General features: G+C 32.0%; 4 protein-coding genes across 7 annotated transcripts; 3 read left to right on the top strand and 1 right to left on the bottom strand.

The window, feature by feature from the left end:
• Positions 1 to 8,166: 8,166 nt before the first annotated feature.
• On the top strand, positions 8,167 to 11,505 carry LOC112295882 (uncharacterized). The gene is made up of 3 exons (XM_024547906.3): positions 8,167 to 9,480; positions 9,706 to 9,870; positions 10,581 to 11,505. The coding sequence occupies exons 1-3, from the start codon at positions 8,588 to 8,590 to the stop codon at positions 11,122 to 11,124; spliced, it is 1,602 nt and encodes a 533-aa protein (XP_024403674.1). The 5' UTR covers positions 8,167 to 8,587; the 3' UTR covers positions 11,125 to 11,505.
• Positions 11,506 to 23,876: 12,371 nt separating this feature from the next.
• On the bottom strand, positions 23,877 to 25,938 carry LOC112272885 (S-adenosylmethionine synthase 1). Of its 2 annotated transcripts, none has more exons than XM_024501062.3 (2): positions 25,820 to 25,938; positions 23,877 to 25,219 (listed from the first exon to the last, which is right to left on the bottom strand). In XM_024501062.3, the coding sequence occupies exon 2, from the start codon at positions 25,217 to 25,219 to the stop codon at positions 24,038 to 24,040; it is 1,182 nt and encodes a 393-aa protein (XP_024356830.2). In that variant the 5' UTR covers positions 25,820 to 25,938; the 3' UTR covers positions 23,877 to 24,037. The 2 variants fall into 2 exon arrangements, with proteins under 2 accessions (XP_024356830.2, XP_090100711.1); XM_090244585.1 differs by having other exon boundaries at positions 25,402 to 25,938.
• A 3,627-nt stretch (positions 25,939 to 29,565) lies between these two features.
• Positions 29,566 to 31,281, top strand: LOC112272659 (S-adenosylmethionine synthase 1). Its single transcript, XM_024500639.2, has 2 exons — positions 29,566 to 29,708; positions 29,939 to 31,281. Exon 2 carries the CDS (start codon positions 29,939 to 29,941, stop codon positions 31,118 to 31,120), a length of 1,182 nt encoding a protein of 393 aa, XP_024356407.1. The 5' UTR covers positions 29,566 to 29,708; the 3' UTR covers positions 31,121 to 31,281.
• Positions 31,282 to 53,313: 22,032 nt separating this feature from the next.
• On the top strand, positions 53,314 to 61,032 carry LOC112296129 (uncharacterized). Of its 3 annotated transcripts, XM_090244653.1 has the most exons (14): positions 53,314 to 54,294; positions 54,780 to 54,854; positions 55,335 to 55,472; positions 55,606 to 55,701; positions 56,057 to 56,188; positions 56,603 to 56,755; positions 56,989 to 57,030; positions 57,176 to 57,214; positions 57,376 to 57,454; positions 57,713 to 57,805; positions 58,219 to 58,402; positions 58,845 to 59,016; positions 59,284 to 59,891; positions 60,119 to 61,032. In XM_090244653.1, exons 1-14 carry the CDS (start codon positions 54,106 to 54,108, stop codon positions 60,678 to 60,680), a joined length of 2,562 nt encoding a protein of 853 aa, XP_090100779.1. In that variant the 5' UTR covers positions 53,314 to 54,105; the 3' UTR covers positions 60,681 to 61,032. The 3 variants fall into 3 exon arrangements, with proteins under 3 accessions (XP_090100779.1, XP_024404101.1, XP_090100780.1); XM_024548333.3 differs by lacking the exon at positions 57,176 to 57,214; XM_090244654.1 differs by lacking the exons at positions 53,314 to 54,294; positions 54,780 to 54,854 and having other exon boundaries at positions 55,336 to 55,472; positions 55,578 to 55,701.
• Positions 61,033 to 72,089: the final 11,057 nt, after the last annotated feature.

Here is a 72,089-nt window from a genome sequence, read left to right on the forward strand (position 1 = left end):
TTGTTGTATCATCTCATCAAATTCACTACAATCTTTTCAGAATGAAAATCATCATCATACCAAATTCATCTTTATACATATCCTTATTTAAAAGTAGCCTTTAAACTTATTCTAGAAGTCTTTTCTTCAAGCCTTGCAAGTTTGATTTGAAGATCTTGCATCCCTCATACAATCTCCTCAAGTTCCATATCTTCTTTCTTTGGTGTAGTTAATGGAGGTTGGACAACAGGCACAATCAATCGTGTAGTGGACATTAGGGTCTTTGATACTTGTACCACTCTTTGAGCACCAAACCTATCCTTTATCCTTTTTTTTTAGCAAGTAATCTAATAGCATCTTCAACAGCTCTCCACTTTGTTGTCAATCCTTCGTCTTCTTCTTTATCTTTAAGAAGAACCTATGACTTCTCATATAATTTTCCATCAGCAGCTTGAAGAAACAAATCAACCTTATTTGGTTCCAATGTTAATTTTTCCATTTTTGATAATTGAGAAAATTCTCTTTCAAATTTTCTTAATAATTCTATAGCTTACAAATTTTTATTAAGTCATTCAATCCATTCCAAGAATGATTTCTTAGTAACTCGATCAATATCCTCCAAAAAATACTCATCTTTCAACGCATGTAAAAATACCTCCCATGAACTTCCAAATTCTTCCATAATAGACCTTATATGCTCTCTTATTTCTAGTACCATAGCAAGCTCAAATAATTAAATCATCTCCTTCTCAAAAACGTGATTCAATTCCATCTCCCATACATAATATCTTAAATATTTGAAAATATTCCTCCTATCAAATTGGTCAACCTTCTAAACCACTGCTTGCAATGCTTTGGTTGACAAAGCCTCTTTGTGATCATTGCCTTGTTGTTGTTGTATAAATAACTTAAATGCTTGAAATATTTTTACAGTATTTGGATCGAAGTACATACCTTGTTCACCAATAGAAATCCTACTTAAAGTAGTGCTTGAAGATCCACTTGCAATTCTACCTGAAGCTCCATCAAAAAGTCCAAATTCAACTTTCTTACTTTTTTGTGCCATCAATTTCAAATAACCACAAATATAATCCAATATCTTCCACCCCAAACTTTTACGTCAAGTTCACCATTTATGTCGTATTCCATATTGTCTTACTCAAGAATGCACCGGGCACCTCACTATGGAAGGTGAGATTGTATTTCACAAGTATCCAAAAAACCCTAATAGGTTTTATCCATACAAGAAGAATATAATCTGAATTTCAATTTAAAAGTACTAAAAATACTCTTCTTAGTAGCCTTAACCATATATAAATCCCAATTACCTTGTTACTTTCATATTTAAGTAATTTAGAATTTTCTTATAGCCCCAATCCTAATCAATGAGCTTTAATAAGCTGTAGCATCCAATCCGAATGTCCACATGATTTAAAATTTTGCATAAAATTGTCAATGTAAGTTTTCTATATGCTTAAGAATTTTTAGTCCAATCCAACTTACAGATTGTGAAAAAACCTCCAAAAATTGTACTAATGTCACTTGGCTGCCAACTTGAAAAGTGAAGCAAAAATCCTAGCAATGATTTCTCTCTTTCCAACCATTAACTTCAACTCAAAATTGATATGTAGCTTGATCTTTAAATCTTTCAACACCATGCCAAATTTCACTTGAATCCAACTAATTGATCTCTAGATATCATAGAAATCCTACACAACCTCAAACTGCCAACTTTTGAAACCTTTTTGTACTAAAAACTAGATATCTCTAAACCACGTTGTTAGATTATTACAAAATTTTGTATAAATTTAGTACACCCAATAATCCAAATATTATCAAATTTTTAATTATAGATGTTATACCAATTATACAAACTAGCTAAAATTTCTAGCCCTAATTATTTCATATAAAACCTAAATCACCAATACAAACCTTGAATTTGAATAATAATTTTTAAGTCCTCAAAAATCCTTCTAAAGTAATCCTTACATCTTTGAAAAGAACTTTAAGCTAGCTTTCAAACCCTAACCTCCGATCTTCAAATGACTCTCTATTTTGCCCTAAACCATCATTTTAGTAGCCAAAGGTTTGATTTTGATCCTATCTCACAAACGGTTGACCTCCGAGTATCAATCTAACCTATCCTAAGGTTTTTTCAGCCCAATCCTACTTTCAACTTAACCATAGTACCAACTATACTAATTATTTACCTATTCTAACTTGATTTTATTAATTTATGGTCTTTCTAAGGTAATAGAAGAGTCTCTATAACCTAGAAGGTAAAATTATTAACTAACCTTCAACCTATTAATTATTAAGATGAGGAAATAAACTAAGAGGCTTTTATAAAAGCCATGTTTAGATACCTCAAATTATAATTGAAGTAAGATAATTAGATATTAATTAGAAATTCAAGTTTGATTACAATTTTACTATATAGTCATATTACAACACAACAACGCTTATCATAATATTTATTATAATTTACAATAAATACTGTAGCTACTATATTAAGAATATAACAGAAAAAAAATTAATCTTCTCTCATTTTCTTTGTATATTAGAAATAACCATATCAATAGACTCTCTCTTATGTGTTTGTGTGTATTTTATATTTGTGCACATTACTTCTAGCTACTCTTATCTCTCTCTAAAATATCCTCAACATGTTATCAGCATAATTGCTCTCATGCACTAGTCTTAGTTCTTAAAAACTTATGTGTACTTTATCCTTTACTTTCTCCTTGTTTTTTTTTTTCTTTTTCTAACTTGCTATTGTTGTTGTCTTGTATTATTGTTGTACTATTGCTATTGCTGTGCTGCTGCTCCTACTTTGCTATGTTGTTATTATGTTGTGCTGCTATATTATTGTTGTGTTGTATTGTATTGTATTGCTGTATTGTTGCTCTAGTACTGCTGAGCTATATTACTCGTGTCCTGCACTCTATCATGTTGTTGTGCTACTGCTATGTTGTATTGCGCCACATCTTGCCATCAATTGCCACTTACTACTGCCAAACTATCGCACCTTGCTATCATGTGTCACATCTTGCAACCAACTATCGTACCTTGCCACTGATTGCTATACCTTGTTGTTGTTTGCCGTATCCTGCTATTAATTGTTGCATCCTACCATTGTCTGCTACATCCTACCATTGATTAATGTACCTTATTGCCGAATTGCTGAGCCTTGCTGCAATCCACCGCATATTCTTATTTTGTGAAAAAAATTAAAAATCAAAAATCTCCTAAAATTTTTAACATTTTTTATTTTAAGTTTCAACTTTATCATTTTATCTGCTATTACATTGCAAGGTGCATTTTATTCAACTTTTTCTACTTGATCACATATTTTTGTTCATAGATTATTTATAATGAATACTTCAACATCTCCAATTACCTCTACTATATTTTTAATTATTATCACTATATCTCAATATTTTTAAGCTTTTTTATTTCTATCATTAGCTATTGATAGAAATAATTATCTATCATAGACAAAAATGGTAAAAGTAAATTTATTTGTAGAACAACTCTTGGATGTAATTTATTTTAAAGAATCTCTTACTATAAGTACTTCAATTCTTCTTGCTATCCATTGGAAACTACTTCTTTTCTTTTGTTGTCATCTTGTACCTACATTACAATATCAATATTTGAAAATGAAAGATCCAACCAAGCTTTGGAAGAATCTTAAATCTAGGTTTGATCATGAAAAGACCATTTTTCTTCCATATGCACACTATGGTTGGACATATTTACGTCTCTTGGATATTCCAAATTTAAATCCTTTCAATAGTAAGATGTATCATATTATCTCATAACTACGATTATGTAGATAAAACATCTTTGAAGAAGAAATGATTGAAAAAACTCTCTCTACATTTCTTCCCACATTTCTTATGCTTATACAATAATATAGGAACATGAAATTTCAAAGTCATCCTGATTACATATCTTCTCTTCATCTTGTAGCAAAATAAAATGAGCTACTCTTGCATAATGTAAAAGCTTGTCCTATTAGAACCATAGTTCCAAAATCTCATGTACTTAATATTTCAAAGTCTAAGAAAAAATTATATAAACATAGAAAAAGTGCTTATAAGTACCAATTAGTTATGATCATGACCATTTCTATCCATATGAAAAGAATAAATATTCTATAATTAATTATAATAGAAAAAAAAATTAAAGATGTGTTCTTGTCATAAATGTGGAAAAATTGGACATTCAGCACATACATGCCATATTTTAGAATACTTTATTAAAATGTTCCAAAAAAATAAGAAACTTTGAATTAAGGCTCATAATGTTCATACTATAGATGCATCCATGTATTGAATTGGTGTTGATCATTTGGAAGCTTATATAAATGATAAAACCTCTAATAATGAGTCAAATGATGTACACATTGATTTTGTAACAATACATACTATCTTGCATAATAGACGGTTTTTTATTTAAAAATCTTCAACTTGGCAAACTAGAAATTTGATGACTATGGTTGAAGCAAATGAATTTTGTTTTTAAAAGAGACTAGTGATGGTAAAATTGCCTATAGACTCTATTATAAAATACAAACTTGAAATATTTACACTTTTAGCACCTTGGAATCTAATCAATTATAGAGATGTGCATACCAATGGTTATCACCTCTCGATTGTAATTCTAGATAGGTGGGAGATTTTGATTCTTGCAAAAAACCATAAAGTTGTAAGAAAAGCCTTTGTTGTGACAAATGGTATATATTAGATTGCAATCTGGCCTCCTATTATAATTAATTTTGCATCATCTATCACAAAGAATTGTATTTCTCTTTGACATAGAGAATTGGAACATCTAAGATCTATATTATTTTGAAAGATAATTCTATGTATAATTTTGCATAATTTAAGACCTATAAATATAGATTCTATAGAATTATATTATATTATATATATATATATATAAAGTAAGATGATTTCTTGGCCTTTAATTTGGAAACTCCTATGAGAATTACTACCAATGCTTGAAAGGTTGATGGTAGTATTTGTAGTCTTATTAATCTAATATTTGGACTATTTTATTATTTTTTGATCCTTGTCGATGCATCATGCAAATAATCACATATTTCATTATTATCAATTCAAAATATGGTATTTGCTAATCTTTTATTGATTTTGATTCATTAATCATTAATTGTATTATTGATCTATCAACTAGTACATTATTATATGCACATTTTTAAAATCATCGTTTTGAAGAGAACATATTTCTATCTCTTCAAAGAAGAATATTTAATAAACAAAGAAATATAGTACTTGTATTTGGAGCATCAAAAATATTTACAATGAATCTTGATCCTAGAACATCTTTGGCTAAAATTGAAGTTGCCAAGATTTTATATCTAAAACGGATCACAAATGAAACATATGATGGCTTCAATGAAGCACCTTAGATTACAAGAGTTCTAATTCATAAGGCTTAGAATAAACCTACTCAGATTGCAATGTCATTAAATAATATATCTTAGGTTAAAATATCAAAAATTAAAATGACTTGTAGACCAGATAAGCAACCACAACAGAGGGTTATAACATGTAGTGATTCTGATATTATTTCTATAGAAGTTCTTACTAAACCTATGGAACCATTGGTTAATGATGATATGTCTATGCAAATTATATCTTCACTTCATACAATAAAAAATCTTAAAATTAGAAAGAATAAAACAAAGTTGAATACAAAATGATTTGTTCTATATTGTGCTACAAACAACATTTGGGATAAACCATCTATTATAATAGATGAATCATTTGCACTCATGATTCTAGGAGTTCTTTCTTATGAAAAAGAGAATTCTAAACCTCAAACCATCTAGGAAGCAATGTGTCACTCTAACTAATTAAAATGAAAAACTACCATCAAAAAAAAATATGCTTCTTTGCATAAGAGGAAAGTCTTTGGTCTAATTGTAGAAACTCTTACTTCTTTCTATGTGGGATATAAGATGGTATTGATATGGAAGAAAGATGCTAAAGATCAAATAATTACTATAAAAATCATCTTATTGTCTAAAGATTTACTCAACAATTTGGCATTGATTATGAATCTATATATTTTTTAGTCATGGATTCAATTACATTCCAATATATTATTGGAATGAAAATTCATGCCACCCTTGAGGTGTGTCTCATGGATGTGATAATTGCATATTTATATGGATCTCTTAATGTAAATATTTATATGAAAGTTCCACATGGTTTGGAAAAAGGAACTTCAAATGCACGTGTTCCAAGATAATATTATGGTATTAAATTACAGAAGATCCTATATGGTCTAAAATAATTTGGAGGCATGTAGTATCAATGTCTTCAAGATTATTTAATTATAAATAAGTTTGTAAGTAATCCACTAATCTCTTGATTGTTTATCAAACAAGATAAAATTAGTTTTGTGATCATCACTATATATATTAATGTTCTTAATCTAGTAAATATTAGATCTGCATGCATTACAGCTACTAACCTATTTATCTGTGAGTTTGAAATAAAAATACTAAGAAAAATAACTTTTTGCATTGGTTTCAGATTATGCATCTTATAAATAGTGGCATTTTTCTCTACCAATTAAAGTATATTAAACAAATGTTATGGAGATTCAATATGATTGATGCCTATCCATTATTAACTCCAATGGTTGAGTATAGTCATAATGGTCATAATCCATACTATCCATATAAAGAGGAGGAACAAATATTAGAAGATCAATATCCATACCTCGTAGCAATTGGAGTACTTTTATATTTAGTCACATCTATAAGACCAAATATTACATTTACAATTAGTGTCCTTCCAAGACATAATATATTTTCAATACTATAACATTGGAATGGTATCAAATATTTATTATGTTATTTAAAAGCTACTAAAGATTTGAGATTATACTACTTACGATTTACAGATCCAAAATTAGTTGGATATTTTGATGCAAGATATAAATCTGATATTGCAATAGCTAAATTTCAAATTTACTATGTATTCTTAAGACATAGAGCTGCAATATCATAGAAATTAGTGAAACAAATTATAACTACAACTTCAGCCAACTATGCAAAAGTTATTGCCTTACATGAAGTATCTCAAGACTATATTTGATTGCAATCAATTGATAAATTCATTCAAATAACTTGTGGACTTTCATATGATGATTCTCTAATTATCTTGTATGAAGATAATAGTTCTTGTGTTGCACAAATGCAAGTTGATTTGATTAAAGGCAATAGGACAAAGCATATTGATCCAAAATATTTTAGTTATATCCATGAGTTGATTATTGATCTACTGCTTAAGATCAAGAAAATTGAATTTGCAAATAACCTTGTTGATTTCTTCACCAAAGCTCTTCCTTTGTGCAACCATTGCCATCTTACTTATGGCATTGGCATATAGCAACTTATTTTTTTTTAGCAAGAAAGTTAATAAACTCTTATAATATTTTTCTCAATAAAAACATAGTATAGAAATTATTGCTATGATATAAGATGTGCATTTGATAAAAAAAATCTTACTATTATTCTTACAAAATGTGGCAACTACTATATATTGAAAATAATTAGAATAATAAAATTAATTCTTTTGATGTTGTATTTGTAGTAATAATATTTTTTTGATTAAAAAAATATAAAATAATTTATTATTATTTTTAATAAATTACAATAATTTTTAATAAAAAATCAATTTACTAATACTAATGAATATCCAAATATATATATATATATATATATATATATGCACATATAAGATACTTATATTTGTAAAAAAGTTAACAAGTAATACTATTATTGAATAATTGGCATGGATCCCAAAAGCAACATTCAAACCTATTGAACAACAACATTTTTTTTATTTTTTGTGGTTTCTTCTTTTCTTCTTTTCTTTTTAAAAACATCACAAAACCATTATCTCTGTACAAAAATTTATCATGAAAAATTAGATATTTTACCACTAAGATATATGAACCAGCAATCTCTGGGTACCGTCCCTTACAATCCTTATAAGTTTTCAAGGCATGGCTGACCAAACCAAGCAAGGGATGGTTCCCAGAAAAAAAGAACAAAAACAGAAAAGAAAAGTAAAAGTCCAACTGCAATGGATGGCCCACTTTACTTAGTCTTCTTCTTCTTGTTGTTCAAGCCTCTTCGTCTTCATCGGAGTTTCCTGGGGACTCTGCCACTCCTTTCCTCGATGCACATCTCAGCTCTAATTTAGACATTGTTTATGTCTCATCCACGCGTGTGGGTACATTTGTTATACATCCCACACATTTGTGGAGATATGCCGCATTCGTGCTTTTTGTTGTGCTGGGATCGAGAGTGGTCGAGTTGTGGGAGTAGAGAGAGCCTGGTTTTGAAGGAGCTGTTGGCAATCTCGCATGTGTTGCTTGGCGGCTTCAACTTGGTTCGTTTCTGGTCCCCATGCTAGGCTTGTTTCCGGAGGAGCAGCGACAGCTTGGACTGTTGGTTGTGTTCACCGAATAGTTACAGCATAGCAGGGTTGTCTGTTCTAGAAGAATCCGGTGAAAAAAGTGTCCGCGAGGGCCCTCTTACCCACTTTATTTCTGGGGTGTTATGGAAAGGCCAACTCTTCCTGTTGAGGGCGCGAGGAAGAAGGCCAAAATCGACTATTCGCAACGAATTATGCTCTCGCCGTCTGATTCAAGAGCTGCGTCATCTCAATCCTCGCAGATTGCAGCTTGCGATGACTCATGCTCCTACAGTTTATATGGCTTAAACGACTCATGCGACCGATTGCCTGATACCAGCCCTGGCCTGAATCCCTGGTCATTCTGTCCACCAGCGCGAGAGCTAAGATATCTTATACCGTCAGCATCCACTGAATCAGAACCAAGCTGGAAGGCAATCAGTCATGATCAAAGGGAGGCTTTCGCTAATTTCTCATGGTTGGCTGAAGACCTACGCGAGGATAACCTTGTGAATGTTGCAGGACCACCTATATCAGGAGCAACCTCCCCCAGGTTCTGTGACTTCAAGGCGTGTTCTGAAGTGGGACTCTCCATCAGAGACTCTCAGGATGACTTACCAGATGTTTGCGCAGCTACATTTCCTCTTTCCTCACCCCGGGATGAGCTGGCTTGGGCCCAAACCATGGTCGAGCTGGACAAATTTGAGGGTTTCTGCAGATCCGACGAACCTCAGCGAGAACAGTCTAAGAGCGAGAGGCAAATGTCTCCTACCACTTCTTCAGCTGAGCTACGTCTCGAAGAAGTGTATCATTCACAGACACCAATAGACTCAGCGTCGCTGTCATCGTCATTTTTAAGTGACTCTAAGACCAGTTTTAAGGGCAGGAAACGAAAGAGCGACACTTGCGGTGACTTTGCTGCAACAATATCTGCTGAAAACAAGGAACAAGAAAGATCATCTGAGAAAGAGTCTGGAGAAGCAAATGTGCATAATGAAGGAGACGCTGGAAGTGATAAACAAGAAACTAAGCAGCCAATGTAAGTAGCAGGTTCACAATGGCTATTCACTGTCAAGTCTTTACTCCCCCGATGCATCAGATTCAACCGCAACATTACGAGACATCATACTGCAACTTGCTCAAATTTTTGGAACATTTATGTAGTACCGTTTATTAGGCCAGTAAAATATGTGGCAGTGCATTCTAACTTATTGATGAATTTTTGTGAAGGATTTGTTTTCTTATTGAGTGGTGTGTGACGTAGTGCGCGTTTTTTCTGTGGAAATCCGCCCCGGAAGGAGAAATGCGTGAAGAGGGAGCGCGAGCCGCGGTTTGCGATCAAAACGAAGACACACACCGATGTGATGGATGATGGTTACAAGTGGCGCAAGTATGGACAGAAACCGGTAAAAAGCAGCCCCCACCCCAGGTACTGCACACTCTTAACCCAAGCTTTCTACAGAGGTCGGTTTCAGTGTCGACAGGATGGTTAACTGCACACGTATTCAGTTGAATCATGAAATCTATCGTGTGTAGCTTTTGAATTGAATGATGCTGCTGATGGTTTCATGTTAGTCATGAGATTGACAAAGCACTGTGCATGTAAGGATTAGATGTTGGTCACCATATTGCAATGGCTTGTGCTGGATGAAGAGGAGATCTTACAACCGGACAGACAATTCCACGCATCCTATAGATGTCTGTAAACAGAAGTAGCATTCACGTTTCTCTCAGCTTCCCATCGGTAGCAGTTTGCTTTTTAAAGCCGTACCCGAAATTTTGAAAGATCTTTCAGAAAAGACCCGACTATGCCGGCATATGTGACGAAGCTGGACTGAAGTAAGCAGCCCAGAGAACGTAAGCGTTGAGAGGATGTCAAACTATGTTCCACGTCTCTTGCCAACTCCCTCCACGAGTCACAGCACCATAAGCTACGGCTGACCAACATGACATCCTCCATGGTTTTGAGATACATCGTGTTCAATGCGCAATTAAACATCAATCGTGAATTGTCTAGTCGGGAGCCTATCTTCACAAGCGTGCGTGTTCCACGCGGATAGTGAAGTTGGAGAATAAGATATTCCAAACAAAGTGACAAGCTTTGTGATGTCTGACAGCGTGGCACTCGAAATGTTGCAGAAACTACTACAGGTGCACTACGCCGAACTGTCCAGTGCGGAAGCGCGTGGAGCGCTCCACAGAGGACCCCGACCAGGTGATAACTACCTACGAGGGCAGACACACGCACCAATCACCCAGTTTCCTCAAAGGTTCGCCAGAGTACCCGAGCGAGTTATCGGGGCTTTTGGGTGCCCTCTACCACCATTACAGTCTAGCTTGCAACCAAGCCGTGCGTGCGCATATCCCAAATTTCGGCGATTTCGGTCTGTCGGATCTTCTATTCACACCGCAAGGCTTTAGTTCTAATCAAAACAACCTGAATGTGCTTCGAGCTCATGAGATGCTTAAATTACAGCAGGAAGCTGCTTGCGCGTCGATTTTGATTAAGCTCTTACAGTTTGGAGCTCACAATTGCACAGGTAGACATCAAGAAGGTGGGCCAACCAATTTTCCTTGCCCGAACCTCTCAAGTGTGAACCCTTCGTCGAACCAGAGCCCTCTATTCGACTGGCTGTCTCCAACACTGGAGCAACTGGGTCGCCTTCTCTTACCAAATGCTTGAGCGTTGTCACAAGGCGATAGATTGTCCTGCAGCCGTCCTGCTCCAAGCCCAGAATATTCTCATGGATTGCTTGGCATCCGTTGTAAAACCCCCTGGTCGTGAACTGTCTGTGTTTGTGGCTACGGAGGATACATTGAGCCCCACAAGTCCGACTACTTCTAGATCTTGACCCTGTTCAATACTTTGGCCTCCTAGTGTTGTACATTCAATCTAGCTCACACGATATTTTAATACTCAATTTCTGAATGATTTTCTTGTATAGCATAGTGTCGAAGTAGCCGTACTGACTCGGTAAAAATTTGGTTACGGGGTCAACAAGTCATCCCGACCGTACACACTTAACTGAAAAAATCGAAACATTTGTATTGCAGATTTCATGGATCTCAAAGTATTCCTGTCCTACACGTGTTTCATGATGTCCTGCACCTGACTGTACACTTCACACGGTCTGATTGTGATGAGAATACAAGTGCAATCTCAAAATCCTCTCGAATGAAGCCATTGTTGCTAGTTAAGTGAGCTTCGGATTCTGGAAACAGAATACTCTTGGCGAGATTTATCTGTTACTCTCCTCGAAGTTTCACCATACTGCAACATGCGAGGGGGCTATTCCAAGTGGTCATGAGATGATCTTGCCAATAATTCACCACGAAGGACTTTCAGATCCTACATCCGCGGAGGATAATTCAATCCTGTAAAGTTCACAAATGTCTTGGTTCAACCGACTAGCATTTGGGAATCATGAAAGATTACGCGTCTGGCTAGTTCTCACATCGAGGTGCGGTTCATCAGCATCAAGCTTGGCCACACAAGCAAGCAGAGAAACCATTTTTTTTTTTTTTTTTCTTGCAGTTGAGGATGAGTGGATTGCCAGGTACGAAACTGAAGTGCAACGTCGGGATTGGTGACGAATTTAGCTCCAGAGTAGGTACGAGGATTCCAATCCTGTGGATCTTTAAAACAATGCATGTTCCAGAGAAGTCAAGTCTGTCATATGCAGTTGACTTTGGATTGCGCTGTTGCACACAACATTATCGCGAGGCACACCGTGTCGTTCCGACGCCGCGGTTCCCAGAAGCCTCCTCCGATTTTCCGATTTCGCTAACTGGGATGGTGAAGTCGTCCACCCACTTCGAGGATCTTTTGAATTCGTCCATATATTGCTCGCATCACCTGCCGAGTAACAACAAACAATGTCGACGTGGACAACAACAATAACAACAGTGTTCTTCTTCCGCTGCTGCTGCGCGTGGCATTGGGGCGCCATCGCCGATTTTCTATCGTTGCATCATCTCCAACGGTGATGCAACGATGCTCCAGAAAACCCTCACTTTTAGGGTTTGCAACGATTTGTAGAATGTGAGCAACTCTTGGGAGTTGTATGATTGGCTCATATGCAGGCCTCCTTATGTTAGCCGGAAATGGTAGAAATTCCGAAAACACCGAAAATAAAGTCTATTTGAAAATAAGAGCCTGTTGAGGAACTATGCTTCAGTTCACCGTCTTTATCTTGTGTTCGTTACATCAATTCTTTGTAGACTTGCTTTATTTATTTTAATATATCTGTTCATTTGTATATTTGAAATACATTGAAGAAGAAAATCTAAAATTTTGGAACAAGTCTTTTGAAATTTTAGAGAAATTTGTATAATAATATATAAAGAATAGTAAATAATACTTACATTTTTTTTTAATAAGTTTGAGGTTTATGAACTTTTTTATATTATAACATTGAGATGTTAATATTATTTTTTGGTTTAAGATAAATTCTTTTTATAATTCTATATTTTTTATTTTAAAAAAAATTATAGATAACTAACATGTTATATATTATATATTAGCAAAAACCCATGACCAAGTTGTAAATGCTTCTAGGAATAGTCTCTTCTAGACTATGGGGCTCCAAAAAGCTTTGCATTTCCATGCTCTAGCATTCCCGCATTCCCCAAGTTTCTATGCTCCTGCATTTTCCACATTTTCTTGTTCACAACTCATGAGAAGGCTTCTTTGTGTTTTTGTCTTGTGCGTAAGTTGTTTTATATAATAGATTATGCCATGTCTAAAAACAACAATCTTCTACCATTATATAAATATATGTATATTATATCTCTATTTATTTCTAAATAATTATTCATTATTATCCAAACATATCTTCAGAATAATTAGAAACAAAATTAGAAAATAGTAAGTTTGAGATTATTTGGAATTTATAATACATAGTTGCTAAGATCTAATTCTTTATAAATAAAATATAACTAATAATATTGGTATCAAATAAACCATTATTGATTAGTATGATTAAAATTGACACTATAAAACATATCATATTTTCAAAAATTATTGGAAACCAACAAATTTGGACATTAGAACTAAAAGATCAAGTGATATTGGAATATTAAAATATAATTGTCACATTTTCTACAAAATTAGAAGAAAATTTCGTATTGCTTAAATTTTATGATTATGATAATTTAGTTCCAGAAATTTTTTTAAATAAGAAAAAAAGATATAATTTTTATAATAACTATGCATGTAAATTCCTTTTATTTGGAAAAATCTAAAAATAAAATTTAATTTTGATTTAAAAATAAGCCAAATTTGGTATTTTTGGCGATTTTCAAAAATAAAGAGGCTTGCTTATAAGTCTATGTAACTTGATTGTTTCAATTTTTTTAGGATAAAAGATTTTTTCAGCTTTTGATGTATCATAGCCAAAGATTACACCCAAATAAGCGTAAAGTGGTGACTTGTTGAAGTTTATTCTGCAAGTAGATATTTAAGGTGCTATAGATACTAATGCTATCATGCAAAGTTTACATAAACTTGCATAAAAATCTTTTATACTTTTTTAATAGATATATGACTTTGATATTTGTTTATTTAGAGCTCTATTTTCTATGATGTTTATTTTTCTATAATTAAGTGGATATTATTCAATTTAATTATAGCCAAACTGAAAATCAATAATGGACTATAAATTTTAAAAATCCATTATTTAGTTGAAGACATTTTTTATAAAAGATAATAACACAACTACTGAAACAATTGGAGTAGTTCATTGGGCCAAATGTTGCAAAACAACATGCCATACCTTGAAGCAATATTAAATAGATTTTGATTCTATCAAATTAATATTAGACTTTAATGTACATATAAATCAATTTGATAGTGCAATTAAAGGTATTTTAGCTCAAAATTAAATTCGTAAATGCAATTAGTTTATTTTTTACACATCAATATTATTAAAACTAACCATTACAAAATGTATAGCCTTTGCAATAGCTTGTGCCTTTTGAAAACTTTGCTACTGCTTATTGGGTAACAAAGCATTAGATAAGATTATTTCCTGATTTTATATTTCCTGATTATTTTCCTGATTTCCTTATAAGTTAAAATTTTATATTTTTAAACAAACAAAAATAATTAACAATTTAAATTGCACACTACATGAGAAACTAAACTTAAATTATTTCATTTTTGCAATCAATACCACTTATTTTTAAATAGTTGAGAAATCTACATACAACCTAAGAAAGCATATCTAACCTTGTTCTACGACAAATTATAAACATTGGCACAAAAAACCATTTTTTACATTTTTTGATGGTATACTCTTTTGATATTTTATTTCATTTAAAATATTAAATGTTATATATATATATATATATATATATATATATATATATATTATTCTTTAAAAAAAATAGATATAATTAAATATCATTAATAATTGTTTTAAGGTACATGAATAATTTAAAAACAATTTAATTATAATTTATATTTTTAACATATTTTTAAAATTAAATAAATCTTTAAATATTTAAAATAAAAAGAATGAAATTATGGCATTATTAATATCACCATAGTTTTTCTATTAATACTAAAATTTGCCATCTACTACATGTTAACATAGTTTTTGGTATTGCCACTAGAACCTACCACACATTCAATATATGTTATTTTTTTTTATTCTAATCAAAAATTCTTGTAATATTTTTAATCTTTTTATTTTCAGTTTAAATAGAAATAAATTTAATTTAAATTGATAATAATTTGAAAAATCATTAATAATAAGTTGTGGTGGTTGTAACAAAAACTATTATAGCAGATGGTGGATAGCAACTTGCAGTGTCAACAGCGAAAATTGAAATGACATTAGCATCTTTCTAAAAGTAAAAGATTAAATATTTGATTTATTTTTTAATATCATTTAATTATAATGAAAAAAATGTATATAATGTAAAATATAAAAAATACAACATTAAATTGCAATCTTTAAAATAAGACAAACTACTATATCACTTCTACTTAGCAAAAGTGTTTGATTTATTCAAAGCTAAAACATACTATTGTGCAATCAAAGTATAAACCATAGCTTATGCAAAAGCACAATTAAGGCATACTTGGTCATCTACTCAAGCAAGAATTGGGCAAGTGTGCTCAGTTTAAATTCTAATATATTTTATACAAAAGTAGCCACCAACCTTACACTGAATCTAATCTTGACATTAAATAAAATGTTGATTATTAAAAATAAAATAAAACCAAAAGTGTTAAATATTAAAAACAAGATACTTGAAAAATAAAACATTAATAGATATCTATTAATAAATATAAATATTTTAAAAACCACAAATAAAGATAATTTCTGAGTATATTGTTTAAAATAACCTAATTAATATTTTTTAAACTTTGTACTACAAAAATTTATCAAACTAATTTTTTAAATAAACCTTTAAAAACTTTAATAAATATTTAAAATAATATTTCAAAAGAAAGCCTAAAAATAAATAAATAATCAAATTAAAAAGAAAAATAAAAGTTTAAATTGTGACTAAATTTTTCTAAACATAAAGTAAACAAATTTGAGTTTAAAATACAAAAGAAGTTAAATAAAAAAATGACAAAAAATATTAAATTCTTTGACTATATTTAATATTTTTTAGTACAATGCGCAAATAAATTATTACAAAAAAACATAAAAAAACAGAAACAAAGCAAAGAAAAAAAAACAAAAACAAAAACAAAAAAAAACAAACATTCATTTTACATTGTGCCATTACACATTACCAAACATTCAATACAATTATAATATCATGATTAAGTTCCACTTTACCATAATTTATGTATCATATTTTCTATACATAATAATCATTAAATAAAATAATTAATAATTAATAAATTTATTTATCTAAACATTTAAATTTTATTTATTGATAAATTGTATGTATATTTGAATTTTAAAAAATGTTTCTTAAAATTTTATTAAAATAAGAAAAATATATTAAAACATAATAAATCTAACTTAGTATAGAATTTTAGGATATATTATTTCAATTTATTTATTTTGAATTTAATTTTATATTATTATTTAAATAAAAAATTCTTAAAATTACAATAATGAAAAAACAAATTTAATGGATGAACTTAGATTTCTTATTTTAAAACAAAAAGTCATAATTTAATGGAAAAAATTGTAAATAATTTTATTTAGTAATGTTTTTAGAATTCTAAAAATTACCTATTGTAATGTGTGGTTTTATTTAATACAAATTAAATCTTAAATTATAGAAAATACAATTAAACAAATGTTTTAATCGAACCATGGATCTGTTTCTTAACATAACTTGTAAATTTTAAAGAGCAAAACGACATGGAAGCAAAATGTATTATATTTGGATTAATAATATATTCAACTAACAACAAGTATTGTATTGGAATCTTTTTATTAAATCTTGAGCTGTCTAAGAAACATATGATCTATCTTCTATGATTTTTCTTGCCAAAAATCTATCACATGCTTTTGTAGCACATAGGAAGTCATGATTTCCAAAACAAAAAAAGTAATGATTTTTTTTAATAATAATAATATATAAATTTACAAAGAATAAGTAAAATATATAACAATTAATAAATGAAGAAAATATTGTATGATTGAATAAATATCATGTAATATAAATTATAATACTAAATATTGCTATTATTATCAGAGATAAAAAAAAATATTTACCAAAATAGTGTTTAAACCAATAAAATCATTTAAATTAAAATCTGAAATATAACATTAAATAAATATTAAATAAAATTATAAAGACTTAAAAACATGTATAAACCAACATAATATCACATATTGTGATAGTACAAATTCAATAAAAGTAGAAATAAAAATAAGAAAGGTTCAATTTTGTAATAGTGAATTAATTAAATATGAAAAAAATAATTATTTAACATCATTAAAAAGTATTTGAAAAACAATTGATGAATGAATAAGATTATAAGTATATTCAAAATATGATTAAAAAAATATATGTTTATTACTGAATATTAATCCAAAAACCAAAATTCTAATTATGATAAATAAATTTTGCACTATAAAATATAAATATAATTAAAATAATTTATAAATATAGCATGTAAGAATGATAGTATATTACTGTTGTATTTAATTTGGAAATACATAATTTAAATATATATATATATATATATATATATATATGTAATAAAACGTTGTATTTATATGCTGGCAAAGTTAATCTATATAAGTAACAAAAATGAAAACAGTTTCTACAAAAACAACAAAAATAAAATCAGCTGTGATCAAACAACCATCTCTACCATAGAATTAGAACAAAGTAACATATTTTTTTTTCCGAGCACCTTATATTGAACAATAGGTCAATTTGATAGATACAAAATTACAAACTCAGTATAATAATTTTGAAAATGTTATTTAAAATCATCAAAAACATCAAAAACATCTAATGTTTCATTTAAATAAAACAAAGAAAACAAAGTTTCTTGAAAGACATCTAGATGTACTGGGAATACACATGCCGTACACGTATTTTATTAAATAAAAAATACACATAAATAATAATTATAATAATAATAAAAATATTAATGTAAATTATTCAAATTTAATATTTAATTATGTAAATTATATCCATATAAAAATTTCATAATGTGTTGTTTGAATCTTTAAATATTACATTATTTGTTTACCAATATATATATATATATATATATATATATATGTTTTTATTTTTTAATATAATAGATTTTTATTAAATAATATTATTTTTTGTAATGCATAGAATAAAAATATTTTTAAAATAGATTTTAAGAATAATTTGTGTCTTATTTTTTAAAGTTTTATCTAAAAATATGCATTGACTTGCAAATATTTGAACTTGTAGTTTTAATCTAAGCAAGAAAACGATTCACCATTAGAATTAATAAAAAAATTATAATTTAAATAAAGAAATAAAGAAATAAAATATGAAGTACATAAATAGGTTGATTATTAAAAATAATTTTTAAAAAAAGCATAATATATTAAGAATTGTATTAATATTGATAGAAATTAATTTTTAAAAAGCATATATAAATATTTATGTTAAAGTTTATTGGTTGGTTATAAATTTAATTAAATTAGATTAAAAAATCATATAAAAATAAAATACAATATATTATCAAGAAGTTAAAAACTCAAAAAATCAAGAAATATTTCACATGTTTACAATTTAAATATGGTATATACATTGAAAGTATGTAAGTTTTTACTAATACAACTATGTACTACTTATACAATTTTAATATCCTATGTAGAGTGAAAAAATAATAAATTATTAAATTTAATATTTGGTCTTAATTTTAGAATAAACAATCATTTTTTTTATTTCATGAAGTCAAAATAAAAAGAAACCAAAAAATTTGAAATTAGTCTTTACTATAAATGATATGTGTTTAATACCATGAAATTGTTATGAGGAAATCACTAACTAGATTTTTTTTGAAGAATAGATAATGCTTCATGTGAAAATTGTAATAGCAATACAAAATCTATGAAGGATTAATTATTATATCTTGTTCTATTGAACAATATCATAGAGGTGATTCTAAGTTTTATTTTTATTTTTAAATTAATCATAAATTTCTAAATATAATCAATTATAATTAAAGTTATTAAAAACTTAGAGGAACATCATATTTATTTTGATTTATAAACATGCATAATAATTTTTTTATGTATTGATATTAAACTAAACTATTCTTTTAATAAAAGACTATATCAATTGCAAATTAATATTCTCACTACCACTACCACCACAGATAAATTGACATTGTACTATATCATAAAAAAGATGCTTGGTATTATTCACATGGACTACCTTTGGAGACTACCTTTGCAATGATGTATGTGCCTTTGCAACAAAATAAACCAAACAAGAAAATAAGATAAGGTTTGGGATCTTATACTAGAACAAGAAAGTCACAAAATGAAGAAGGAAGACAATTTCTTCTACCTTTTAACAAAATAGAGAGAAGTTGCAAAATAAAGAAGTGATAGAGTTTTTACCATCTTGCAACAAAGCAATGAAGTTAAAAAATTCTTGTAATGTTGTGACAAAATTAGAAAGAAATTAAACCCTTAAGTATCTTTGTTGTTTTGTGCTAAGACAAAGAAAAGAAAGATCTTTCACAATAATTAGATATTCAATAAATAAATTTTAAAATAAAACAAAAAAAATAAATCTATAGAAGAAAAAACTATAAATACGAAATTAAAGTATTAATCTAAACCACAATAGGCTAGTTTGAAGACTTTCCATAAATATATATTATACTAAAAAAAATAGAAACATTATGCAATACATATATCAAAATATATTTGGTAAAGAATTCCCATGATAAGATAGGCTAGATGGACTAATACGAAGCAACCTTCTTCTATTTGCACAACATTACACCAACCTGCTATAAAAGTTGCTCTTATTATCCACATGCTTTCTTTCTTTTGCCATTTCTCTAATTTGCCATTCTCTAATTACTAAGTTAAAACTTTATACATCAAAATTGTTTACAAATCCTTAACACATTATAATTAACAGTATCCTTAAATGTTACATTAGCAAATGGTTATCCTATTCCATTATTGTAAATATAGTGCTACTTTATCATTTGTGCAATGCACTTATTATGCACAATCCAATTTCTAAAATATGAATGTCAATGAAGTGTCCGAATTAAAACTAATTTTCACTCAATGTCCAAATTAATATACATATGATATGTATGATCTGTATGAACTAACAATTCCAAAATAATCTAGGATGTTGTGATGTCATCCCATGTACAATATAAATGCACTATAAAAAATACATAATTTTCTGCATCCATGTTGACGCTCTCCAAGCAATATTCTCACACCACTATTCTTTCCCGTTAACTCATTTTGCAAACGATTAAAAGTATGAAAAAATTATATTCCGCAAACACATCCGAAGCTCACACATAATTTCGCAATATCCAGCTATCCATTAAAACGCAATTGCAGTTTCACAAAACACATACATTTTTCAAACCAGCACTTCAGCTTCATAAAAATTTCACAATCCCCTTGACCAAATTAAGAAAACACAATTTACCACACATACAGCGGATGCAGCACCCCAGACTAATCCTTCTCCGCTTCCAAGCTCCTCATACGCAACAACCCCACGCCGCATAAACCAAGATATCCACCATCTAAAATCCCGAGCAAACCTCCTCCATAACCATTTACAAATCACAATTCCCCGTAATCCCATCGCACAATTCAATCCAGAAGTCCAAAACTCCACAAGGGTTCTCCCTACATCCTCGGACAAACATAACACACCTGCCCTCTCCTTCCCCGCACCACGATCACTCCGAAACCAATCGCCCCACTTTCCCACTCCAACGACCTGAGTATTACGCCAACCACATGACACCACAATCCAAACACCAAGCCATCGCCAACAATGCAACCGCTCCTGTGCGGAGACCACAACGCTCTCCACCGACTCTCAAATTCATTCGTCACCCTCCAACAAACAATCACAACCGTTGCATCACCGCCTGTTCCACCAGCTCAACGACGTCATCTCCAACTTGCTACAATTAACCTCCTGCATTGTGCTGCGCATACCACCCCTGATTCACTACCCCCCATTTCAGCACAGCAAAACTCATCAATCTCATCATTCGGCATCACACCGCATCCCGCAGAGACCGTCTTCTGCTCCATCGTATCTGGTCACAGTTCCGCCTTTTCCACAAACTACTTTTCTCAATCACTGACACGCACTCTAAACATGTCGTATATTAATAACCAAAAGTACCCAAGCACATCAACCACCAATGCACGACAACCTGCAAAAAACACCACTCCCACAAACCCGCATAGTGCCTCGCCACACCCTCAAGAAAACCCCCACGATCCAAAAACCTCATCTCCTCCCATGCATCTCCCCTCTAGCCCCTAAAACAATAAAGCACGCTTAACAAAACTCGCCCTCGATCCCATCCCACCTGCCAAACACCAAGCTAATCTGCTAGTCAAAACCATCACATGATCCCATTCCACCACCACTTCGCCAGCTCCTCTCACACTCTGCCCATGCCTCACTCCAAATTCCCCTGTCCACCGCCAATCCCATCCAATGCACTCCCTCCACTGCCAACATCACTCCCACAACCCACATTCTGCACCACCATGTCCACATCCACACAAACAACCCAAAAGCACCACATCTCCTCACATCCCTCACTCCGCCCCATCTCTCTGTTGCTCCGCCTACCTCCCCATCGACAATTTTATATATAAACTTAATAAATTTTTTATATCTTGAGACTTGGTTGAACAATTAATGACAGCCATAAGCCCAATGCTTTGTTTTTGGCAAATTTTTTCTACCCCGACAGCATCACACTTAAGTAGAAAGCAATATAAAGTTCATTGATTTAGTCAAGAAGATGAATCCATGACTAGACTAACAATGATGAATTAAAAATCCTTTCTCTGAATTAATGCATATCCACAATCTTTAAAATATTATCAAATAAGGAAGAAATAATAGTTAAGAAATAGTAATAAACAAGGTACTATACTATATATACATATATATATATATATATATATATATAGATATTCTAATCCAAATTTTATTAATTTTAAATGATTTAAAATTAAAATCTATTTGACCTATATTTTACAAAACATACCAAAGCAAGTATTGTAAATAAATACATGAAAACAAATCGAAGATAAAAACATTACAACCAAGATCATAATATGCTTGTCAAATTAACTATTGTTTCATTCAATTAACTATGCATTTTCTTCTATTTCTTGTGATTTTATTTTTATTGGCATTCAAATCCCAACTCACATGATGATAATAATTATAAGAGACAAAGGATCATTAGTACATGATATTCATAATCAGTTAAAATGAATTTCTCCTATACGTCACTTACTGTTCCACTGTTTTAGGACATATTTAAGACATACTATTGCTGACTCAATATCCCGTAACACTTGGATTATTCAAGTGCACTAGATATTTTAATCCAAAAAACTAACCGAAAAGAAGAATTAAAACATAAGATTGACAAATAATGTGAAAAAATCAGTATTGAAAAATTACACTTGAACTAATAGAATGCTATGATCCCAAAATTTTAATCAGATCATGAACATAATTTGTTACACACATATTCAAGCTGCATATTCATTGCACCAAACCATAAAAACTATTAGTTCTGCTGCCAAAAACATCCAAAGCACATCCACCAGTTAATTACTTCAAGCTTTTCAATAAGCTGCTCTTCCATTTTACATCACGTGTTCAAACAAATTAAAGTCCACCTCAGCTTTAAATTATTTCGAGATCTACAAAACAGTACTCGAGATCAAATGCCAAACACAACATCCATCCACAAGCGTCATCGTCAGAAAATGCACACCTGAATTTTACATTCAAACACTGCCACGCACGTTCAGGTCTTTGTTTTGAATCCCCTCCCGTGCGTCACCTCTCATCTCGGCGATTGATCAGTCCGCCAATGCATATTTCCATACATTAATTGCTACCAAAAACATCGTTCTACCCCTTTCTATGCTTAGACAACCAATCGGTGCTGCAGCTAAACACGTAATATACCCAAAAAAATTAGAAACAATAAACACACTTCGTCTGAAAATCACTGCCCTTACAATCCTCTTGCAAAACAACCCCTGATCGCAACAGCCAGGGCGTCCATCATCATGCTACCCAAACACACCGCAACCATGCACCATAAGAAATCACACTACCTCGTCACCGCATCGCACACGTCGATTTGTGTGTTCAGAACCCAAGAAGAGTTCCTGCTCCATCCTCCGACAACTACAATACTCCCGCGCTCGCCTTCACTTCACCCCAATCAGAACACCCACCCACAGCTACATCCAGCGTGATACGTCGTCCACCCAAAACCACAAACACTCACCTCCACCTATTTCATCCACACCGGCTCCAACACTACAAACACTAGTGTCCGAAGCGCATCGTGCCCCCTGCAGACTCCCACCTGCCATACACCAAGCTGATCCGCTAGTCACAACCTTCACATGATCCCATTCCACCTCCACTTCGCCCGCTCCTCTCACACTCTGCCCATGCCTCACTCAAAGTTCTCCTGTCCTACGCCCATCCCCTCCAATGCACCCCCTCCACTGCCAACATCACTCCCACAACCCGCATTCTGCACCTCCATGTCCACATCCACACAAACAACCCAAAAACACCTCATCTCCTCACATCCCTCACTCCACCCCATCTCTCTCTCGCCCCGCCTCTCTCCCCATTGCAATCATCACACCATTCACACACCATTCGTTCACCGCCCACCCTCCCGACCATTCTCCCCCCACTTTCCCACACATCCATGCTCTTACTCTTACATGACAAACAAATAATAATTTGTGATTCATATTCATCCAATCGCAGTCCCCTGCGCTACACTCCTCTGGGGGGAGCTCGCATCACCCCGTCCCCTTCCATCCCTACTCAATTCCCTATCCCTTCTTCCTCCCGCCATATACTCCCTTCCTCTCGACATCTCCTTACGCCTGCGCCTTCTCCCACTTCAATGGCTTCACCATCTCCCACGTGAAGTCCGGATCGTTCCGCCCGAAGTGCCCGTACGCCGCCGTCTTCTGGAACCTCTTATTCCCGCCCCGCTTCAAGTCCAGGTTGATGCACATCATCCCCGGCCTGAAGTCGAAGTTCTCCTTCACAATCTTCAGTATCTCCCCGTCCGCTATCTTCCCCGTCCCGTACGTGTCCACGAACACCGACAGTGGCTCCGGCACCCCGATCGCGTACGACACCTGCACGATGCACCGACGCGCCATCCCCGCCGCCACGATGCTCTTTGCCGCCTGCCGCACGATGTACGCCCCGCTCCTGTCCACCTTCGTCGGGTCCTTCCCGCTGAATGCACCCCCTCCGTGCGCTCCCCACCCCCCGTACGTGTCGATGATGATCTTCCGACCCGTCAGTCCCGCGTCCCCGTGCGGACCTCCGATCACGAACCGCCCCGACGGATTCAGATGGAATATCGTCCTCTCGTCCATGTACTTCTCCGGAATCACCGGCTTTATCACGTGCTCCTTCAAATCCCTTCCAATCTCCTCGTTCGTCACCGTCTCGTCGTGCTGCGTCGATATCAGCACCGTGTGCACCCTCAACGGCACCATCGCTCCCCCCTCGTTCCGGTACTCCACCGTCACCTGCGTCTTCCCGTCCGGCCTCAACCACGCGCACGTCCCGTTCTTCCGCACCTCCGTCAGCTTCGCTCCCAGCTTCGTCGCCAGCACGTGAGTCAGTGGCATCAGCTCCTCCGTCTCGTCCGTCGCGTACCCGAACATGTGCCCCTGGTCCCCCGCGCCGATCTCCTCCGGCCTCTTCGTGAAGTGTCCGTGCACACCCTGCGCAATGTCCGGACTCTGCGCCTCCAAGTTCATCAGCACCTTGCACTTGTCCGCGTCCAGCCCCACCTCGTCCGACACGAACCCGATCTCCCTGCAAGTGTCGCGCACAATCTTCTCGTAGTCCACCACCGCCTTCGTCGTGATCTCGCCGAACACCATCACCATGTTCGTCTTCGTGCACGTCTCGCACGCCACCTTGCTGTCCGGGTCCTGCTCCAGGCACGCATCAAGCACGGCGTCCGACACCTGGTCGCACAGCTTGTCGGGGTGCCCCTCGTTCACGGACTCCGAGGTGAACAAAAACGTCTCCATCTGTCCATTAGACGAATTATTGACGTCAAGACCAGTTCACTCAGTATGGATTGCTTCCGAATGCCAATTAGTTTGAACAATTGCAGACTGAAATCAGAGCTCGACTCAAGATTCAGGCAGGAGCGTTCCTAAGTACATTTCATCGAGTATGTCTTTGTCACATGCCAAGGGAAACGACTAACCTCCTTCAAGAATATCCTCGAAACAGCTCATATACATGAAGATCTACAGCAGGCGTCGCATCTCTCTTCGAACAAACCACGTTGCACACCCTCTCGGACTCTAAATTAAACCCTAACTTGACAAGCTTCCAACACGAACTGAAACCCTCGACTCGGGTCATTCCCCAGAGGAGGAAATGGAGACGCAAATTGCATCTATACGCTATTACACCATCGATAAATACCTCCACGAATCCGAACAAACATTCGGTTTCCACTACAGCCCAACGCATTCGAGCTCCCTTACTTCACTGACAGATCTTCCATTCAACCTAATACACTTGCGAAAACCCCACGAGACAGAAAGTTTTCAATGACTATAATGAATTCCTGGAAGTGGGTATATTACTGCGACGAAACACACCACACCGCATCGTACCTTGTGAGGCGAGCCGCGATGAAGAGGGGGACCTCGACCAGCAGCGGCACCCAAGCAGCAAGACGCAGCGAGGAGGTGCTGCGAGGAGAGAAACGGGACAAGGGAGGAGTGAAGAAGCGACGAGGAGGCGTGGGAGGGAGAGGAGCGGGAGATGGAATGGATATAGGCTCCTCCTCCCGACGCGGCGTTCCAGCTCACGGCGAGGCCGCGCCGTCCGATGCCCTGTTGGACAATAGCCCTGGCACTTGGAGCAGGAGCCATTCCTGGCGAAAAGAATGGAGCTCATTCATGACAGAGACACACACTCATGCACAGAGAGACACACACTCGCACACACGGTCACAGTGAATGGTGAGCCTGAATTTCCATTCCCTTCCGGACCAGGTTCATTCTCACTGCTCCTCGCTTCCCTCCTGCTTGCTTGCATGCTTGCATGCTTCTTTCCCTTCTTCCCATGTGGGCACTCACTCTCTCTCTCTCTCTCTCTCTCTCTCTCTCTTCTGTTGAGGTTCCATCTTTCAAGGCCTTCGTGTTCACATATTTAATTTGTAATGTTGAATTTTACATTTAAGAACGAATTGTGATAATCAGTTTTCTTTTTTTCTTTTCTTTTTTTTTCCCCTTCTTCTTCTTCTTTCTATGATGGAGAGAGAGAGAGAGAGAGAGAGAGAGAGAGATATAGATATAAATAAACACACACACGTAAATTCAAATAATTGTGAAATTGTTTGACAAGTTTCTGTGATGTTATATTCATTTATTTAAATTCAAATGCAGCTTTTTGAATATGGAATCACATCTTGCATTGATAATTACAGATTGTTGTATTCATCGTTACAACGTCTAAAGACTTGCAATCTCGTAACATTTTCATTTTCCAGTTTCAAAAGAATGGCTTCAGAAACAAAAATTGTCAACTGAAAAAATAGATTTATAGTTCAAGTTTCATTTTAACTTTCATCGAAGATTTTCCACAATAATCAAGCAAACAAGTGCTGTGAATTGGCAAGATGTTACAAATGATTTTCCACTTAAAACCCCGAATTTGATACATTTTAATCTTGAAGTAAAAAATTACAACTGTTATCGAACTGTAAAAGTAACTGTATTGTTGTTTGACTACACACTTCAGTTTTTGAAACACAACATGAATTCCTGTGTTATAACTAAATATCTGTTTTTATTTGAACACTAGCACCGAAAGATCTCAATTATCTTGTATTTCAAAATATTGGCTACATAATATTACTGATTAATAGCAATACATGACAACCAGACTAGTGTGAATGATGAAGAAGCCCATTAGGTAGTCTGATCTCTACTCGTCTCCCCCAATCAACAGTACTCTGTTTAAATGAAAACAAACTTATTCCAACCTTTTTTGAGTCCCACTTCTGATTAGCTTTTATACATTGATTGTTCATTCAAATCTGCTTGTTTCAGGTGTTTATTTTTTTATTTATTTTTTACTTCAAAAACATAAACGTGTATTTGTCATCATTCCCTGTTATAAAACACGTAAGTTCAGCAAATTTCGGAAGAAATATGACGTGGGTTCTGTTCACACTGTGCTGCTGACAAACATTACCCTGCCCGTCGAGATCCCCAAATTCAGATGTGAAAAATTGTCCGAACGCCAAATATTCATCCAGCTGATTACTCATCCAATTAACTATCGGATGTTCAACTTGTTCTTCGAGGATCTTAAGAGGAGCAGGATTGGAGTCAACGATGAGGTGACCGGGTGCGCCGGTCCCCCAGTCCCCCAGGGTGCGGATCTGGCCGCAGCGGCTTGGCTCAACTTCGGATTCCTACGTGGAACCTACGTGGCAATCAACAATGTCGTATCTCTGTACATATGTGCATTTGTATTGGTATTTCCGTGTATACAAGGACCCTCACAAATGTGCACATTCATTCTGAAATACCTCGCTGTGGCTTGCCAAACCTGACCTTGGAGAACTGTTGTATAGGTCATATTGAACACATATTCCATTCAACAGTTAATACTTAGTGAATACCAAAAACTCATTCCTCATTAACCACTGGATAACAGTTTACAAGGGTCAACAACCCTTGTTTAAATAGCAGTTGACATTGGGGAGGTCCCACAGACTGCAGACAAACCAGGGATTCCATTCATAGCCAGCTGCAGCTACAACACCCCATGTGAGTCTGGTGTTCGATTTAAGCTTCTGCAGTGTCATGGGCCCATAACTATATAAAATAGACTTCACCATTTAGTTGTAAATGTTATCTCAAAAATGTTACCTCAATTTAATTTATTTTTCTTCAAATACATACATTTATGAGGTGGAGTGTTTCAACGCTTGCAGATACCATTTCTGAATATTACTGTTTTTTGTATGCCATCAACTTTATGCACACAATACTTGTGTAGTGTCTAATCAATATGTGGATTCTGTTGGTTGCTTCCACTATCATGTGTAAGAATAATTCTTACGTTTCAACACTTGATGTTGATTTTCCTTTGTCAACTGGATCAGCTGATTTTGTATTGTCGAGGAAGTAGACACTTCTCATGTGTTGAGGTTTTCAGAAGAAAAAGAACCCACTGTGAGAGGTAATCACTCTTTGCAATATTACATGTCCATGCCCATCTACTGCCTGTGATTTGTTTGAGTGAGTTTTTCTTGAACTATGTGTAAAAACTGAGGGATATCACTCTATGAGTGTGTATTATTACTACTTTAGACTAAATTGAACCCACTCTATTACACAATGTAACAGTTGTGATACTTTATTGTCCCTGATCCATACACATGTTGATGAATCATAATTTATCAAAAATATTGTAAATGAGATTGAATGATTGATTTGTTATTTATCATTTTGAATCCTTGGAAAATTTACCTATTAGATTTTTTTTTTTATTATTATTGTTTATTTAAATAATAAGGACATTGTTTTAAAAGATGTGTCTAACATGTGTAGTACAAATAGATTGAACTCATGTTTAATTATCACAATGCTATTAATATGTTTATATTATATCTGTAGTGTTTTTTGAGATAATATGAAGCTTTTGAACGAAATTCGTAAAAGATCACCAACCAGATATTAATTGACTTTTACAAGTTCTTCAATAAATGAGTTTTCTTAACATTTGGCAAAGAACCTGAACGTTACATTCTGATCAGTAAATCATTAATTTGGTGATTCTATCAGAATCCATCCAGATAGAATGAAGTAAACCATAGCACCTCAGGAAATCCTCAGCCCCAAATAAACCAATCTATTTTAGGGTTTGGGAATGAAGCAAGAGGAGATAGGCATGGCACCATAGCACCAGAGCTCCAACTACAGCAGCAGAATCGTCACACCAGGGGCGTCGCCGCGTCGCCTGGCTGGCATGGCAAGACCGTGGTGAATGCCGCGGATGCGCATGTGCTCTGCGGAAACTTCCTAAGTCTCGGATTGCGGAAGCGCTCGAGAGACGCATCCATATGACAACATGGTGGAGACAGGTCGCGCGAAGAATTATGCCGGAAAGCAGAAAGTTCAGCGAGAGTCGCTGAGAAGAGCGCGAGATTCCGATGGAAACATCGGAGCCCGCCTCCTCGCAGTTTGCAATTACGGCCCAAAATCTCACCTGGGTGCCGACTTCCTCGCCCCCGAATAGCGGGGTGCGCGCTATCGGACTGTTAGCCTTGGGATGCACGATCGGACGGCTTGTCGTCGTCGTGTACTGGGACTCTGCATCGGGCAGCTCTATAAGCATTCTTGCACTGCGACTAGACAGAAACAAAGTAATCGGTTCTGTGACCTCCATCTTCCTCACTCAGTGCAAATGTGCCTGTAGTGCAGCCTGCTGTTGTGATTCCACACTCTGAAGTGCTCTCTTAGTCGTCGACTCTCACTTTGCGAAGTAAGTTTCTTCGACTTGTGCCGTGTTCGCAACTTGCCATTGAATTTGAAGTCGGCTAGTCTACGAACTCCCCAAGGAGCTCTGCCGCTAGGATACGGTGTCCAGCGAAATGTCTTCAATTTTCGACAGAGGATTTACAATGTGAATGTCGTGTGTTTGATTGAACAACATTGAAATCAACCTCTACCCACATTGTCATTCATTGAGTAACATGGCGTTTTGGTGCGCAGATGGAGACGTTTTTGTTCACCTCGGAGTCCGTGAACGAGGGGCACCCCGACAAGCTGTGCGACCAGGTGTCGGACGCCGTGCTTGATGCGTGCCTGGAGCAGGACCCGGACAGCAAGGTGGCGTGCGAGACGTGCACGAAGACGAACATGGTGATGGTGTTCGGCGAGATCACGACGAAGGCGGTGGTGGACTACGAGAAGATTGTGCGCGACACTTGCAGGGAGATCGGGTTCGTGTCGGACGAGGTGGGGCTGGACGCGGACAAGTGCAAGGTGCTGATGAACTTGGAGGCGCAGAGTCCGGACATTGCGCAGGGTGTGCACGGACACTTCACGAAGAGGCCGGAGGAGATCGGCGCGGGGGACCAGGGGCACATGTTCGGGTACGCGACGGACGAGACGGAGGAGCTGATGCCACTGACTCACGTGCTGGCGACGAAGCTGGGAGCGAAGCTGACGGAGGTGCGGAAGAACGGGACGTGCGCGTGGTTGAGGCCGGACGGGAAGACGCAGGTGACGGTGGAGTACCGGAACGAGGGGGGAGCGATGGTGCCGTTGAGGGTGCACACGGTGCTGATATCGACGCAGCACGACGAGACGGTGACGAACGAGGAGATTGGAAGGGATTTGAAGGAGCACGTGATAAAGCCGGTGATTCCGGAGAAGTACATGGACGAGAGGACGATATTCCATCTGAATCCGTCGGGGCGGTTCGTGATCGGAGGTCCGCACGGGGACGCGGGACTGACGGGTCGGAAGATCATCATCGACACGTACGGGGGGTGGGGAGCGCACGGAGGGGGTGCATTCAGCGGGAAGGACCCGACGAAGGTGGACAGGAGCGGGGCGTACATCGTGCGGCAGGCGGCAAAGAGCATCGTGGCGGCGGGGATGGCGCGTCGGTGCATCGTGCAGGTGTCGTACGCGATCGGGGTGCCGGAGCCACTGTCGGTGTTCGTGGACACGTACGGGACGGGGAAGATAGCGGACGGGGAGATACTGAAGATTGTGAAGGAGAACTTCGACTTCAGGCCGGGGATGATGTGCATCAACCTGGACTTGAAGCGGGGCGGGAATAAGAGGTTCCAGAAGACGGCGGCGTACGGGCACTTCGGGCGGAACGATCCGGACTTCACGTGGGAGATGGTGAAGCCATTGAAGTGGGAGAAGGCGCAGGCGTAAGGAGATGTCGAGAGGAAGGGAGTATATGGCGGGAGGAAGAAGGGATAGGGAATTGAGTAGGGATGGAAGGGGACGGGGTGATGCGAGCTCCCCCCAGAGGAGTGTAGCGCAGGGGACTGCGATTGGATGAATATGAATCACAAATTATTATTTGTTTGTCATGTAAGAGTAAGAGCATGGATGTGTGGGAAAGTGGGGGGAGAATGGTCGGGAGGGTGGGCGGTGAACGAATGGTGTGTGAATGGTGTGATGATTGCAATGGGGAGAGAGGCGGGGCGAGAGAGAGATGGGGTGGAGTGAGGGATGTGAGGAGATGAGGTGTTTTTGGGTTGTTTGTGTGGATGTGGACATGGAGGTGCAGAATGCGGGTTGTGGGAGTGATGTTGGCAGTGGAGGGGGTGCATTGGAGGGGATGGGCGTAGGACAGGAGAACTTTGAGTGAGGCATGGGCAGAGTGTGAGAGGAGCGGGCGAAGTGGAGGTGGAATGGGATCATGTGAAGGTTGTGACTAGCGGATCAGCTTGGTGTATGGCAGGTGGGAGTCTGCAGGGGGCACGATGCGCTTCGGACACTAGTGTTTGTAGTGTTGGAGCCGGTGTGGATGAAATAGGTGGAGGTGAGTGTTTGTGGTTTTGGGTGGACGACGTATCACGCTGGATGTAGCTGTGGGTGGGTGTTCTGATTGGGGTGAAGTGAAGGCGAGCGCGGGAGTATTGTAGTTGTCGGAGGATGGAGCAGGAACTCTTCTTGGGTTCTGAACACACAAATCGACGTGTGCGATGCGGTGACGAGGTAGTGTGATTTCTTATGGTGCATGGTTGCGGTGTGTTTGGGTAGCATGATGATGGACGCCCTGGCTGTTGCGATCAGGGGTTGTTTTGCAAGAGGATTGTAAGGGCAGTGATTTTCAGACGAAGTGTGTTTATTGTTTCTAATTTTTTTGGGTATATTACGTGTTTAGCTGCAGCACCGATTGGTTGTCTAAGCATAGAAAGGGGTAGAACGATGTTTTTGGTAGCAATTAATGTATGGAAATATGCATTGGCGGACTGATCAATCGCCGAGATGAGAGGTGACGCACGGGAGGGGATTCAAAACAAAGACCTGAACGTGCGTGGCAGTGTTTGAATGTAAAATTCAGGTGTGCATTTTCTGACGATGACGCTTGTGGATGGATGTTGTGTTTGGCATTTGATCTCGAGTACTGTTTTGTAGATCTCGAAATAATTTAAAGCTGAGGTGGACTTTAATTTGTTTGAACACGTGATGTAAAATGGAAGAGCAGCTTATTGAAAAGCTTGAAGTAATTAACTGGTGGATGTGCTTTGGATGTTTTTGGCAGCAGAACTAATAGTTTTTATGGTTTGGTGCAATGAATATGCAGCTTGAATATGTGTGTAACAAATTATGTTCATGATCTGATTAAAATTTTGGGATCATAGCATTCTATTAGTTCAAGTGTAATTTTTCAATACTGATTTTTTCACATTATTTGTCAATCTTATGTTTTAATTCTTCTTTTCGGTTAGTTTTTTGGATTAAAATATCTAGTGCACTTGAATAATCCAAGTGTTACGGGATATTGAGTCAGCAATAGTATGTCTTAAATATGTCCTAAAACAGTGGAACAGTAAGTGACGTATAGGAGAAATTCATTTTAACTGATTATGAATATCATGTACTAATGATCCTTTGTCTCTTATAATTATTATCATCATGTGAGTTGGGATTTGAATGCCAATAAAAATAAAATCACAAGAAATAGAAGAAAATGCATAGTTAATTGAATGAAACAATAGTTAATTTGACAAGCATATTATGATCTTGGTTGTAATGTTTTTATCTTCGATTTGTTTTCATGTATTTATTTACAATACTTGCTTTGGTATGTTTTGTAAAATATAGGTCAAATAGATTTTAATTTTAAATCATTTAAAATTAATAAAATTTGGATTAGAATATCTATATATATATATATATATATATATGTATATATAGTATAGTACCTTGTTTATTACTATTTCTTAACTATTATTTCTTCCTTATTTGATAATATTTTAAAGATTGTGGATATGCATTAATTCAGAGAAAGGATTTTTAATTCATCATTGTTAGTCTAGTCATGGATTCATCTTCTTGACTAAATCAATGAACTTTATATTGCTTTCTACTTAAGTGTGATGCTGTCGGGGTAGAAAAAATTTGCCAAAAACAAAGCATTGGGCTTATGGCTGTCATTAATTGTTCAACCAAGTCTCAAGATATAAAAAATTTATTAAGTTTATATATAAAATTGTCATTATAGGAGCAATTTCATCAATACTTAAGTCCTAAGTACCAAAGATTACTCAATGTGATAAAAATATTCTAGAACCTTATGTATCTTATTGTGATTTTTTTTCAAACTTCAATAACTCATATTCTACAATCAAACTATCCATATAAATTAAAATTATTTATAAAATATTGATATACTTTAAGAAATTACCACACAAATTTCAATTTCAAATTCATTCTTAATCTTTAAATATTGCCAAAATTCAAATAATAGCTTCAAACCCTTACTTACACATACTCATGTGCAAATTTCTTCATATTTCATAGAATATGTATTCAAATACTATAAAACTTTGATATATAGCTTCTTAATCTAGTAACACACACTTTTGGAATTTTTGAGCTAAAATCTTGTTTGGATAGTGAAGATATGGCTGCAACCATTTTTATTAATAAAATGACTTACTTACTACCTTAGAATTACATGTGCTATTTTCAATGCACTAGAATTCCTTCATATAAACTCCAAATGTAGAAATTCTTTCAAAAAAGGCATAGGTCTTGGAATCACCTTTACGGCCGCATCTACAGATCCCAAAAAGTGATTGTAAAACTCCTTGTATCTTCAAGAGAGCAATAATGTGTCTTAAAAAGACATCTTAACTATAAATGACTATAACTTCATTACCTTAATTTTAAATCTTCTTAAACTTATATACAAATTATAACTCAAATCCTTATCTTTACAATCCTTACTTTTGATTTGCAAATGCCCTATTTGAAGTAATTGAAATTCTTGTTGTGGTTGCGGATAGCCTCTTGAATATCTATTACGCATGGCTTTTAATTGATAGGGTTGAAGATCTTCATCTCTTATCTTCATCCATCTATACCTTGCTTTCATTCTTCCGAATAAGCTTCTTAGAGGTTTGGATCTTCATCTTAGAGTCTCAATCATTTCTTTAAATTTTATATTAAATATCTAAATCCTATATAATTTATACATTATAATCAAAATAGATAAACTTCAAAATATATTTTCTTATATCAACTATCTTTAAATTAACCTTCTAATTATTTTATTACATATCATTACTTATAAATATATTATATGTTTTAGTTAATTTTTACATATTATAAATAATTATAGTACAATAATATTTTTTTCACAATATATGCCACACAAGGTTTAAACATGTGTTTGATTATTATAACATATTTTTAAGGCATAACTTGTTGAATTCTATATACTTTAGTAAGTAAAACTATGAATTGTTTGACTAAAAATAAGTAAAAGAAAGATCTTGTATTTGAAGTGAGTCACAAGTTTTATTTCAATTACTAGCTTTCTAAAAAAAACTTCTTTATTTGGAAAGCTAAATCCTACTAATTAATTCTATTGGAACTATAAATTTTGCCTCTTACTTTTTTCATAATAAGGTGCATATAATCTTTGTCTTTATTAAGCTTCAATTATAATCCATATCCATAAATCTTATAAAGACAACATATTGGTGGTCAAATTAATTCAAGTGTATGGTGATTGTAATGAAGTTTTTGTTTCTAGAAAAATTAAACAAAAGGATGCATTTACTACAAAGACTAAAATAAAGCATAGATTAATTATTGTTTATATCTTTATTTTGATTTAGATTTTGACTTTAATAAAGGAAGCAAACAACAATTATTAAATATCTCTATACAAAATATAACACTTAAAGTCATAAATAGATTTTTAATTATATATATATATATATATATATATATATATTCTACAATATATTTTATCTATAAATAAATTAGGTATGTTAAATAAGTTAAATTAGTCTTTGCACATGAATTTTCGTGCATAAAAAATAAATTTACTTTGGCTATACAAATAGAGTCACCTTTTAATATGAGTTGATCCAAAAATTATAGAATATGCTTTGAATCTAAAATCCTACTGTATACTTTCATGACAAACAAGTTTAATACTTATATGGCAAGAAAGAACAACATATTGTATAATAGCATTTTGATTTATTGACTATAAACTATACAATGACAAACAAAACCGAGTACAAAATCTGAACATTCATAGTTCATTGATCCTTCCAACTGACACATAAGTCAATTGATAAAATTACTTTTTTATTGTGTGTATTCATCCAGTCCTCTACATGGATGAAAAATCTCATTATCATTTGAGGTAGGGTTTATGAAAAAAGTGTTGTAGAAGCACAGAGATGTGCGTACTCAGTTTTGGTTGTTTCTTCTTGTTGAATTTCGAAATTTCAATGTACACTCCTTGTTGCAAGATTTGAGGGCATTTTTTGTTTGTTGTGTTGCTCTTATTGTATACTATCTATAATGAAAGTTGATTTGTCAATTGTATCTCTATGCCTCGATTGTGTGAATCATTGAAGCACCAAACATTGGTGCAGCTTAGGAGTGGTGTTTCTACAAGAAAAGTTGCAGACTCACTTGGAATGAGTCAGTCTTCAGTAGCTCATCTAAGGAGGGAGATTGGTGGTGAAATAGAAAAGCATAGAAGAGGACGTCCAAAGGTTTTAGGAGAGCAAGAGAAGCGACTTGGTGTGCACCTTGTCACTGCTGGTTGTCTCAAAACGACAAATGCAGCTGCAAAACAACTTCGAGAAAAAACAGGTAAACACTTCTCAGACATCACCTTGAGGCATGGTTTGAGAGAAGCTGGTTTGGGTGCTTGTGTGCAACAAAAGAAGCCTCTACTTGCCAAAAGATATGTTCTTGCAAGGTTGAGTTTTGCTCATAAATACAAAAATTGGACCGTTGATGATTGGAGACGGGTTATTTTCAGTGATGAGACAAAGATTTACCTAATCAACTCAGATGGTAGGTCTTGGTGTTAATTGAGAGAAGGAGAACGACCTGGACCTAAACATGTTAGTCAAACTGTCAAACATGGTGGTGGTTCAATTATGATTTGGGGTTGTATGACTGCTTTTGGGCCGGGTGCTTGGTATCAAATTGAAGGTAGAATGGAGCAACACTTGTACAAAAAAAATTTAGAAACCTACTTGCAAAGTACCACACAGAATTACAACTTAGATCCTACTAAGGTGGTTTTTCAACATGATAATGATCCCAAACATACGGCAAAAAATATTCAGTTTTGGCTCTCTTCACAGCCATTTCAGCTCCTTCGATGGCCAGCTCAATATCCAGATTTGAATCCAATGGAACATTTTTGGGCCCTTTTCAAACAGCGTTTAAGCCAAGTCACTCCAAGGCCAAGAGGTGTTCAAGAATTGAAGGAGAATGTTTATAGTATTTACCCTAGATTTGATACAAAAGATTGTGAGAAACTATACAAAAATATGCCAAGAAGGATTTTAGTTGTTTTGGAAGCAAAAGGTTATTGGACTAAATATTGAAGTTTGAAGATTTTCTTTGAACAATACTGAGTACAAGACATAGTTGTTGATTTGACTTTGTAGAAGGATGTTTAGTTATCAATTTGATGTGCAACTTTGTACATGTGTACAAGACTGTGTGTATTATTCCATGTAACTTTTAGATTTATAAAGCAATCATTGAAATTTCTGTAATTGCTCTTGAAAGTTGGCACTTCAGATTTTGTACTCGGTTTTGTTTGTCACTATAGGTCTTGGAATGAACATTATTTTGACATCTATCACTATATAATAATTGCATGATATTCACACTAAATAAGTTAGTTTTGTTTTATGTGTCTTAGAATTTCTAAATGTACATATAAATAGAGGATGCATGAATCACCTTAGACATCATAATTCTATATGAGATTTCTATTATATTGTATATAAAAAATATACTTAAAAATTAATATAAACTTTTATTTCATGCATGATTATAAATTATAGAACAAAAAAAAATCTTATATATAGAATAAAAAAATGACATCTAAATTAAAATTAAAATCTAATTTTAGAGCTTTATCACAAGAAAAATAGAAAATTTGAACATGAGCATATAATCTACTTGCTATGAATGCTCAAAATTACAACTTCACCTTGGACAACTCATGTTAGGATTTTGTTAATGCCTTAAGATTTTTATAGCAATGATTATATTTAATTAGTATTTTTTTAATATTCATCAAAGATGTCAAACTATCATTCATATATTAATATTAAAGATTAATAATTTTCATGCTTGTTTAAAAATTACTTTAAAGCAGAGGTTGTCAAGGACATGAAGCACAATAAAACTTTAATAAAGTAATACATTCTTATATCACATAAAGTGAGAAAGTAGACAAATTAAAAATAGATATTAGATAGAAATTAGAATGGCTATTGCTAAATACAAAAGAATTAGAAAGTCTTGAAATAAGACTAGAATATAAAAAATATATTAATAAAAGCATGGAAGGTTTTATTTTTACTTTTATATATACTATCAACTAAAGAGCTATGTAGTAGCATCTTATAGGCTATATGATACTTGTCAAATTTGTAAGATATGGGTTTAAGGAAAGTTTCCAAAATATATTATATTTAGTCAACTTAAAATACAAATGGCTAACATTTTGGTTAAACTTTTAACCTACCAATCACTTATAAACACATGAAAAAGTCTACTAAGCTTTTAAAAATCTACTAAGTATTTAACTTATTTTTATTTACTTCTATAAAATTCTACTTATTCAAGTAAATATATTAGTAAATATGGATATCCTTTACAAAAGTTGCATTTATAAATTCTTATACTTTCAGATTTTTGACTCTTAGTTTTTTAATTGGCACACTTGTGTTTCTCTAATACCATTTCTATACTTTGCTTCTTCTTATTTTTTTCATCTATAATGGTGTGTATATTGTATTTTCATCATATCTTGTAATTATATTATTTGTAGTTAAGTTTATCAATTATAGTATATATTTATATTATATATATATATATATAATATTATATATATAAAATATATAAAATATATTATATATATTATATATATAAAATATACATATATATTTTTTGTGTATTGATGACATTAAGGATTTACACCATTGTGACTAATGCTAGTTATATATGTATGTATCATGGACACATACATATAAACCAATAATTACTTATACAATTTAAAAAAAGTACTTAAAAATAGGTTAATTTCATAATAACTTCTATATGAGCTTCTTAGAAGCTTCATAAATACTACTTTGATTTTATAATTATCTATAATTAATTTTTTAGATTAGAAACATGATCAACAAGTTAGCCATAAGCCACATATGTTGGTAGCTTGAAAAATAAGCTAACTATGTGGCATACATGTAGAAAACTTATTTTATAAGCTAAAAAATGTATCTTATAAAGTCAACACATATTAGAGGTCTTATAGAACATTGCCACATAGCTCTTAATTAAATAGTATATATAGAGGCAAGAATGAAGCCTTCTTCACTCTTGTCAATTCTTTTCTTGCTTCTAATTTAGATTCAAGAGTCTCTAATTTCTTTGTCTTTTCGCAATAACCATTCTACTTTCTTTTTAATATACATACTTCTTTATTTCTATTTTTTTATATTTTTTTATTTACTTTCATTAAGTTCTTGTCTTTGGTAGATTAACAAGAATACATTTACAATATCAAAGCCTTATCTTTTCTTAATTACGAATGAATGACCATTTTCTCTTGATAAAACATAAGTGTATTAAAAGTTTTGAATTATCCTCTTTTAAACTGATATTGTTCTTAATATCTCCTTGATATCTAGTCCTCTCTTCTATAAGACTTTAAAAAAATTAAATATTATTTTTTTTAAATATTATCATGAAAAATCTCATTGCAATGAAGAATGCGATGACACAAATGCAAGAGCAATTAAGGGAGTTAATGCTTACAATGCATCAACTCATTTTACAACCACAAGGAGGAACAAGAATGGCAAGACGTAAACATATAGATATGATTAGAGCTACTTTAACATCTACACCAAATCATGTCTATTTTTATATGGTGGTAACGTGTTCTAACATGATTATATGGTGAAAGATGATAATATGGATCTTATTATAGAAGAGCCAAGTTAAAAGATAAAGTAAAAAAAAACATGGATAAACGATAGGAAGGAACTAAATTTTTTAGTAGTAATGCTACCTTTTTAGAAAAAATAGCTTCTTTTTACTTTGTAGGACCATAAATAAGGCAAAACAAAGTAGATTGGAAAAGTAAATAATATGAATATCTTTAGAAGGAAGTTAAGAGTAAATTCTAGCATAATTTACTTAGAAAAACTAGATATTGATACCCAGAGAGGGCTGATTAAAAACCAAGGTCGAAATCATATCCTAAGGCACAAAATCGAGCACCTACGGTAACTCAGAGATTATTTTTTGTAGATTGGATAGTGGGATTTGATAGCAAACTGGATAGGGTTTCAATAAGCATTAGATTTGAGCAACTTGGAATTATTATGACTTTGTAAGAACTTTACAAAGTCAAGATTGTTTTTGGATGACTTGAATTTTGTGAAATAAAATAGGATTGACGTTTCTAGTGATTTCAAGAGTTTTGTAATAGATTTGTAAGTAAAATTTTGTAGATTAATGATAATAGTTGTGCTTAATATGTGTTTTAAATCTTAGCTTGATCTAATAGTTGAATTGAGGGTTATTGAGGTTTAAGTGGATTAAGGTCTCAAAAAATAGAATTTTAGGTCCAATGAGGGATTTTAAGATTTCTTGCAATCTACTAGTTGGATTAGAGTGAAATTTATGTGAGAAGATATTAAATTTTTTTTTTTTATGTATATAAAAATTTTAAGATCAATTAAATGGTGAAAAAGAGAGATATTGGCTCTAGGATATTGGCATCAAGGTCGGAGAAGGAGGCCAACCAATATCCAAGCACGTTTTTGAGGCTATCGTCTATTTGATAAATTTGATTCTTTTCAAGTTTTTTTTGTACTTGTTGTTAACTTAATTTTTAAAAAGCATGCAAATTTTGAATTAAGATCAACGGTTCATTCATTAGTAATTGAGGTATAAATCTGTTATAGGAATTACTAGGGTTTGATTTAGGGTTAGGATTTGATTAGGATTTGATTTAGAATTAGGATTTGATTAGGATTTGATTTTAGATTTGATTAAGGTTTGATATAAGGTTAGGATTTGATTAGGATTTAATTTAGAGTTAAGATTTGATTAGGATTTGATTTAGGATTAAGATTCGGTTAGGGTTTGATTTAGGATTTAAGATTTTGTTAGGATTTGATTTAGGATTAGGGTTGGTTAGGATTTGGTTAGGGTTTGATTTAGGGTTAGGATTTGTTTAGGATTTGATTTAGGATTAGGATTTGGTTAGGATTTGATTTAGAGTTAGCATTTGGTTAAGATTTGGTTTGGATTTAGGATTTGATTTAGGATTGGTTAAGATTTGATTTAGGATTAGGGTTTGTTTTAGGGTTTAGAATTTAGTTAGAATTTGATTTAGAGTTAGGATTTGATTAGGATTTGGTTTAGGATTTAGAATTAGGATTTAGGATTTGATTAGGATTTGATTTAGGATTTAGAATTAGGATTTAGGATTTGATTTAGGATATGGTTAGGATTTGGTTTAGGATTTAGGATTTTATTAGGATTTATTTAAGATTTAAGATTTAGTTAGTTTTTGGCCTAAAGTTTGAATGAAGTCTAATAGGATTTTAACTAGGATTAAATTAAGATTGAATTGAGATGTATTTGAGATATATTTGTGATCATTCTAATATTTCTTTAAGATTTCTTATTGTTTCTTTGTAATTCTTTTGAGGTTTCTTTAAATTTGATTAAAGCTTGTTTAGCATTATTATGGTCTAATTAGAGTTTAGTTAGTATTCTATTAGAGTTAGGATTTTTTTGTAGCAATTTCCATTCTACCTTCTATAATCAAATGTCCGGAGCATTCTCAAGCAAGACTTCACATATTACGTTAGCGGAACATCTTTCTGATGTCGTACTATAATTGATTATAATATATAAAAATTAATTAGAATATATAATATATTCATAAGTCTTGGTGTATGTTAGAATGATTAATAGATTAATTTAAAGAGAGCGGATAAAAGAAACTTCATTTTCAATTTTATCTATTTTGATTATAGCATTTAAAAAAATTATAAGATCTAAATTTTTGGTATGAAGCCTTGAGTGGAGAATAGAGTCTAAAGATGAAAATCCTAACTAGTAGGACGCTTATTGGGAGGGATGAAAGCAAGAAATGGTTGGATGAAGGCAAGGAATGAGGATCTTCATTCCTATTAGTCCAAGGCCATGTCTAATGGATCTTAAGGAGGCTGCCTGAGGTATTATTAGGAATTAGGGTTTTTCTTTCAAAGTCATTTGAACCTTAGAGGCTTGAATCATCAAGTTCAGATTTTTGGATATGGATTAGGTACAAATTTTGTGTGACTTGGAGTTTTTATGAAGGACTTATTGGCGCTCAAAATTAAAGCATCAATTTTGTACCTACTGTCACTCTTTGAGGCATAATATATGTTTATGCAGAGCAACAAAAGATTGGCAACTAGAGTTGAAGAGATCACTTTTTTTACTACACTTTTTATATATTTTTTTGATGAATTTGGAGGCTAGATGAAGAAGTTATAGAGGGTTAAAATCATCGCATCCAAATCAAAGGTAGTAAGTAAGTAATTTTATTCATAATAATAGTTGGAGCCATATCTTGAGTTTCTCGACAAATTTTTAGCTCAAACCTTTTAGATAAGGTAGATTATTGTATTAAAAAGCTATACATATATATTTTGTAGTATTTAAGTGCTTAGTTTGTGAGATATGAAGAAATTTGCACATGGGTATATAAAAATTAGGGTTTGAAGCTACTGCTAGGATTTTGGTGATATCTTAAGCTCCGCAATGAATTTGCAATTGAAATTTGTTGTGATATTTTTTAAAAGTATATCAGTACTTCATGTAAAATTTGAGTATTTTTGGATGGTCCAATTAGAAGATACAAGTTTTTGAAGTTTTGATAATAATACCTCATAAGGATATATAAGGATTTAGAGTTTTTTTAATCATATTTTGGATGTTTTTGGAACTTAAGACTTATATATTTGATATAATTTCTCTTAAAAATGGTATATATATATATATATAAAAACTTGGTCTTTCTTATCTCAAGACTTGATTGAGTAATTAGTGCAGCCAAGAGCCTAGTGCTTTCTTCAGGCAAATTCTCTCTTTCCTGACATCGATACAAAAGAACCAAGAATTGCCTTGCTTGAGTAGTTTCATGGAATAAGATTCAAGTTTCAAGGATTTATTAATTAAGTACAACTTATGATTGAACTTTAATTCTTAAGCTATCCAATTCCAAGATCATAAGTTATATTTATTGATACAATTCTTTCAAGTTTAGCATTATTGTGATTTTTTTTTTTTTTTTTGAACGACGAAATCCAATATTGGATAATTTGGATACTTCCTTGCTAGAATTTTGATCAATATATGGAGAACATGATACAACTCATGTTGCAACCAACAAGATCTATATTTTATAACAAAGCAATTGATTCGTAATATTATATGCTTCATAATTTTGATAACTTATAATTGATATTAAGTGAGATGATACTGCACTTATTAGTGTGTTTCTTAGATGAAGAATTTGCTTAAAGATTTGGCATATCTTTAATAAAAAAAAATAAACTTGTTTATATAGAAGTCATAGATGGTCGTCTTTTGTCTTTTGGAGATATTACTTATAAAACTCTTCCTATTGAAGTAATAATCAATAGTCATAATAGCCTTGTGGTATTTAATATCATTAAATCTCCTTCTAATCTAATCATTTTAAGCTTATTGTAATCAAAAAAATACAAACCTTGAATATATTGGATTTTTTGTACTCTCAACTTTTTTAAAAGTATAACTAAGAGTATAATTACTAAAATAAAAAATCACAAGTCTACTATAATTTAACTTCTGTTTATATATATAAGAGATTTTTTACATGCTGCAAAAAAAGAATCACCTTATATCATTTATGCCACACCCATTTCTAAGAATACAAAGACTTCAAGTGGCATTTTAAGCCAATATCAAAAATTTCAAGGTGTATTTGAAAAAAAAATGCATATATTTTTCTAAAATATTATTTTTATGACTACTTAATTGGCCTTTAAGAAAGAGTACAACTGCCATTTGGACCAATCTATAATTCATCATAAAATGAATTGGTTGAATTTGAGGAGTATATTGAAGAAAATCTAGAGAAGAACTTCCTATGCCATTCCAAAACTCTAGAAGGAGCTCCAATTCTATTTGTAAAGAAAAAAAGATGGATCATTGCAAATGTATGTTGATTATGGAGGACTCAAGAAGATTACCATCAAGAACAAGTATCCACTACCTTTAATATCTAAACTTCTTGATTAATTGAATCAAGCTAAGATCTTTATAAAAATAGATCTATAAGGAGCATATAATCTAATATGCATCAAAAAAGGAGATGAATGAAAGATTGCATTTCAAATGAGGTATAGACAATTTTAATATAATGTCATGCCTTTTTGACTTACAAAGATACTAGCATCTTTTGAACATCTTATGAATGATATTTTTTAAGAGTTTTTGGATGATTTTTTTGTGTGTTATCTAAATGATATCTTAATCTATTCTAAGAATGTAGAAGAACATGAATTTCATGTTCGTCATGTGTTATAAAAATTAAGAGATGGGAGATTCTATGCTCAGATAGAAAAGTGTATATTTTACACTATTCAAATTGACTTCTTAGGTTACATCATTTCAAATGATGAATTTATCATAGATCCTAAGAAAGTTCAAACTATTATGGATTTGAAGATTCTAAAAGTGATATGAGATATTCAATATTTTTTGGAATTTGCCAACTACTATCAAATTTTCATTAAAGACTTCTCTCAAGTTGTAGCTCTACTTATACATTTGACTTGTAAAGACAAACTTTAGTGGAATCAAGAAGCAAAAGCAATATTTGATGCTTTAAAGACAACCTTTATTTCTTTACTAATCGTATATTGCATTGACTTTCCTAAGGCATTCTTTATGGAAACAGGTGCATCAGACTTTGCTTTGAGTGTTGTATTATTACAAATGGAAACACATGATAAAATTCACCAAGTAGCTTTTCAATCTAGAAAATTTTTAGCAGTCGAGGTTAACTATGAGATCTACGATAAAGAGTTTTTTGCAATTATAGATTCTTTTTAAGAATGGCATCATTATTTGGAAAGTGCTTCTAGTCGAATCACCATATTTACAAATCACAAGAATCTCAAATACTTCATGTCAAGACGAGTTTTAAACTGTTGCCAAACTCTTTATAGCATGTCTTTATCAAGATTTGATTTTAAGATCACATATTAATCTAAAAAACAACAAGGTTTGTTGGAAGCCCTTTCTAGACATTCTTATCTTATACCAAAAGAAAGAGATGCATCTTTTGATCAACAAAAAATAATTTTCTTGAAGCTTGAATATTTTCAACTTTGAGTAATGAGATCAATATTGACTATTGATTCAACCTTTGTCAAAAAAATTCAATTAAGTATGTCTTCTGATCTTCTTATTCATGATATCAAGAATTCTTTTTCTAAGTTTCATGATGCTTTCAAATTTAAATTCAAAAATAACCTACTCTATTTCAAAGAATGGCTTTATGTTCTAGAAAAAAAAACATATTTACATGTTTTTTAAGCATGCCACGATTTTCTAGCAGTTGGATATTTTGAATACAATAAGACTTTAGAGCTAATATCTAGAGATTTTTGGTAGCTACAAATAAGAAAGATGGTTAAAGATTTTATTGAATCATGTGATATTTGCTCAAAATAAAAAAAATTCTGTCATTGACCTTATGGACTTTTTTAGCCATTACCTATTCTAAAACAACCATAGTCTTTTATTTCTATGGATTTTATTATAGATCTTTTAATCTCAAGTTTGTATGATTTTACATTTGTGATAGTAGATTATTTTATAAATTGGGTGGTCTTTTCTCCTTGGTATAAGAAACTATCAATGGTTGAAAGGCCCTATCAACTATCTTTGAAGAAAAAAAAGTTTAGAGTATGTGGTAATATAATTTGCGGCATCTTGGATTTCTTCAACATATAATGACCACTTTTTGTGGAACTTATCACTAGAAGAGAGATTAATGTCATTGATATACACATGTATATCAATAATTATCAATACATTTAGAAAAAAGTAAGTAAAAATAGGTTAATTCTATAATTTCTTCTATAAAAGCTTCTTAGAAGCTTTATAGATGCTACTTTGACTTTATAAGTGTCTATAATTGATTTTTTAGATTAGAAACATGGTCAACTAGTTAGCCATGTGCCACACATGTTGGTAGCTTAAAAAACAAGCTAACTAAGTAGTACAAACATAGAAATTTTACTTTATAAGCTAAGGCATGTATCTTGCAAAGTCAACACATATTAAAGGTCTTATAGAACATTGCGACATAGCTCCTAGTTAGATAGTATATATAGAGGGAAGAGTAAAGCCCTCTTCACTCTTATCAATTCTTTTTTTGCTTTTAGTCTAGATTCAAGAGTCTCTAATTTCCTTGACTTTTGGCAATAGCCATTCTAGTTTTTTTTTAATATACATACTTCTTTATTTCTATTTTTTTATATTTATTTATTTACTTTCATCAAGTTCTTATCTTTGATAGTCTATGTGTATATATATATATTTATAATAATATTTTTTTAGTCATTCATCATAAATAAAGAATTTTAGCATATTTTGAAATTAGTTTTTTTTTACCAATTTGGTATATAAGAAGACCAATGTTGACATTAACAAAAAATATGATGTTAAGATGAATAACTAGCAATAACTTAAGTATGAACATCCTATCAACTATCTTCACCTTTTCAAATTTGATATTTTCTTTGTAAAAGAGGCTTCTAATTTCATAAATGTTTTTATATGTTGTGTCATTCTTTTAATTTTTAAGTCAATTTTAACTTATTTATAATTAAGTATTAATATTATTTTATAAATTTTAGTAATAACAAAAAAGATCTATTATATAATACAACATACAAAATTGGTGGTAAAATATTTGTTGAAAGAAAATCCAAACAATACAAAATCAAAAAAAACATATGCAATTGAGGTGCTATATCTAACATCTAATAGCAAAAATCATATCTTTATTGCTTTCATACTATAGATTTTATTAGATATATTGATATTACTATATTTATTAGGAATTGACAAATATCATATTTATTATTACTCAATTTCAACTAATATAGAAAATTATATTATTATTTTTCATAATTTTTATCATATTATTAGTTTAGATTTAAGATTTGGTTAATTTTAAGCTTTATAATTATTTATAATAAAAAATAAAAAATATTTGTATAAATGGATTTTTAGATACTTGCTCAAAGTTCATATGTATTCTTATTTGCCATTCACAATTTAATGATTCATATTTTTTATAAGACAAGAAAAAGAATGCACTAATTTGGGAATTTGGTTTTAATATCTGTCAAATTTGTTGTATCATAAAGAAATATTCTTTCAAGAAATGAAATACTTAAGCAACTATTCTTTTAATTCTCCAAAAGTAAATATGACTATTTAATCTTTTGTGATAGTACTTTTTGATTAGAGTCATAAAGTTTAATTTTTTATTATATTTTATATTTTATATTAGAGAATTGTCAATGATGTCATCTTATCTTAGCAAATAGAGAGAAGAAAGAAGCAAGGATGAGAAAAAAGATCATACTATTTGCAAATAGTTTGTGACTTTTAAATTATTGGTAATTTTGTAAAAATTGATGGCTTATTGAAGTATAAATGCTATTACTTATATAACTAATGATTTTTTTTTATCGCATAGATATATCATAGATATTGATTATAGTTCTAATGTCTTATAAAACTTATATTATGATGTGCTTGAAATTTATTTATGCTTAAATCAATGAATAATCATGGATTTCATTCTTCATGCAACTTTTATCAACTTCTTTTTATGAATGCTATAAGTAAAAACTTTATGCTTATAGCCAAATTAGTCAATTGGTGGAAATAGAATTTAATGTACTATTATATTTTTTCTTCCCATACAATTGATAAAATAGATTCTATAATTAGTATTAAGATTTTACTTATGCTAACTTTTATAAATATTTTTTAAAGTGCCAAATTCATAAGACTAAAGTTGTAATCTATTTGTCAAGAAACTATCATAGAATATATTTATCATGATTGTAAAATAAAGTTAATATTATACTTAAGCTTGGGGTGTTGGCTAAGGTTCTCATACAAAAAATTATCATAGTTGATGTTAGATAGGACTTAGATTTCAAAAATATAATATTATATAATTAAAAATAGATCTACTATTGAAAGGAAAGAGAGATAAAGCTTTAATTTTGATATTCCAATTTAAACCTACTAGCAAATTCTTATACTTCTATATACATTTCTTCTACCAATTCAAGCCAAAATATTTTTATTTCCAAGGTGCAATATATTATACAAGGTAAAGCCAGCTCAGTAAAAATCAATATATATTTTCTATGATAGTCATTGATGATGCCTATTTTTTGCAATATTAATAATTAAAAGTTGTAATATATAGCAACTTATTATATTTTAAGTGAATTTGATTTTGTACTTTACATATATCTTTGTAGGTTTGGAAGTTAATGTACATTTTGACATGAGAGTTTTTGAGTTATTGAAGTATTATAAGTAATATAGCAAGTTTATATATATATATATATATATATATATATATATATATATATTTTTTATTTTAGTATTTCTAAATATTTTTTGAATATATTTATATTGATTTTTCAATTCTAAAGAGATTTTCAAAAATCTCTAATAAGTTCTATCATTTTTGTAAGATGGATTAAAGAAAAATCCGTTAATAACTTCTTAATATTTAATCATCTTATTTTTTTACTTAATTTTGTGTTTAAAAGTCTCTATGTTGTTATATAATTTATTATTTTCATCTTATTCAATTATAATATTGAATAATCCTATATGTTTCTAACAATTTGCTCTTGACTCAAAAGATATTTCATTCTATACATGTCTTGTCTAGAATATTTTTTATAATTCATTGCTCTTGTTTTCAAATTTCTTAAGTGTAAATTACATTTGAATATGTTAATATTATTATTTGAATATATCAATAATTTTACTATCTATTGTTTAAAGAATAGATATTGTATTAGTAGAGAAAAAGTGATAAGTGATGTTTGGATTTTTGATACCATTCAAACTATAAATTGTATAATAATCAAGAAAAAAGAATATATTTTTAATTTTAGCTTTTATTGTTGCAATGGAAGTATTTAAGCCATTCAATGAATAACGATAAAGTTATCAAAACTTTATTAATGCAACAATAATAGGATCCAAGTTGCTTGACATTCATTTTTTAAAAAGTACATGAATTTTAGGCCCTACCAATAATAAAGAGTTGAAGCTTCTTAATAAGTTAATTATTTACTAAAAATTTAATGAAAATATTTTTCTTAATTTTTTTTTGTATCTTTAAAAGGCTACTTGACTATTGCACCATTTGGTAACATGTTGTAGAATAGGCTAAATCCATCCATATTGAAAATATTTTCATGATTATATTGCACAATAAAGTATTTTAACTTAATGAATTGTAATTGCAATTGCTATAATATCCACTGTTTTGATCTCTTCATGCAAGAAAAAGTAAAAAAAAATATTTTGCTCCTTAAAATAAGTCATTCAATTTTTAAAAAACTTTTTACAACTATCAAAATTAGTATTTATTACATCTATGGTTGTGCCCTTCTTCTTTTGACCCATCATTTTAGATGTATGTTTTATTGAAGAACCAAACTATATTATATTCTCTATCTTAGTTTTAAAACTTTCATTAAGTTTATAATCTTCTTGGTTATGACAAAAGTAATGAGAGGGCAAAAAGATAATAACAATTTGGAGAAAAGAAAATAATATAAAATTATAAAATTAAATTATTTTACAAAGTGTAAATTATAGAACATTGCCTAATTATTAAAAATTCCATTTGTAGAGACTATTAATATATATATATATATATATATATATATATTTGAAACTACTTTTATAAAATTTATTAATAGTTTATTAATTTGAATATAGTTTTATATATTAGATTAAATACATAGTATTATTAGTATCATTTAAAAATATATATTTATTAAAATATTAGTATAAATATTGTTTATAAATATAAAAAATTAACATCGATAATATGAAATTATAAATATTTAATATATATATATATATATATATATATATATATATATTATAACATTTAAATTGTTAAGTACTTTATTATATAAGATCCATTATGGACTTAAAAAAGTAGTAGCTCAAAGTTGTATAATATAGAAATTAATGTTCTATAGTTATAGCATTGAATTAGAAGAAATTGAAGGTGATTATACTATGGCCACGTTTATGTAAAATGATCATGCATAACTAGTATATATGCATAATAAATGTATCAGATAATAATTACATTAAGTTTAATACTTATTGTTTTGTTAATATATATGTAGAAATAAAAAAAGATTATTATCAAGAAAAAATATGAAAGTAAAGATTGTATTTTAATCTTAATTTAGTCATATTCTTTACTCCAATCATGTATTAGAAATTGATAGAAGGTTTATGATTTTTTTGTGCAAAATTGTAATATATATATATATATATATATATATATATATATATATATATATATACACGTGTATGTGTATATATGTATATTGTTATTCATATAGTTCTTTAACATCAATAGAATTCTTTAATATTTGTCTTCTATATAAATAATATATTTAATTAAATTTATAATAACATAATTATTAGATTATCTTTAATATGTGTAGTATTTTTATTAAATTATTGATTTTAGATATTAAACTTGATATTCAATAGATAGAAGAAATATTTTGGTCAAGGATGATTACTTGTTATACTCAGAAAACCAAATTAAACTTAAGATCTTATCAAGCAATTGTAGTATCATTTCTAATTTTTTGTTTAAAAAAATTTAAAATATTTTTTATTTTAATAATTATTTTTGGAATATTAATAAAAAAATAAGAATAATTTATCTATTTATCCGTATACTATTATGTATATGTTGTATTATATATTAGTAGTAATTAAATTTTTATAATTATTATATATTTTTGATTTTATGTGTGGTAAGAAATATTTCTATGTACATTTTTAATTACTTGATGTACTAATAATTAAATTTTAATTTTCTATAAACTAAAAATTATATATTCATTTTTATTAACATAAACATTCTTTTTTATTTTACTTATACAAAATAAATATTGTAAAAATATTTTTATTTTTATCACTTTTTATTATATCAATTTGATTATTTTTTTATTTATTTTAAGACATAATTTATTTTAATTGGCTTTAAATAAGAAATTTTGAAATTTGCACCAACAATTTAGAATCTTATTCCTTAACAAAAAATTGACACTACATGATGAAATTTCTTGTCTAAATAATATATTGGTATCTAAATAAAATTTCTAAAAAATAATTTAATAATATTAATTATATCTTATAATAATCTATTAAAAACTTTAAAAACAAATCTTATAAGTTTTTATAAATTTTATATGTTATAAGTGAAGATCTTCACTTATAACTTTATCTCTACTTTGTTTTTCTTTGCACTAAAATTTCTTCTTCTAATTGATCTGCTTTATGAATTCACTATATAAAATAATTTTGGTTGTCTTATTATTAGCACTTATTTTATAGAATTGAGTAGTTTTTTTGGAATTTATGTTGCTCTAACTTCTTTTGGATTTCTATTAGGATGATAATAGATCATGTATTAATTTAGAATGTGATATTTTAATTGTTAAAATTTTATAGCCTCTAACATAATAAGTTAAATAAAAAAATTCTCTAACATGCTAGTGATGATGAAACAACATAGATATCTTAAAATTAGTGAATTTTTGAAGAAGCTTCTAAATTATCTTTCTTTTGTACAAAATTTAATAGACAATTAATTGTAAAATTACACCTCTTGTAGACACATTTGTAATGATATTTTATATAACTCATTATATAGCACACATTGTAATATTGATATAATACTCTAACATTTAACAAATTAGAAGATTATTTAGCACTAAATATTGGCTTTTTAGAATTTTTCTTCCATATGAAATTATTATTATATTATTTTTTATTCAATAATATAGAAAAACTTACCATCTTCTCAAGTTTTTTTCTTAAAAAAAATTTGGACATTTTTTTTTGTATATTCTATTTCTATGTCTAGAGGAGTTTACTAGAGATGTTTGCAAGTTTGATAAACCATGCACTTTTTAATCATATCATGAAAATTTAGATGAAATTTTTAAGTTATGATTTTGTGCTTAAACAACAATGTTGTTAAAAGATAGATAGACATCTTAGTGTGTTATCTTAATGTAGAACAACTGAAAGGTAGTAGATAGCTCATTGCATACAAAAGTATATATGCCATCCTATATACATGTATAACTTCATCTTATTTTTCTATCAAAGATGACAAAGGGAAAATTGAACAATTGAATGAACATGGCCAAACATGTTGTTTTTGTTTTTGTTTTGTTTTGTTTTCCTATCTGCCTTTTGGTGAAAACAGAAGGTTGTATTTGGTAGCTTTTTAGTTACCAAATACAACATTCTGTTCGCATCAAGAACATTTATAATATGTGCTGCATGCAAGTTGTACATAGGAAATTAAATACATACGTGGCCAGATTCAAACCTCCACCAAAATATCCATAAAACACCTTCTTTTGGTTCTAATCTATGCAATTCATCTACAAACCTTTTTTTATTCTTTCATATTAATTATTATGATCATTTTTGATGTTGTTTTGTTTAAATTTAATATTTAATGTTATTTAATTTAGACATTTTACTTAAATACCATTGTGGATTTTTTAAGATTTGTTTTATTTTATAAAAGTTGTAACTTCTATTATATATATATATATATATTCTTCTTTTCAACTCCTCTTCTGAATACAAAGTAGATATAATAATAAATAAATAAAATAGAATTTTAAGTTGAAATAATATTGAAAATGCTTGCTCCAGGATGGAGAAAAAAAATCTCTTTTTGTTTTCAGTATAAAACCCATTTGTTATTTGAAAAATTAAATAAATCAAACGACCAACTGTAGTTGCAATGGAACCTTCTTCTAGGAAGCATGGTAATGCTAAATTTTGTGATGGTACAACATGTGTTCCAACGGACCCCTTTCTTCTATGAACATTGCTTAATACTGTCTGTTTTGTTTTTCTTCGTTCTATTTGGTTTGGGTTTGATTCCTTTTTCATGACTACTCAAGATTCACTACTGTGTTTGTATGCAATACTACGATAGAATTATTACAGAGTGAAATAAATCTCAAACCAAGATGGGTGTCAAAAGTTCAACATTGGATGCAAGTGGAAAACATCACTTCCTACCTCTTGCCTCCAACAAAATCCTCTAAGGAAAATAAAAAAATAAAAACAACTTAAGCAACTTTAATCACTCCCCCGCCCCCAAATGTTATTTGTTCACCCATCCGTTCATCCATCCATCCGCGGTCATGGGAGGCAAAACCGAGGAGGAGGAGCGGGAGTAGGTGCGTGATCCAGGGGTCCGAAGCCAAGTGGAAGGGCCACGGGGCCCGATGAGAGAGAGCAGAGGTTTTGAATGAGTCGGGGGGTGGGCGGGGGAGGAGCAAAAACATTTCGAGCGGGCAAATTCGACGAAGCAGCACCATCATCATCATCGGAGGCGACGGCGGGCTCCGGATCACGATGCCCTCGAAGATTCCATTCCTTTCATATTCGCTGCCTCGCTCACTCACTCTGCATTTCTCCGCGTAGTTAGTTGTTTAAGAATGTCTTAGTTGGATACTATATGATTGTGGTGTCGTAGGCGTCGTCGTCGATGCCGTGATGCGTCGCAGTCCTGATTGACGGCAACAGGGTCAGTTGTAGCTTTAGCGTCGAAGCCGCTGTGTGTCATGATGCCGCTGCTTATGTGACGAGGCCCGCGGGGGTTGCCGTTGGTGCTTGGGTTCCTTCGTTCCCTTTGTGGCGAGCGCTACTCCATTAACTTGACGCCTGGTTACTTGATGAGTCGTGGTTTTTTATTCTCGGGACCGACGGGTGTGATGCGGCATGGTTTTGGCTGTAGCGAGGATGTTGAGATGGTCGTCGGGTGTGCCGCGCTTGTTTGTCGGTGTGGAACAGGGTGGGGCGGCGGTGATGCTCGCTTGCTTGGGTTGTCAGGTGGTCGGTGGCATTGATTAGCATTCGAAATTTGCTCTCGAGATGTCTGGGTGTTGAGGAATTTGGTGATAACCGCGAATTGTTTTGTAGAAGAATCGCCGTTCATTCTATGGACGAGTTTTAGCGTCCGCCAGTTTTCTGTGTACGGAAGGGTTGCGGGGTCGGGAGCTTTCGGGCTCGGTGATTTTGAGTAATCTGGTACTGTGATTAGTAGGGGATTTCTAGATTCGAGTGTGTCGAGCTTACATTGCCCTACCTTCCTGCGTAGATGTATTCATTGTGACAAAGCTCATGAAGTTAAGTTGGAGTTTTACAGAAACTTCTTCGTGTTAGTGTATTATTATTATTATTATCATTGTTATTCTTAGGCGATGGACGAGTCTTTGGAGAATGCTGGAAATCCGTCTGTGTGGGATCGTGGACGGATGGTTGCACAGTATTTGTTGGGGTGGCCATTTATGTGCCATGCAGGATCGGTGCTTCTGGTTGCTTGGATAGCCTCCTACCTGCACCTTAGCGTTGGTCTTGTTTGCATTCTAGGCTTCCTTTATCTCTTTCAGGTTATCCTTCTGCTTCCTTTGCACTTCTGGTTGTAGAGAGTTATTTTAAAAGTAGAGATTGAGCGTTAACCAACTGTGAATTATCCTTGGATTTTTCTGAGGAGAGGTGTCTTGTATGTTAGAAGTTGACCATCTAATTTTACCAATTCACCTAGCTGCACATATGTGGCAAATCTAGAGCGTCTGTCAAGGTCATTACTAAAGTCATTGCTAGATTTTCTTCTAAGTAAACTTATCATCTCTCTTTTTTTTGAGGGGGGGGGGGTGTGTGAAGTTCTATTATGATAATCGTTGTCGTAGTTAACATCTCTCTGGGTTCTGACGCCCATTTACGTTGGCAGTGACTGATGAACGTTGAAATGTTTAGCTGCGAAGGCATTTGAACTTCTGCCGTGTGCTCCACAATGTAGTTTTATTCTAGTGATTCGTGTCTTTCATGGTCTCATATTTGGTTAATTGCTCTAAGGTGTCAGTCACGTTTGCAGATTGAGAGCCGACAGCGGGCGAAATTATTATGGAAGGTACATCACGAAGAGGAAAATAAAGCAAGAAAAATGAGGGTATCTCCTGAACTTACGATTCCCCCACCCCTTTTCTTCATGCATACCACTGCACATTACGTATTGCGACGGCTTTGCATACCATTCTTGCGTACTGATACTTGCCCACATACTTTACTATGTCTGCTTGGCCTCCTGCATGGTAGTATCCAAAACCTTAATTTTGTTGCCTGTACATAGCTTGTAGAGAATTTTTATTTATTTATTTATTTTCGTTTCCAAATCCATATTTTTGATTTTGCTTGAAAGAATTATTTTTAGGTGGATAGCAGAAGTATAATCATTGTTACAAGTTGCTCTGTATCTTGGGACTGGGCTGAGCTCATGTCTTAAATGATAATTACTTGTTGTGAGTTCGTTTTGTTTTCAAAACAGCATAGAGGTCGTTGGTGGTTTAGCATACTTATCACTTCAGTTATCAAAGTATTTCATGTGCTCTTGCTTTACTTCTTGACGAACTGATTATATGCTACTCTGCAGATTTCTGAAGGAGAAACTGTGCGATGGATGAATAAAGCTTTAGAAACCATTTGGCCCATGTTCTTGGGAGAGTTCTCTTCTAAACACCTTAAGATTCCTCTCTCCTCGTTCCTGGACCGGTTCAAGCCCTGGAGTATGGTATTGTTACCTCTCACATTAATCCACTTAACCCATAATTAATTTCTGCTTTTACCTAGCTGTGGACCTTACCACTCAGTAGGTAATCGGGCAACTTATGTGCAGGGATGTTTCTGTGTGCTTGCGGATGCAGAAAAAAATATCTGTTTCAGACATCTTTCTTGGGAAGAGTCCGCCGATTGTAACAATGATCCGCATGTTGGACGATCCTGTGGATGGTGATCACTTGGTATGTCTTTCTTTGTCACTCGTATACTTCAATCTCCCCCTGTTGAGATTGCTATTTAAGGTACAACAAGTCCTGAAATAGCTGAACCTAATAAACGTGGATTGGGGCTTTCGACATTTATTTGCGAAAAAACTTTCGAAAATTGTCAAATATTGATTTGCATGGTAGTGACGTTTGTTAACTGTAACTTTGTTTTCTAACAACCCACTGCAACTTGAAGTCATTGGGGATCCTCTCTTTGGCAATGCAGTGCTAAGGACTGCAAGCAGGGATCATATGCGTGCTGTATTATTAAGTTTTGTTGAGAATGTTATTCGGTCTCTAGATAGTCGTTGCTGAATTAAAAGGTTTTCAGGCAGTGGAAGCGTCTATCGAGTGGATGGCAGCCAAAGACATGGCTGCTGTCGTGGATGTGCAATTTCTACGTCGCATTAGCTTCGGAATTCGAACTACTGTGCACATCTGCAATCTATGTCTTAAGGGCAAGGTAATGACTCTAACTTTTAGCCCAGCTTTGGATAATAAGCAGCCTGAATTGTGGACTTCTGAGTTTCGGTAGCACATTTTTTTCGTCACAAATGTCATGCTACAATTTCCTTTGAACTGGATTATTTCATGAACTTTTTATGCTATTTCCCATTCCTTGAACATTATAGAAGAGTTGAGGCTTCACACAACGTTCATTCTTAGGCTCTGAACCACTTGATATGTTCTTGGACGGATTGCTTGGTGTTCGGTTAGTCTTTTGTGTGACCATGATAGCATATCGTTGAATTGATGTCTTCTGCTCTCAAAGACGATTGTGTTGGGGAGGGTCTTAGTAGATTTGATTTTGCTAGTTACAATGTCCTGGAAATATTACGAGATTTACGCTCTCGTCGTATTTGCTGGTGTTGCTTAGGTGAAAGCAGGGATTAAGTTCAAAAATGGATGGCCAGTGATTGAACGACTACGAGTTTGTTTTGCGACGGCACCTCATGTACAGATGACCATCCATCCTCTGTATAATAATGGGGTTGATGTATCTGAGCTTCCGGGAATTGCACAATGGATGGTGCGTTGACTGCATCTTTGCATTTTCTAACTTACTCAATTGTTTAATGTGCTCACGGTGATGGTAGTCGCTTTATTAGCTGAAGTTGTGGTCAAGTATTTAGCGTACTTGCAAGTGGAATTGTGTCCTTAGCCCCTGTAATTCGTTTTGCAGCAAGAATTTCTATGTGGCTCAAATGCAATGCGGCTCTGAAATAAATTAGTGGTGATGTTTTTGCGAGCGCGGTTTTTCAGGATCGTCTAATGGCAGATATTTTCGCCCGGTCTTTGGTAGAGGTACGTATGCATCATACCTCGAAATTGTGGTTTAGGTCGGGTGGACATTCGTTTCTTTTACAGATCTACTTCTTTGTTTATTGAAGTTCAGAATAAAAGATATATAACTGTGAATGTAATACTGAAATTTCATCTCCAAGGAAAGAATGCAGAGACAAAAATTTCGTGGAATTTGTTTCAACAGGTGGGGTGGGTTTTCTTCTAAATTAATATTTGACACGAGTTAACTTTATGCTTTAGAACGTATCTGTTGGAATACATTTGGGGCAATGCCTTTATTCACCTGGAGAGCCTTAGCTCATGTTGAAAGTGTTAAGTACATGTACTGTTTTGGCATGGTTGCAGCCGAACATGATAGAAATTGACGTGGAAAAGCTCATGAAAGATGTAATGATACCCCTAGATCCCATTCCAGTGCCAAGAGGTAATACTAGATCACGTTTGAGCTCGAGAAACTCTTAAGAATTCACCTATACCACCTATTTGAAATGATATGTAGTATGTTGGATGTTATTTTTGTGAATGATTAACGACGAAAGTCTTTCTAGGATGATCTATTCTTTTCAGAATCATCATATTCTTCACTTCTCCCTTTTCAGCCTTCAGTTGCGAAGCTTGACTTGCTTGTCGTGTTGAACCCTATTTTCTTGCTCTGATGGCCATTTTCTCGTGTGTTTTGCAGGTGCCTTTTGGACCATGCATGTGGGTGCGCCAGTGGCGGATGTCATTGTGGAAGTTCTTGAAGCTACTGATCTACGAATAGGGTATGTTAATGGTAAGAATTTTCTTTCTTTTCCTTTCTGAGGGATATGGCTGTCATGCGGTGATTGTGTCTGCATCCTACTCAAGTATGTTGTTGTACCTCTCGAGATTGTGAACATTATTCTCTAAATAATTTGCCATTATGTTGTCGATAAGTATGATAAATCTAGAAGTCATTTGATTTTAATAAATCAATCAGTTCATGCTGCATTCTATGGAGAATCTCACTTGATCGTTCCTTTGATAGATCCTTAAACGTCTTATCCTTGCAACTTTCAATGTGCATTCTCTCAGTTTTATGCGCATTAATTCACTCCTCGCAGATCATATTTTAAGATTGCGATTTACAGCCATTATTAAGTTCGGGCTTCTTTATTTCATGAACGAATTTTGTCAGTGTACTGAGGTTTTTGAATCTATCTGTAGGGTACCCCGATCCTTATGTAAAAGTTACAGTCGGACATCAGACGAAAACAACCAAGGTGCAACCCAAAACATTGCATCCAAAATGGAACGAAACCCTCAAGTTTTCTATTGCAACCTTGGAACAACTCGACAAAATACTTATCAATGTGCGTGATAAAGATCATTTTTATGATGAACGGCTTGGGTATGACGTCACTCTTACTGTGAAGACTGTTGATTGTGATTAGAGATTTTGAACTTGTCATTAGCGGGTGCACAGTTTGCAAATAATCATTTGGAATCAGTTTGAATAGTTGTACGAGTGTAGGCCTGAGGGGATGTTGCCCCATTGGACTTCATATTCGGCAGAAGGTCTTTCTTACTTCTCTACGCCCAGCATGTGAGGGCTTGTACAGTAATCACCCATAGAAATTCTAGATTTTGTATCGCATTAAAATAGAAGCCATTGTGTATGTGAGTGAAACCATTCATTTTTTTTGTTCATTTGTGATAGTGCGTCTGCTTTGCACCGTAGCAAAATGCATGAATTCCTTGAACACGGATTTTGTGTTCCATTTTGGGCGAATAATTTGATCTGAGAAGTTCAGAGACTTAATCTTTATCTCCTGTCACGGACTGTCTTGCAGTTCCTGTACAGTGAATTTAAATAGTTACCGAGATGGAATCCGACGTGATATTTGGTGCGAACTTGAAGACATAAAAACTGGTAAAATTCACCTAGCCATTACGGTTGTCGCCAAGCAGGCTTCCTCTCTCAGTTCTGAGGATACCTCGAGCTACAACTCTACAACTTTTGAGGTACTTACAGCATTTGTATCTTATGCTTGTGTTTCATGACAATTTTCGAGGGTTTTTATTGAGAGTGCTTCTGATGAGCTTCAATACCCAACTTCTTTGGATATCTCTTAATCTTTCATCGCATCGTGTCAACTTCTAATGTTTGTTTTGTTTGAGTCTGAGGCTTATTTTGGGAATCATTTACACAGCACTGTAACATGTAGAAACTGAGTATTGCAATATCTGAGTCGGTAACCATATTGACTTTCTAAATTTTGCGTATTGCAGACGATTGATCAAACAATCAGCCGAGAATTTGATCCATCTCTTTCTGAAGGTTTGCCATTATCTGCAGCACCATCCCCTAAGACTCATGTCTCAACACGTCAGAAGTTGAAGGCCTTAAGATTAAGAGAACCTTTCTTAAGCAAAACTTCACCAACTTCACCAGTGAAGGATCCCAACTTAAATAGTGGACGTCAGAGATCTGTAATTATCGATAGTCCCGAGTCCAGGAGGAGGCTTGAGTCGCCTCGGATTGCATCTGGCAGAGAAATCTTTTTTATTCCTGGTGATGATTCATCAGATCTGTTTACTTCTGATGATGTTTCCAGATTTGCATCAGTACATTCTACAACGAAAATAGAAGCAGAAGCCATAAACCAATCTAGTGATGAACCAATGGCAATTGAGCTACATGTAGGCGTTGGGGAATCTGGCGCTGTAAAAATCCGCAGGTTTGGGGATGCAAATCCCCCAACTAGCCCCGAACCGCAGGTTGTCGGGTCAACACGGTCTCAGAGTGTGTCTAAAAGTTTTAACAACATTGAGGAAGAAGGAAGTGCTACCCGGAAGATTCGAAGCGCTGGAATTAAACTGCACAGCAAGTATCACAGGTTTGTGAAACTGATAAAACAATTTCATTAGTTGGTTTATTTTATGGCATGCCATTGCTCCAGCTGAAACTATCTATCAATACGTCTTCCTCCAATCGTTACTTAAAAAGTGCTTGTTTTATCGTTTCCTTAATTTCCAGCGAAAAATATCTTTTGTGTTCAACTTGTTAACATTTTTCTCATATATTCAACTTGCTAATGATGTTTTAAAACGTTGGAGTTTGCAGGGCGAAACAAGGATTTAAAAGGGCTTCAGTACCTTCGCCAGTAAGGGACAGAAGTCAGGAATTGCAAAATCGCAGGGGGTTTAGTAGCAGTAATGGATTGACCGTAGATACATTAGGTGGGCAGGCCGCAAATAATTCTCCTACTAATACACTGTTAGGGCAGAATGACTCAACTAAGACCTCATTGACTCCGGAAGTGTGTGGTGGAGCAATGGATGTTCGTGCTATTGGGGATCTTGAACCAGATAAAGAACACATGCGAAACAGAGCAAAGGGCATACTCAAGGCTGCGGGGCGTTTCGGCAAGAGATTGAATCATCGGAAAACCTCGCTAAGCTCAGATGAGCTTTCTAGTTCTGGTGAACTGACGCCCATAGGAGGCGAAAGGATTGAGGTTTCTCTGTCAGGACCAAGTACTGATCTCCATATGCAACAACAGGTAGCTTCTCCTAGCAACCGATTAGTGTCTTCTCTCCCTGCTTCGATTTCCTCGACGCCACCCCAGAGACCACCTCCAGGACTGCCACAACCCGTCACTCCAAGTTTCGATACAAGTGAGTAGAATTTTTCTTCATTAGCTCTGGAGCCTGCCCCAATTTACGCTACGGATAATCAATAGAGTTTTCCTACAGGAGGACAAAGGTTTTCTATTTTATTTCATTTTTGCCTTGAAGGACTAACAAAGCCTGCCTCTTTGGTGTGAGCGAACTATTTGGTTTCGCATTCTGGAGCTAGCAAAATGTTTAGAACTGAACTCTGTTCCATAGTGACTACCTTACGTAAATTCTAGCTCTGTTTGCAAATCGTTAGTGCAATGCCTATTGTGAAGATTCTATATTCTTTTTCAGAACATTTGTCACTGCACTAACTGAAGTGCTGAAATGATTTTTAATGTAATTTATAGAATTGCAGAAGACTGCCATCTGGATTTAGAGTACGGTAAAATAAATTTGCAGATTGGATTTTGTATGTTTCTAGGTGAAACCATCCATAAGTGAGCCTAGTGAGCTGCAATATTGCTGAACTCCACTATAATGCTACTTGACTGAACAGTTGCTTCTCGGGAGGGTTCCGCGTGGGTGATATTTTCGATGAAATATTAGTTTAGAGAATGTGTGACTTTTATTATTTTTGGACTGGCATGGCTGAGGGCAGTCTTTGTTGTAGGAAATTGAGGCTTGTTGGGGGCTAGGATTTGACATTATCTAACCAGATTTGATGTTTGTGATATTGACAAAACTACTGTTTGGTTAGTGGGTGTTGTAGAGATAAGAAGTGGGCTTAGCACAATCTTGTGCAAGCCAATAAGATCATAGGAGAGCTTAATTTGTATGGATAGTGGGAGCATTGCCCTCTCCAATATTTTAATATAAAAGCTGCTTGATATGATGACCTTGACAAGTATTGGAGTACATATTTGTTTGATACATCTATTGAACTTACACTATATTTGGATGGGTCTCATCCCATTGTTGTCTCATGCCATTGTTGGATCAAGCCTTATTTGGAAACTCATTACTTTTGGTAAAGTTAGTCTCATCGCTTATTAACAATTTTTTCTTTTGTAGTAATATTGGATTAGTTGCAACAACAATAATGTCCATGTTGTTCTTTGGTAGAGAACTTTAAAAAAACCATGAGAATTTGCAAGTATAGGAACTTAGAGTTCATTGGTGAGAATTTTGTTATCATTTTCCTAAGATGATGAATTGTTTTGATGGCTACTAGGAAAATCTTAAGTCAACAAGTTTGGACGTCCCTTCAAAATTTAGAAGGTTTAGAAGAGAGATTAGCATATGAAATTCAGAGTAAGAATCATTATTCTTTATGTCTTCATTTCTTCTTTAAATTGAAAAACTTGTAGTGTAAAGAACAGTAGGAAGCATTATCAATGTAGGCATTCAACTTTATTTTGCAGCATTGAAGCATTTAGAACCTCCACTCTACTAATGGAATTAGAGGTAGTTCACATGCAAATTCAGATGGTCATGATGCCTCAATCATAGAAGATGTTTTGCCTGCAGGTCTCAAAGATTTATCCTTAGTTTTCTATGAGCAGTTGGTGGCAATGTTGCCACAATATGTAGGTGAATTCATACTAGAGAACTATGTATTGAATGTTGTTTGCCATATCATAGAAATAGTCAACAACATGATCCTTACAAGCTCCTTCCATCACCACTTTGTCACCATTGATTACATTGGTTATAGTAACAAATACCAAACTTATTCACAAGTCTCGTACTCATCATGGTATGCTATCTATCCTTTCTCATGAAAATTTTTTCTTCCCTAATAACTATCTTATCTTCATTTAAGATTTCACTATTGTTGCTAATGCATATGATGCCCCAAATTCATACCAAATTTCATAATACTATACCTCCATATTGAGAGATGCTTGGGACCTTATAGGAATCTTGAGTTGATTGCTCTATCCTGCTTACCTAAGCACAAGTTCAATACCTGGACAAGACATTGTTCATCCTAGACAATGAATAAAGTTTGGCATTATCGTATTACATGTGTTCTTGCTTAAAAATGCACTAGATATATAATTATGGAAGATAAGTAGAAATATAAGAACAATCCTACCAAGTCTAATAAAATCTTAAATAACCTTAATTAGACCTTAATAATCTTGATCAAATTTTTGCCAATCCATAATAAATTTAAAAGAAATTATAAAAGAAATACAAAGAAGTCTGAAACTAATCTCAAAGAAAAAGAACAAGAAATCTTTAAAAAATATAAAAATAATTTTAAAAAAATATTATAAATATAAATCTTTAAAGAAATAATAAAAAATTCTAAAGAGATACTAAAAATAGAATTTAAAATATAATCATAATTAAAATCTTAATTGAACCTTAATCAAATCCTATATCAAACCTTAACAAAATTCTAATAAAATCCTAAATCTTAGATAAATCCTAGATAAATTTTAATAAATTTCTAATCAAATTTTAAACCAAATCCCAAGAAAACCTTAATTTTAACCAAATCCTAAGCCCTAACCAAATTATAGGCAAATCCTAAATCAAATACTATAGAAAATTAGAACCTCAATAACTAATAATCAAACTATTGATATTAATTCAAAATTTGTACATTTTATAATATCTTAGTTAGGAAAAAATACAAGAAAGATGAAATCAATTGCACTTACTAATTGTAAGAAATACAAGATAATTTAATTAGGTATTGGGCACCCTCATACTCCAAACTAAATTCTAAACTTTCAGCACCAATACCTCCTACTTAAATCATTGAATTTTTCTCAAATTTCACTTAAATATTGAAAATCGTGTCTAATATCTATACAATTTTTTTCACTTCAATCCAATTGACAAATTGCTGAAGATCTTATAAACACTGACTAACCTTCAAATTCCAATTTCTAAGATCTTAATCAATAAAAACCTTCAAATACTTTGCTCTAACGATTTGATTGACTTCAAAATTTATACACACATTAATAACTAATACACCAACAAACTACCCAAATTTCACTAATATATACATCTCAAAACTCAAGAAACCCCCAATTTTGTAAATATATTTTTAATTCTCCAAACCTAAATCAACCGAGAACATTACTAACTTTGAAAATCCCTCAAAAAGTCAATATTGATTAATTTACATAAAACTAATGGCCAAAAATCTCTTCTTAAGTTTGCTCTCAAATTTTACTCTTCAATCAACCAAAAAATCCTAGATTCACCATAGGTGCATGGTTTTGTGCCTTGGAATCTGATTTTGACCTTATTTGACAACTAGTCCTCTCCCAGTATCAATTCTTGGCTTCTTGAAGTAATTTTTGCTAAAATATACTCTTAATTCTTTTTTACACATGCCTATATTATTTAATTTTCCAATCTACTATTTTTTGCCTTATTTATGGCTCTACAAAGTAAGTAGAAGCCTATTTTGTAAAAAGGCAGCATTAATATTTTTTAATTTTACCATCCTTTTGACTATTATCTATATTTTTAAGATAATTTTCTATAATATTTTAAAATAAGATCTTCTAAAATATAATTTTTTCTTCTCTCTTTCATTCATTAGCTATGTTACATCATGACAGCATGGAATTACTTAAATAATATTAAATATCAATATGACAACAACCTATAGTTAATGTCGAATAATGCCAAATATTATGTATCAAATATTATGTATAATGAGTTGTTCATTGCATCTATTTATACGCAAGTAGCTCAAAGAAATAAAGAAGAAGCTGGAAGCACAATCAACAGACAAGATGCATTTAAACTAGATATCGCATCTCTAAATGGCTTGCATATGAAGATCATTGTTAGACCACTTATTTTCTTATTTGTTAGGTTCTTTTAACTTAATTATATTGCTTCTTTGAAAAAATATATAATTATTAAATCATGGATAGTACTTAAGTAAATTATCAATATTAATTAATCTATAATTATTGATACAATATGCAATGCAACATCGTTTCCTTTTTGCCATCACCGAGCTCTTAAATCTGTGAATTATACCATTCAATATTCAAATCACAATTATCAATAATAGTGTATATCATCTTCTTGATATAGTGATGATGACCATTAATATTGTTGAGATTTGTGCCACAGTCAATGCCATTGTTAGTACTAGTGATAAGATCCTTCTTGAGTTAGATTAGACAATCCAAATATCTTATATGTTTGATATTATTTACTAATACATACCAATCAATCTACCTAATGTAATTCCACATATAATCTTATTTTCTTAGGTAATCATGGCTTTAAGAACAATATTCATTCCTACCTCTTTTGTTCTCTTTATGTCTAATAATAAAAGAAAATTATCTCACTCTATTAATATAGCCATTGTATGTTTTGCTCAACATTGTCTTAAGCTCTAGCCATGGTAGCATCTTTCTAACAAAAGTTGTACATTGAAGGCTTATGGTGTCTATAATTGACAAAGTTGTAATGAAATTACTACCTTGGTGGCTAATTCTTTGGCTACTCTAATGTACATCCAAATTAATTAAATTCTAGCTCTTTGGATTTTTTTGATATTGTTTACTAACTCTCAAATATCCTTGACATGAACATTGATCTTAGAAAGGCATCTCAACCTTGTACAAACCTACTTTCAATTGATATAAAACTTAAATACATACTTATATAAAAAGAAGAGCACAAGAATGTTTTTGCTACTATGTGAAACATACAGTTGGACATCAATCTTATAATGGAGCAATGTATGAGTCATTAAATTGATTCACTAATTTTTTTAAGAAAAAAAGATGCATTTAGAGTGCTTAAAAGCATAATATATAGTGAGTAGTATAGAAATCTTTAAAAAAATATAAAATTAGAATGTTAATTGTAGAAATGGAATCTTAGTAAGTCTTGGAGAAAATTATCTTAGTTGGTTTAGTATTTTTACTTATCATTGAGTATCAAGAATTATTTATTAAGATCAATATTTACATTGATCTTATATTTATATGTATTGCTTATAATTATTTTTATAAATTTTAGTTAATAATTTGAAGAAGCATGAAAAAGAACCTCATATCTTTTTAGTTAGTTATATAGGATATATGATTTATAGTTGATTTAAATTATTTTATTATTATAAAAAATCACAAAGATATTAAATTATAGCTTTAAATTGATATTTATATTATAGAAATATTATAGAAAGTTTTAGAATTATTTAAATTTTTTAGGAATTTTTAGAGCAATTTTCAACACTTTGATAAAAATGAGTTTTACAACCTTGGGAGCCATTATGAAGAAATAGAGCAAGATTTGAAGGTCATGCACGGTTTCTAGACTAATTGAGTGTTTTCAAACACCATGGTGAAGTCAAAAATGTAAAAAATTTAGTTTTACTAGTAGAAAATAGGAGTATCAATAACTAGTATAATTCTTATAAGAAAAGAAGTGCAGAAGTTCCATATAGGTTGTAGTACCTAGAAGATAGTTAGGAGGATAAGATTAAGGCCTCATGGCCTCTCTTAGAGATCCATATACACTATTTGTGACCCTTGGTGAGGCTCAAAATCTTGATCTCTTAAGAAAATTATTCTTAAGGTGAAAATTATTCACTTAACTTTTTATTTATTTATTTATTTATTTATTATTTTTAAACCTTCATAACTTATTCATAGTAACTCGGATTTACATGAATCTTACACCATAGGAAAAATTAAAAAATATATTTTTCAAAAAATATATTTTTATTTTAATTTTTTAATTTGTTACTGAATAAAAAATTAGTGAACAAATTGTGACTAGTTTTATAGTATATAATTTCTTGATTTTGCTTGTTTCACTTATTTTTGTATTGTCTTTCTTTTGTTCTTGTTCTTCCTATTTTCACTTCTTACCACCAATGATAAGCAACTCTTAATTGAAGCCATTTTATAATTTGAATTGAGAGGTAGAATTTACCTTCAGATAATATTATATTGTTATTTACTTCATCTATAATAATATTAATATTTTTAGTAGTAATCCTATTGATCTCGGTAATCACTTTCATCACTTACAATATAATCATTGAAGAATCCTTCGTCAATAAGTGGACTATTGAAAAAGCATAAAGAAGCATGATATTATTAAGACAAAAATCTAAAAGTTATTTGATTATAAGATAGTCAATCTTTACCTCTATCCATGGGCCTTACTAGTGGTATTAGTTGAAAAAAAAGATGGTAGCATCCATTGTTGACAATAGAGAGAATTTGCCTCAAAAAAGCATTGGGCTTTTAAGTCTTACTAATTACTTAATTAAGTTTTAAGATAAGAAAATATCAATTTTATATATAAAATTATTCTTATATGAGCAATTACATCAATACACAAGTCTTAAGTAGCAAAGAACATCCAAAATAAAATAAAAATATTCTAAAACCTTATATATTCTTAAGGAGAATTTTTTCTAAACTTTAACAATTCATGTCTCATAATTGGATTGTCCAAATAGACTCAAATTTTATATGAAGTATTGATATATTTTAAACAACCAATAAAAAAAATTTCAACTACAAATTTACTATAAATCTTAAAATATTTCTTAAATCCTAAAAATAGCTTTAAATCCTTATTTATATATATCCACATGTAATTTTTTTTTCATATTCAAGAAATTAATCTTTTAAATTTTATAAAAATTAGTATTTAGCTTTTTAATCCAATAATTCATAATTTTAGAAAATTTGAGCTAAAATATTATTTAAAAAATCAAAATATGGCTTCAACTATTACTATTAATAAAACAATTTACTTATTACTTTTGAATTATTTGTGCTATCTTCAACTTCCTATAACTCCTCCATATAAACTTTGAATATAACAATTCTTTTGTAAAAGATATAGGTCTTAAAATCATCTTTATAGTTGCATCTTTTAATTTCCAAAAATCATCATAGAACTCTTTATATCTTCAAAAGAATAACAATATATCTTGAACGATTCTTTAATTTCATATAGCTATAATTTCTTCACTATAATTCCAAATCTTCTAAATTTTATACAAAAATTATAGTCCAAATCCTAAACCTTACAATCTTTACTTTTAATTCTCAAATGCTCTTTTTAAAGTTGCCAAAACTTTTGTTATGATTGTAGACAGCTTATTGAAAGCCTATAGTTTATGACCTTCAACCCATAGAAATAAAGACCTTCATCCTTCTCCTTCATCCATCGATACCTTTCTTTTATACCTCCAAATAAGCTTCTTAGTAGTTTGAATCTTCAACTTTGAGCTCCAATCTTTTTTTTAATTTTATATTAAATATTAAAATTTTATATAATTTAAATACTATAATTAAAATAGATAAATCTCAAAATATTTTTTTATATCAAATCTCTTTAAATTAATCTACTAACCACTTTAATATACATTAAGATTTATAAATATATTATATAATTTAATTAATTTTTATATATTATAAATAATTATAATATGACACTATTTTTATATTAACTACTAATACTTGAATTTAATCACACAAGACATTTACCTCCTTTCATGTATTGATGATACTTTGAATTAGTTATAAGAAGCTATATCTCTCATATCAATTGACTTTGCTAGTGGATTTTGTTAAGTCTTGCTATCAAATGATGCTAAAAATAATAACACCTTTATTTGTCAATAGGATTTGTTTTCATTTAATACCATGTCTATAGGTCTGTGTAATGCAATATATAGCTTTCAGTGCTTCATGGATATAGTATTGTACAAACTTTGTTGAGATTGTACTTTGGTGTGCATTGATAATGTCACTATATACTCAAGAGACTTTAATTCCTACCTCATTGATCTTTATAGGATTTTTTATCTACATCTAAGGCACTTATTTCAAATTCAAAGCTAAAAAATGTAACATTAGCTTGCTAAAGCTTACATATCTTAGTTATGTTGACTTTGTGACATGACTATATCCCAACCTCAATAAGATGCCATTTTTTTTTAATTTTTTAATTTTATAAATTTCAAATATATTCAATCTTTTATTAGATTGATCAACCATTACTAATAATTTATAAAACCCTTATTAATTATTGCTACATCCTTCTAAATTTCTTTATCCTAATTTATTTAGCCATCATCTATTTTAATCATATTTTGTAGAGTGCAACCTTGAAAATATTCAAGCATACATATTTTTATATATAAATTAAAATTATAAAAAGTACAATATTACTATACAAAATTTGGTCTATATTTTTGTTTGCCTTTGGATTAAAATTGTCAAAAATATTTCATTGCATAGTAGAACAATTATAGTAGCTTATTGTTATATTTATAAAATTCTACATTATTTTTGACTAATATATAATACTTCTACAATAATATTGTAGTACTAAAGTTAGACCAATCTTAAAATAATAAGCTTCTTTTATTACTTAAAAAAAATAATTTCTATTCTTGTATATATTAAATACTTATAGGACTTGATGAAATCAATGGCATGTTAAGGGCTACAATACAAACTGCCAAATATCCAAACTCCAAAAAGAAAGAGCGTCAATGTATCTTTAATAGTGTTTATAAAGTCTATTTTTTTTTTAAATATCATTTTTTATCCTATTTTTGTTATTATGCTACTATTAGTTATTATAATGATTTTTATTAATACAATCTCATCAAATCTACTTATTGTATTGTTATATGGTAATTCTTACAAGTACAATTTTTAGCTTAGAATTCTTGTTATTATCACCCATGGTATTGACATTTTATCCTCCTTGCAAGCTTGTATTTTATCTTTCAATGCATTACTTTTCTATTTCTTTTTTCACTTAAGAGGGCATATATTGGTCCAAAAATAAGGTCTTCAATACTCATGGAGGTGATTTATTATGCATCAAGAGAACAATTGTCTTTTATACAATTTGACTATAACTTTGGCAATAATACAATTAAAACAATAATTTTTGTTATTAATTTTTTATACACATTTGTATAAATTAAAATTTTATTTTTTAAATAATTTGTTACATTATCCAATCAAAAATTTTTGGTTGGATAATCCATAAATCTTCATATAAGTAGGTTCAATTTGGATTATTTTGAAAATATATTAATACTACTTTGTTAGTCTCTTCTTCATTATTAGTTTTATTTTTTTTTGTCCAAGTATTTTCTTTAAAAATCCTCTCTCAATTATTACAATTTATTTTTATGGTAGTTAACTAAATATATCTTATAATCAATAGATAAAATTATAGGTGCTAATTTTATTTTTGCATCATCTTTATAAATCAATTTTTTTGAGATTGAAATTTTTTTGTTGGGATGATCAATTTTAAGTCAAGCCTTAGTACCTCCAAGGTTTCTATTGTCAATTTCTTGCTTATTTTGGTTAGTACCATGGTGCATTCATGTCATTGTTCTTCAATGGTTATGTCTTCAAGTTTCCATTTTTTGACTTTTTCTAATAATTCTATGTCACGGATACGCATATTTACTTAAATAAAAAATGTTAGATAGAGAGTCAATATAATTAAATTTAATAATATTATAAATACTAATTTGACTTTAGATATATTTATAGTTCATTAATAGATTAGAAATTTGGCCAAGAAGTTAGCGACATGTTGCATGTATCGATAGCTTGTCATACAAGCTAACCATATAGCACATTTGTATGAAACTTATCTTACAAATTGGACATGTATCAAAGGTCCTATAGAATATTGCCACATTATTATATTACATGTCGGCTTATTTGAAAATACACTGGGTATCTGGTTGTAGAAGGTAGGATTGTGTTTTACAAGTATCTAAGAATTCTAATATATTTCATTCTTATAAAAAGATTGTAATTTTAATTTTAATTCAAAAGTACTTAAATCCAATACAAAGTATTCAAAAACATTCTTCTTAGTAATCTCAACTATATATAAACTCCAATTGCCTTGTTACTTTTATAATTAGGTAATTTTGAATTTTCTTTGCAAACCTTAATCCTAATCAATAAGCTTTAGCAAGCTGTAGCTCTTAATCTAATTGTCCACTTGAAGAAAAAAATTTCACACAAATGCCACTATAAATCTTCTATATGCTCAAAAAGAATTCATCCCAATCTAACTTACAAATCGTGAGAAAACGCTCAAAAATCTCATTGATATTACTTAGCCACCAACTTGAAAGTTGATGCAAATGTTCCAATAATGATTTCTCCTTTTTCAACCATTAACTTCAATTAAAAATTGGTATGTAGCTTGATCTTAAAGTCTTCTAATACCATGCCAAATTTCACCTTGATCCAACTAGTAGATCTTTATATATCATAGAAATCCTATTTAATCCCAAACTGCCAATTTCTAATATCTTCTTGTACCAAAACCTAGATATCTCTTAATTGTATTATTAAATTATTATAAAATTCTATACACACTTAGCACATCTAATTAATCAAGTACCTTCAAATTTTGAATTATAGATATAACACTAATTTTACAAACTAGTTAAGAGTGCTAGTCCTAATTATATTGCATAAATCTCAAGTTGCCAATACAAAGCTTGACTTTGAATAACAATTTTTAAGTCCAAAAAAATCCTACAAAAATAAACCTTATGTCTCTAGAATAAGCTCTAAGCTAGCTCTTGAATCCTAATCTCTGATCTTTAAATGAAATCCTATTTTGTCCTAGATTGTCATTTTAGTGGCTAAAGGTCTGATTTCGACCGTGTCTCACAAATGGTCAACCCCGGGGTATCAATCTAACCTTTTCTAGGAATTTTTTAGTCCAATCCTATTCTCAACTTAATTCTAGTATCAACTATGCTAATTATGTATCTCTTTTAATTTAATTTTATCTATTTATGGTCTTTTTAAGATAGTAAAATAGTCTCTATAGCCTAGAAGGTAAAATCATTAACCAATCTTTAATATACTTACTATTAAGCCAAGAAAATAAACTAAGAGGCTTTTATAAAAGCCATGTTTAAATATCTTGAATTAATATTGAATCAAGATAATTAGATATTAATTAAAAATTTATATCTAATTATATTTTCAACTTATAGACATATTACATCATGACAACGTAGCTCTTAGTTAGATAGTATATATGGAGGTAAGAGTGAAGCTTTCTTCACTCTTCTCAACAACTTTCTTGTTTTTAGTCTAATTTTAAGAGTCTCTACTCTTCTTGTTTTTAACAGTAGCCATTCCAATTTTAATATTATATTATTTTTGAATGAATATTTGTCATAGACATACATATTTACTTTAATATTTATCTATGAAATTAAGTTAAAATAGATAAAAGTAGAATTATTTCATAATATTTTTTAGAAGTACTTCTTAAAATCTTCATAGACATTGTTTTGACTTTACATGTGTTTGTAGTTGATTAATAGATTAGAAACTTTATCAATAAATTAACTACATATTGATAGCTTACAAAACAAGCTAATTATGTGGCATATATATGTAAAATTTTCCTTGTAAGTTAAAATAATATGTCTT

Source organism: Physcomitrium patens, chromosome 19 (assembly GCF_059467195.1).
Source record: "Physcomitrium patens ecotype Gransden chromosome 19, ASM5946719v1, whole genome shotgun sequence".
Taxonomy (NCBI): Eukaryota; Viridiplantae; Streptophyta; class Bryopsida; order Funariales; family Funariaceae; genus Physcomitrium; species Physcomitrium patens.

Bases quoted from the DNA above. Each gene is read 5' to 3' on its own strand.
- LOC112295882 (XM_024547906.3), top strand. From the start codon at position 8,588: ATGGAAAGGCCAACTCTTCCTGTTGAGGGCGCGAGGAAGAAGGCCAAA. The intron at 9,481-9,705 runs GTAAGTAGCAGG...TGTGTGACGTAG, and splicing joins CAAGAAACTAAGCAGCCAAT to TGCGCGTTTTTTCTGTGGAA. The intron at 9,871-10,580 runs GTACTGCACACT...GAAATGTTGCAG, and splicing joins AAAAGCAGCCCCCACCCCAG to AAACTACTACAGGTGCACTA.
- LOC112272885 (XM_024501062.3), bottom strand. From the start codon at position 25,219: ATGGAGACGTTTTTGTTCACCTCGGAGTCCGTGAACGAGGGGCACCCC.
- LOC112272659 (XM_024500639.2), top strand. From the start codon at position 29,939: ATGGAGACGTTTTTGTTCACCTCGGAGTCCGTGAACGAGGGGCACCCC.
- LOC112296129 (XM_090244653.1), top strand. From the start codon at position 54,106: ATGGACGAGTCTTTGGAGAATGCTGGAAATCCGTCTGTGTGGGATCGT. The intron at 56,189-56,602 runs GTAATGACTCTA...GGTGTTGCTTAG, and splicing joins ATCTATGTCTTAAGGGCAAG to GTGAAAGCAGGGATTAAGTT. The intron at 57,031-57,175 runs GTACGTATGCAT...CTCCAAGGAAAG, and splicing joins TCGCCCGGTCTTTGGTAGAG to AATGCAGAGACAAAAATTTC.